This window comes from Canis lupus, chromosome X (genome assembly GCF_003254725.2).
Source record: "Canis lupus dingo isolate Sandy chromosome X, ASM325472v2, whole genome shotgun sequence".
NCBI lineage: Eukaryota > Metazoa > Chordata > Mammalia > Carnivora > Canidae > Canis > Canis lupus.
Window position 1 is genome coordinate 119842189 of NC_064281.1, and position 72089 is coordinate 119914277.

At 41.6% G+C, this 72089-nt stretch overlaps 1 protein-coding gene and 1 pseudogene across 1 annotated transcript; one reads left to right on the top strand and one right to left on the bottom strand.

Moving 5' to 3' along the window:
* The first annotated feature begins 22196 nt into the window (after positions 1-22196).
* On the top strand, positions 22197-28394 carry GPR50 (G protein-coupled receptor 50). The gene is made up of 2 exons (XM_025460966.3): positions 22197-22481; positions 25453-28394. Exons 1-2 carry the CDS (start codon positions 22295-22297, stop codon positions 27159-27161), a joined length of 1896 nt encoding a protein of 631 aa, XP_025316751.1. The 5' UTR covers positions 22197-22294; the 3' UTR covers positions 27162-28394.
* A 9751-nt stretch (positions 28395-38145) lies between these two features.
* Positions 38146-38645, bottom strand: LOC112668530 (60S ribosomal protein L29-like; annotated as a pseudogene).
* Between the last annotated feature and the right edge of the window lie 33444 nt (positions 38646-72089).

Genomic DNA, 72089 nt, shown 5'->3' on the forward strand with positions numbered 1-72089 from the left:
AATTTTTCAAAAAACCCTCCAGATTCTGTTTCTCCTGCATTTCCAGGAGCTTTACTTTTCTATGTTTTCCAAACTTTCAGAAATAATTATGTCAATTTTTGAATAAAATACATGAAAAAGAAGTTTATTACAAAGAAAAGTGACGTGCATGTGTGCTCATACATGCACACCTCTATACCCTGAGGAGTGGTAATATTTCCAGGGCATCGGTTTGGCTGATAGGCAACGTCTATGCTGTTGGGTCCCACTTCTTCAGGGTTCAGACTCAGACCTCTACCCAGAATTCCTAGAAATCCACCAATTAACCTCATGGTCACCTGAATTTCCTTTTTCACCAGTATGCATGCTTTGGAGGGACAATGTGGACAGAATCAAGGAAAAGTAACACGCAGAATTTCCTGGGGTTCTTGAGGTTGTCTGCTTCCCGCTCCAATTCTACAGTGTCGTCATGGTCTCTTCTGGCCACTAGAGGACACCCCTGCACCAAGAATCACCCGCCAATCCCCACAGGCTGCATCCTTTTTCACCAGCTCTCTGCCCATTAGGCCTTGCTACCTAGATCCTATTTCTTGGGGGAGTTGCAAAGTTGCGGGGGGGGGGGGGGTAGTCAGGGCTCGCGCTGTCACAGGGTCCCAGGTGGCCTGTTTCCCATCCCTGCAGTACTAGATACATTACTTTCAAAGACTCTCTCTTCTCTCAGCCTGCCCTCCCAGAGGACCTCCTAGCACCTGTGACCCAAAATTTTTTGCCTTTCAGCTAGTGGCCAGCAGAGAAAGTTCTGGGTCCGTGAGTACTCCTCTTTATGCTGAGACATTCTCAAAGGTCCATTATATGGATTTAAAAACAGAGAAATGGATTCCCCAGTAATGCCATATGCTACAAAGTTTCCCTGGGTGGGCACTTCTGAACTCTGACAAGTTTTTCTATGTAAGAGGTTAGCCCTAAATGGGACCCCTTCTGCCTGGAAAGGAGAGGTTTGGAAGAGGGTAACAAGCATGGAGACAGTAAATAATTAGGTAATAAATTAGGTTTGGGCACCTAATTCCTGGCATATCACAGGGAGTTAATAAATCATTATTAAAGACATGAAAATAAATGTGGTAGTGAATGGAGGTCAGAGTTAGAAAACTAAGGGGCATCCGTAAAACCTTTTTGAAAAAAAAAAACTCCTCTCCTTCTTATTTTTTAAAAAAAGATCTTATTGATTTTTTTAATGAGAGACAGAGAGAGAGAGAGAGAGAGAGAGAGGCAGAGACACAGGCAGAGGGAGAAGCAGGCTCCCTGCGGGGAGCTCCACACAGGACTCCATCCCAGGACCCCGGCCCGGAATCATGATCTGAGCCCAAGGCAGATGCTCACCCACTGAGTCACCCAGGTGCCCCTCCTCTCCTTCTTTTCAACAGCAGCTTTATTGAGGAATCATTGATACACAAAGAACTATCCATAATTCAATGTACACAATTTGATGGGTTTGGACATGTGCAAACACCCATGATATCATCACCACAAAGCAATAGACATATGTAACGCCTCCCAAAGTGTCCTGGTGTCCTTTGCTTCTTTGCTTTTCATGGTAAGAACAGGAGATCCACCTGTTTAACAAATTTTGAAGTGCACAATGCCCTATTGCAAGCTCTAGCCACTGTGTTGTACAGCATGTCTCTGTGACTCTTTCATCTTGGGTAGTTGAAACTTTTCTATTAGAACAAATACAGACCCTAAGGGGTAAAGTGACGCTGAGAGTCACTAGACTAGTTAGTAGCAGAACCAGGACTTGAACCAGGAGTTCTGATTGCTGGTATCTTGTTTTCCCAACTCCAATATGCAGCACAAAGCCCTTGGATATTTGGGTCCCCGTGAAGTTGGTAGCAGGCAGGTGTAATTGGTTTTCTGGTGATGAGTCACTGCCTGTGCTGGCTGGAAACCAGTACTTTTCCTCTGTGCTGGCATCTCTAGCCATCTACTCTGATTGCTTGCTCCACGGTCGCTCTTTGCCACACATGCTGCACGCTGGGGGTGCTGTTGTTTAATCAATGGGCTTATTTGTTCAGTTATTTTCCACTTGTGAATTCGGGGTGCCCAGATGTAGATTGGGGGCTGTTCAAATGTTTTCAGATATGTCTAAGCTTGGCTTCTAACCCTCTGTCCCCTGAAGCCCCCACCCCCACCCCAGGCTTCTGCCTATAGTAATAGGCCACCCACCAACGTCTTGGGGACCTTCTCAGATCACTTAAAGCATTGACTCTTTAGCATGTGGGAATTATGGAACCTTGCGAATCAGAAAATAACACATATGCAAAAATGTGGCACATCATTCAAGGCTAGTAAGCAGTTTGTGGGCCATTGATTAAAAGCCTTTGCTTGGACACCTGGATGGCTCAGTGGTTGTTTTTTGTTTTGTATGTTTTTTTTATTGGAGTTCTATTTGCAAGTGTCTGCCTTTGGCTCAGGGCGTGATCCTGGGGTCCCGGGATCGAGTCCCATGTCAGCCTCCCTGAGAGGAGCCTGCTTCTCCCTCTGCCTGTGTCTCTGCCTCTCTTTCTGTGTCTCTCATGAATAAATAAATAAAATCTTTAAAAGATAAAAGCCTCCGCTTTTCTTGGACACTTTTTCTCTACAAAAATGTGAAGATATAAATCATGTTAGTATCTCCCTTGACATGTAGGAATAAAATGTATTTTGGGGAGCAAGAAAATTTCCCCCAAGGAACAGGATAGGATTGGGGGTGGGAGGTAGAAGATTTTATTTTATTTTATTTTATTGGTAGAAGATTTTAAATGCCACAAAGGAAGTCTACTCTCAGAGTTCCCCTCTGTCCTTTGGGGAGCGTGCTGATGACCCACAACTCAGACAGTCGTGACTGTGTCATTATCTCCTGGCCAGCACAGATGAGTTACTCAAAGTACAAGTAACCGCATAGCATTTGATGTGTCTTTCAAATTTGCGCATTCCCAATTCAGAAAGGTCTTTCAGAAAGTCTGCTTGCCACCCTGGTTTCAGGGCCTTCACCTGCTAAGATGATTTGGCTTGTTTGCAAGCGTCTTTCAGAGAGCACAAGGGACCACCAGGTCCCAGCGCTCTATAATTAAAGCATGCACGAGCTCTCATTCTTATTCAGCAAGCATCTGTAATTCAAACAGCCTGAGGGAATGCTTCAGATGTAATATTGTCTCAGCAAACGAAGGAAATCTTTCCTCTTAGTAACCCATCATCACTGCAACTTTGCTGCAGGTTCCATGTGATAAGTGTATAGAATAATAAAGTTCACCTGTTTCTTTTTTAATCCCCCCACTTTTTTGTGCAATTAAGTAAACCCAGCTTGGAGTGTGTGTGTGTGTGTGTGTGTGTGTGTGTGTGTGTGTGTGTGTGTGAACATGTGCATGTGTGTGGGGTGTCCGTGTGCCCTTCACCCAGCTCCAGAGAATCTCCCTAATCTCTTAGACTCTTGAGCCCTTTGCTGTCCTTGTAGTGTCCAGAAATGCAGCATCTTTATCACTTTTTTTTCATACTTCATCATTCTTTGAATCCTCACAGTGCCTAAGGAAGAGAAGTGAGATACTGAGCTCTTAGAAAGTGATAATTTCATTCTGCAAAATTTGGGTGGGAACATTCCAGCTTGCAGAGGGTTGCCACTTTCCCCCACCCATTAAACGGAGCCGGTCCACTTGTGTATCTTGCTACAGGGAGCCCCAGACTCCACAGCAATACATATGACCCAAGCCTCTATGGTGCTCGGGGCCCTGTGTGGGGGCAGCTAGAAACCCAGGGAGGAAAAAAGCAAGGTCTCTGGCCCAGATGGGCTCCCTTTTAGGTTGGGCAGAAGGAAGCCTGGAGAGAACAATGAGGCCAGGGCTGGGAGAAGACCAGGAACCCAAAACCATAACTGAAGTCTTCTTTTTATTATTTTTTTCTTTCTCTATTCCTTTTTTTTTGTTTAATATTTTATTTAAATTCAATTTGCCAACATGTAGTATAACAACCAGTACTCATCCCATCAAGTGCCCTCCTTATGAAGTCTTCTTTTTAGAAGAAGGCCTACTAATTACATGAATAGTTTGGATTTTTATAAATTTTTTCTTATTCATTATTTTCTTCTTTCTAGTCCAGAGGAAGGGGAACAACAACAAACAACCCCAAACAGACAAACAAACTCAACAACTACTCCTCCTCTACCTTATTGACCGTCATATCTCCATTTTACAAAAGTTGTTTTCTCATCTTAGCAAGGGTCATCGATTCAGGAGTTTGAAAGATGACAAATGGCTAATTTGGTTGTTCATGCGCTATACTGCTGGAACTGAGCCTTTGAATGATAATAATACAGGAAGGCAGGAAGCTACTCTCTACAACATGAACCTTGTTCTTTTCCTGACCCCTGGCAAGCTGCCCTGTGTGCATATGACCCCCACCGCAAATATCACAAGGGTTCAGGCAGTAGGGTGCATCTGAAAATAGAATGGGCTCCATTAGCTTAATATGAAGCATGACAGGCTGTGGATCACTTCTTCTTGTCTGAAGGGAGTACAGGTAATTTCCACTCCAATATATATTGAGCCAGGACAGACTGCTAGCAGAGCCCTCTGGATTCACACATCGCTGGTGCCAGCTGTGGCCAGATGCTCTCATGATAGCCCTTGAACCACTGCTCCACGGCTTGTGAAAACCAATCATAAAAGATAGAACTCTAAGACGTTGTAAGCAACCATGAAATACATTTATGAACCAATTATGGCAGATATTTAGCAAAAGAAAGGAAGGGCACTGCCTACTAGATTACAATATACACAACAATACTTAAAGTATTACTGAGTAAAATCTTCTAATCTTTTATAAGGTTGGTGTTAGAGTGGTGTGGGGAGACAGTCTCAATCATACTCTGTCGCTGGCAGGGAAAACTGGCACAACCCATTCGACTCCTATGAATTTATCCTCCAGATGCTCACACAAGGGAGCATGCACAGAGATGTCATCGAAGTGATGCTTGTACCAGGGAAAAGCTGGCAGCAGTGTAAATGTCCATCTAGGCATAAATGGTGGCGGATCCATATTTGAGAACACTATGAATCTGTTAACAAAAATGAAGTAGCTAGCACTGGCGCTGCAGCAGGCACTGTTTCAAGTGTTTTGTGTACATTAACTCATTTAATCCCCACAGTGATTCACAAGATCGATCTACTTATACTTGCACCTTTAGATGAAAAGAAACAAGTTACCGAAGAGTGAGTATAGTATGACTTCAATGGAAGAGAAAAAGGGACTGTATCCATACTCATGCATGGACAGCATCTACAAGGACCTCGAGAGAATGCCAGCAGTGATTCCTTCCAGGAAGGGACAGTGTGACTGTGGGAGTGGTGAGGAGACAGGTTTTTTAATCCACTCTATTATATGCCTGTGGCTGTCATAACAAATTACCACAAATTCAGTGGCTTAAACCAATGAGAAATTATTCTCTCATATTTCTGGAGGCCAAAAGTCTAGATTAAGGTGCAAACAGGGTCATGCTTCCTTTTAGGGCTTCTGGCATTGTTCTGTGTGTCTCATTTTTCATTTGACCTTTCAATAAGGACACTAGGCATTGGATATAGGGCCCACCTAATCCAGTGTGACCTTGTCTTACCATAATTAATTACACCTGCAAAGACCTTATTTCCAAATAAGGTCACATTCTGAGGTTTCAAGTGGATGTGACTTTTGGGGGGCACTATTTGTATTAGCTAGGGCTGCCAAGCTGGTTGACCAAACACCAGACTGGGTGGCTTAGACCAGAAATATATTTTCTCACAGTTCTAGAGGCTGGAAGTCCAGGATCGAGGTGCTAGTTGGGTTGATTTCTGGTGAGGTACTTCTTCTTGGTTTGCACCTGGCCCCTTCTCAATGCGAGCTCACATTGCCTTTGCTTTGTGTACGCACACACACACATACATACACACATGGAGATCTGGTCTCTTCCTATTCTTATGGGGCCATCTGTTCTATCAGATCAAGGCTCCAAACTTATAATCTTATTTAACCTTAGTTACCTCCATAAGGGCCCTCTCTCCACATGCAGTCATATTAGGGGTTAAGGCTTCAACATATGAATTTGGGAAGGTGGGAACACAATCCGGTCCATAACACTATTGAACCCAGTAGTAACTGTATGGTCCTGGGTAAATTACTCAACCTACTTACGTAGCTGGGGATCATGTACAGACTTTTCAATTACCATATGGAGGCCATTTGCAAGACCTTGGCTCTTGCCTTTCCATGTTCTTGTTTTTCTAATACCTGGTTCTAAGAAATCCCCCTCAGTGCTGCCCTCCAGCCTCCTCCTGGCAGCTTCCTCCTGTCCCTCTGCTGCATAGCACTGCCCAGACTGTACCCATTATAAATTCAGTTGGCAGAGCCTTGGCTGGGTCTGCACAGCTTCTCAATAATCCTTGTCTTCATTACTGGCTTTCTGGGCTTGGAACCATCTTGCCCACAGCTGCCTTTCCACATCTTCTCCTCCTCTGGCTACTGTCATCTTTCTTCTTTATTCCATTGCATATATTCTCAACAGAGTGGTCTTCACTCTCCCTTTCCACTTCCTCACTGACTCCTTTATTCATAAATCCTGGAAATCTAGATTCCGGCTTTCCCTCCTTTGTTGCCCACCTCCGTAATTGTCAGATCCAATGGCATTCCTTCAATTCTCACTATTCTCAGTATCTCAGCTTTATCTGACTCCACAGATTGCCTCTCCTTCCTGGACATTCTGTGCCCACCATTCCCAAATACGCTGTAATCTCTAGTTTGCTCTGATCTCTCTGGGTGCACCTTTTTGTTTATGTAACAGTTCCTTCCACTCCTCCTTTCCATGTCCAACTCAAACAGGACTCCAGAAGAGGATCCAGATAAATGAGGGGAAGTACTCACCTCTTGGCCAGAAGAACTTAGTAGCATCCAAATCCCTCGGGTAGGACAAGGCTGTGTCAGCACATGTGTTAGCTGGATACTCAGGAGCACCCAATGCTGCTTCTCCGCTTCCACTAAAGTCCAGACTTCTCAGTCTTCATTCATTAGAAAACCATTGGTTGGGCTCCTGAGTGTAAGACTGTAAAGAGTTATGACCAACCTCACCATAAATCACCATAAGGGAGCCCAAACTGCCTCCTCTTCTGTGACAGGCCTTGTACCAAGGCACATGCCTATCTGAATGTGGTCCTTGTCACTATACTGAGCCAGGCACTATGCTAAGACTGGTGAGTGACATGGCAATAGACAAGACACACATGGTCTCTGTCTTTTTGAACTTATATTCCATTGGAATAAAATGACATTTAAGACCTTTTCCAGGGATGCCTGGGTGGCTCAGCAGTTGAGCATCTGCCTTTGGCCCAGGGCATAATCCTGGAGTCCTGGGAGCCTGCTTCTCTCTCTGCCTGTGTCTCTCATGAAGAAATAAATAAAATATTTTTTAAAATCTTTAAAAAATAAATTCCCCCCCAAAAGATCTTTTCCAACCTGGTCCCAATCTACTTCCCTGACTTCAATTTCTGGTTTTCCCTCTACTCTTGGTTAACTTGTTTTTTTTTTTTAAGATTTTATTTATTTATTCATGAGAGACGCAGAGAGGGGCAGAGACACAGGCAGAGGGAGAAGCAGGCTCCCTGCGGGGAGCCGGATGTGGGATTCAGATCTCGGGACTCCAGGATCACGCCCTGGGCTGAAGGTGGCGCTAAATCGCTGAGCCACTGGGGCTGCTCGGTTAAGAGGAGTGGCGTGGCTAGAAGAGAGTCAGAAAAGTATCTGCTAAAATGAATGGCCTATGGCAGGAGTAAGGAGCCCAAATGCTCAAGGGGTTGTGCTAGACTAGAGCTAATATTTCCTCTTTTCGACCATGCTCAGGTTACTCGGAACCACCGAACATCTTGCCTGAACTGCCCCTAGCTTGCTTCCAGGTATTCCTCCCTTAGCGTGGACTGAACCAATAATATGTGAAGCCTTAGCCCCAAAAGGAGGCCAAGAGGCAGCTGTCTGTGTGAATGTGAACAAAGTGTAGACATGTATGCTCAGGCCTCCACAAGCATGTAAATGAAGCCCCTTGCAGGGCTGGATGTAGTGGGAGTATGAAGAGAAGGGGAAAAATCTCAAGCCAGGACTTGGGGGCTGACTCTATTGGCACCAAGTTCAAACATAGCATTCTGAGGAATCTAAAAAGTTTGAATTTGAACCTACCCTTTTTGTCATTTATAAAGTATATTTGTTAAGGCAGAAAGGGGGGCAACAGGAGCACGGGGTGGCTGAGTGGGTTAGGTGTCTGACTTCGGCTCAGGTTACAATCTCAGTGTCCTGGGATGGAGCCCTGAGTTGAGCTCTCTGCTCAGCAGGAAGTCTGCTTGTCTCTCTCCCTCTGCCCCTCCCCCTGCTCACACACAAGCACATGCACACTCTCTCTCAAATATATAAATAAAATCTTTAAAAATAAATAAAAATAAAAAAAGAGGGCAGACTATTTAGAATCAAGAGGGCACCTGGAGGTCATCTGATTCACTCCAACATGCACCCTGACCCCTGTACAGACAGAAAAATGAGTCTGTTCTCTTAGAACTGTGCAGTGTACTACTGTTGTCAGCAGCCACACATGGGGATTTAAATCTAAATCTAAATTAATTAAGAATTAAACACAATTAAATATCACTTCCTCAGTTAGGCTAGCCACATTTCAAGCTTTCAATAGTCATATGGAGCTGGTGGCTACCATATCACAGATGGAGAATATTTCCATCATCACAGTAAATTCTATTGGACAGTGCTGAGTTTAAGCCATCTGAGGGGGCTATAGATATGTCATCTCTCAATTCTGAACAAGCATTACCAGAAATGAGTCAGATGTCCTTTTCTCCCATTTGAACATAGACCTAATGTTTACTTTTCCCAAATAATCCCATCATATAAGAAAACTCAGCTAGTGAAAAATGCCAACATATTTGGGAACTTCAGGCACTACTGCAGAAATAAAAACTGGAAGAAGAAAAAAAAAAACTGGAAGAAAAAAACTGGAAGAAAAACCTAGTTTTTTCCTCACTATCAAACTTTTGTGGTGATTTGATTTAGAACCCCATATAAGAGATTAAACTATAAAAGGAAAGATCCCATGATTCCTACAGAGTACTGGAGACATAGCATTCATTTGCCAGGGATTGATTTTTCAAGATGGTCTTCTAAATATATCTGTGTGTTGAACAGGGTATCCCACTGTGATTCAAGAAGGGGAATGATGCTGTGATTCTTTTGCTAATCCTCTTTTTGACATAGCCCCAGGTACAGTTACTAAATATCTTTGTCAAAACACATGGTCCTGCACAGGATGGAGTTCCAGGAAAAAAAAAACACAGTTGGTCACACATCATACACAGTTAAATGAAAGCTACTGAGCTTCAAAGTGCATTTGTTCCTCTAAGTCAGTTTCCTTCTCCAGAATGTAGGAGCAAATATTGTTAGCTGGAACAACTGTGGACTTCTGACCTTTCACAGAAATTATTTATTATCATTTCCATTACTGAAAAGATCTTCAAAAAACATGGAATTATAAAAAAAAAAAACTTAGAACTGTAAGTGCTTCTAGGAATCATCAGTAAATTGAAGTCCAGAGAGTGGAAGCCATTTGTTCAAACTGATTAATTGAATTGAAAATAGAAATTAAGTCCTTTGAGCCTAGGAGCAAATATTGTTAGCTGGAACAACTGTGGACTTCTGACCTTTCACAGAAATTATTTATTATCATTTCCATTACTGAAAAGATCTTCAAAAAACATGGAATTATAAAAAAACTTAGAACTGTAAGTGCTTTTAGAAATCATCAATAAATTGAAGTCCAGAGAGTGGAAGTCATTTGTTCAAACTGATTAATTGAATTGAAAATAGAAATTAAGTCCTTTGAGCCTAGGTTTAGGGTTGGTTGGAGCAGAAAAAGCCAGCAAACAAATGTCTACAGAGATAAGTAGAGAGTCAAGGGAGTATGCTATCATGTAAGGAAAGAGAAGAGAGTATTTCAACAGTGGTCAACTGTATCAAATACAGTGTAGATGTGAAGAAAGATGACAGATGGAAACTAACCACTGAATTGCGCAGCATGAATGTCATTGCTGGGTGACCTTGCCAAAGGAGTTTTAGGAGAATGGTGGAGGCAAAATTCGGGTTACAATGGGCTAAACAGTATTGTCAAAGAGGGTGAACCCAAGAACGCCGCAGGATTTGGAGATACCAAAGGACAAGAGAGAAGTGAGAGTTTGAAAAAAAAATGAAGAGGGGCACTATCTGAAAGCCTGTACATAGTAGCTGGACTACTGCACTCCAGGATACTGGTATATATTTCTGGGGAGAAAAACTCTCTTCACAGAAAATAATAGGGTTGAAGAACTTCTAATTCCAGGGATGTGGCAGTCTAGGTTAATTGGACCAGCTAATCTGCTGAAAACAAGAGAAGTCAGATAGGATATATATTTTTAAAAGTCTTAAAACATAAGAGATATGACAACAGAGAAAGGCATTAGCAGTCTAATATCCAAAGAAACGTGATAACTCAGAAAGATTAATGGAATCCTTAGCTCTGAGAGTATCTGCTGATCCTGGCAAACTTGAACTTAAGGTTTGACAGCCTCACAGGGCAAGGGGGACAGAAGTCAAAGACCAGAACTGGATCATGGTGAGAAATCTAATAGGAGATGTTCCTCACAATAAACTGGGGACCCAAAGCGCTATAACCTCAAGGTAAGGATAAAATAGAAGTAATCCTGCCCCACTCCTGAGTGACTACAGAAAAGGAAAATATCAAATACCTGGTACAACTGGAACGTTCAAAACAATGCAGCAATTAACACCATTGATGTAAGTGAACTAAATGCTTCCCTTAAAGGACCATGAATATCAGCCTGGACAAAAACAATTCAACTAAATCCTATTTATTTTATTTTACTTTTAAAGGATTCTTTTTTAAGATTATTTATTTATTTATTTATTTATTTAAGAGAGCAAGGGGAAGGGCAGAGGGAGACAAAGAGAGCGAACCTCAAGCAGACTACATGCTGAGTGAGGAACCTGATGTGGGTTTGATCCCACAGCCCTGGAATCATGACCTGAGCTGAAACTGAGAATCAGATGCTTAACCAACTGAACCACCCAGGCACCCCAACTAAATGCTGTTTATAAGAGAGAGATACAGAAAGGTTGAAATTTTCAAAGAGTAGAAAAATAAATACTGTGAAATTACTAACTGAAGAAAAACTGGTGTGACTATATTAATACCAGACCAAAAAAAGACTTAAAGACAAACAGCATTATTAGGGATGGAGTGTTATTTCATAATAATAGAATCTTCAACTGATCAAAGAGTTATAACATTTATGAATGTATATGGACTTAATAACAGGATCAAAATATATAAAGCGATAATTTCTAGAAGTACAAATAGAAATAGATAGGTTCACAATCATGGCAAGAGATGTTAATGTTAATATGCCTCTCAGAAATTGATGAAGTAAAAAGACAAAAAGTCAGTAATGATACAGAAGATTAAAATATCATGGTTTAGCAACCTGATCTAACAGGTATATATACAGAACACTACATTTAGAAGCTGCAGAATACAAACTATTTTAAAGCACAGTTACAAACATTGACCATATTTAAGGCCATGCAGCAAGTCTCAACAAATTTGGAAGATTGGAATCATATTCAATACGTGCTTTGATCACAATGGAATTATTTTTTTCAAGATTTATTTATTTATTCATGGGAGACACAGACTGAGAGAGAGAGGCAGACATAGGCAGAGGAAAAAGTAGGCTCTTCGCAGAGAGCCCAATGCAGGACTCGATCCCGGATCCTGGGATCATGACCTGAGCCAAAGCAGGCACCCAACCGCTGAGCCACCCAGGTGTCCGGATCACAATGGAATTAAAGTAGAAATCATCAACAAAAGGATTTCTAGTATGTCTCTGTTATGTTTGGAAATTAAAAAACATAATTTTTATTATTTTTTAAAAGATTTTATTTATGTATTTGAGAGAGAGTGAGAGAAAGAGAGAGAGAGAGCTCAAGCAGGGGGGAGAGGTAGAGGGAGAGGGAGTAGCAGACTCCCCACTGAGCAGGGAGCCCAATGTGGGACTCTATCCCAGGACCCTGTGATCATCACCTGAGCCAAAGGCAGATGCTTAACCAACTGAGCCACCCAGGTGCCTAAGAAACATAATTTTTAAATAAGCATGAGTCACAAAAGACATTCTCAGGAAAAAAGATATTGAGATTTGAATAATGAAAACTTTGCATATTAACATTCTGAAATGCAACTAAAGAACTGCTTAGAATGAAATTTACAGCCTTAAATAGATCTATCAGAGAAAGAAAAAAAGACTAAAATGAACAATCTGTGCATTCATCTAAAAAATTAGTGAAAGAACAGTAAGTTAGTCCCAAAGCAAGTAGGAAAGAGGAAATAATGAAGATGTGAACAGACATTAGTGAACTAGAAATCAAGCATACAATGGGGAGGTCACTCGAGCCAAAAGTTGGTTTTTTAAAAGGAACAAAAAATTAAACTTTTGGTGGGTTTGATGAAGAATAAAAGAAAATGCATTGATAATAATTGAAAACGATTCATTGTGAATAAAACTATATTGCTATAGTTGTGCAGAAATTAAAAATAGGATATTGTAAATAACTTAATGTCAATATGTTTGAAAATGTAGATAAAATGGATAAATTCCTAGGAAGTAATAACTATCAAAATTAAATCTAGGAATATGGCAGACTAGAAAGCTCTCGGTTCTCAGACCCACATGGAAACGCTAAATAAATAACTAGAAACTGACAAAAATAACTTTATAGGAGCTCTGGAAATCATTTAAAGCAATCACACAAAAGCCAAACCAAGAAAAAGCCACATTTAAAATGGTAGGAAATTTCATGGCACTTTTAGTCACCCTTTCCCTGTAGTTTAATCTGAGTGCTCTCCCATGAAATGCACAGAGTCACCAAATGTGTGACTTTCTAACCTACTGCAAGCTGCTTGATAGATTGATCTCTATTTGCCTAACTCGGTGAATTCAACTAAATATTTAAAGAAGAATGGAGACCAATACTCCTCAAAATCTTTCAAAAGTTGCAGAGGATGAGACACTTTGAGGTGTCTGTGAGGTCAACATTAACCTGATACCCAAACCAAAGACAATATAAAAAAAAATACCATCTATAAACCCATATCCCCTATGAATATTGATGTAAAAATGATTAACAAAATACTAGATAACTATATTCCACAGCACATTAAAATGATTTTACACCATGACCAAGAGGGACTTATTCTTGGGATTGCAAGGATGGTTCAACGTACACAAATCAATCCATGTGATACACCACGGTAACAGGACGAAGGGGGAAAAAATGACATGGTTCTCTCAATTGATGCAGAAAAAACATTTGACAAAAACTCAAGACCCTTTAATAATAAAAACACTCCATAAAATAGAGACAGAAGGAAACTACATACAAAAGGCCATATAGGAAAGTCCACAGCTAACATTATACCCAATGGTGAAACACTGAGAGCTTTTTCTCTAAGACCAAGGCAAGGATGCTCACCTTCACCACTTCTATTCCACATAGTACTGGAAGTCCTAGCTAAAGCAATCAGACAAGAAAAGACACCCAAACTGGAAAGAAAGAAGCAAAATTATCTTTTTTTAACAAAGATTTTACTTACTTATTCATGAGAGACAGGCACAGGCAGAGGGAGAAGCAGGCTCCCTGCGGGGAGCCTGATGCAGGACTCAATCCCAGGACCCTGGAATCATGACCTGAGCCGAAGGCAGACACTCAACAACTGAGCCTCACAGGTGCCCGCCAAATTATCTTTGTAGATGACATGATCTTTTAAGTAGAAAAGCCCTCAAGATCCCACAACAAAACTATTAGAACTAATAAGCAAATTCAGCAAAGTTGCAAGATATAAAACCAAATGCAATATTAATTAATTAATTGTCAGTAAGCATTCTGAAGATTGGGGTGGGGTGTGGGGGAGCGAGGGCTTCTTTTCAACACCCACTCCATCAGTGTCCCTTCGATTAGACCCTTGCAGGCCAGGCAGAAGGGGGAACCTCAGAAAATGCTTATGGTTTCTCTTCCAAATGGGAGCTTAGAGGGGGGGCCAAGTGTCTCTGGAATACAGTAATCCGCTCAATCTCATTTGCTGGGGCTTTAAGTCCTGCAAACAGATGCCACCAGCCTCAGCAAAGAAAAGCCAGAAGAGAAGCACCTGTGAGGTCCTGTAGTCTTTCTGACTTGGGCTAGTGTGGGTTTGTTTCCTCATTTTCCTCCTTCTGCAGAAAATTCCAATGATTTTCTTTCCTGGCTCTATGGGCAAATGAATGGTCCTGTTGGGATGTTTCATTGCAGTGCATCCTTTGGCTTCCTTAATATTCCACACAGTCACATCTCCTGCTCTGATGCTCCATATAGTCTTTTCTCCTAGCTTGAAGAGGTGGTGCCTGCACATAACCCACAATTCCCTGCCTTTCATCCATGGACCTCCCTCTGCTTGGGATGGACACAGAAGTAACATTAGGCAGTCCTGAGCTGACAAGTTGATTAAGAGGACAAAACTATTTAAATGAAAGTAATATCTTTTCTGACTTCTTGCTGATTATATCATCATGTAAATATAGCAAGATGCAGGTTGTTTGGAGATGATCTGGAGATGATCTGACTTGGAATACAGGTTAGGCGGGATACACAAAATTCCTCTGGGGAACTGCTGGAGAAGATTCCCAAAAGCTAAGTCCTTTTTTTTTCAAAAGCTAAGTCCTAGGCAGCCCCGGTGGCTTAGCGGTTTAGCAGGACTTCAGCCTGAGGTGTGATCCTGGAAACCCTGGATTGAGTCCCACGTCGGGCTCCCTGCATAGAGCCTGCTTCTCCCTCTGCCTGTGTCTCTGCCTTTCTTTCTCTCTTTTTATTTTTTTTAAAGATTTTATTTATTTATTTATTTATTTATTTATTTATTTATTTATTTATGAGAGACACACACACAGAGAGGCAGAGACACAGGCAGAGGGAGAAGCAAGATCCACGCGGGGAGCCCTACGTGGGACTCAATCCCAGGTCTCCAAGATCACGCCCTGGGCTGAAGGCAGATGCTAAACCACTGAGCCACCCAGGGATTCCCTCTTTCTCTCTCTCTCTCTCTCTCTCTGTGTGTGTGTGTGTGTGTGTGTGTGTCTCATGAATAAATAAATACAATCTTTTTTTTTTTAAAAGCTAAGTCCTTCGGGGCAGCTGAAACTGAGGTTCTCAGAGAGACTTTTAAGATGCTATTGACAGAAAACACAATGGCTTCAAATATGAGATCAAGTCAAAACACAGAAGTGCAAATGTTTCAAATGACCGGGGTCAATTTGCTGTCTGATTGTTACTGACCAGAGCAACTCTACAGTGCTGTATATCTCAGACACAGGGGAGGATTTCTTTAAGGATGGGTCACGAACCTCCTGAGTAAATAGAGGATGATGGCTAAAGCAAGTAGGAAGTAGGCACAGGCCAATATGTAGCAGGGGCGAGATGGCAGGGTGCCAGCCACAGAGTGAACTGGGTTCCTCCAGTCTTTACCAACCATTCCCAAATCCTTACATTTGACTAATTTTAGGATCAGCCAGAGGCTGCGGCCCTCAGTCATAGGGTTGCCAGGTAAAATACAAAGGAGCCAGTCAAATTTAATTTTCCTTTTTTTTTAAATTTAATTTTCCTTTTTTTTAATGTACTTTTCCAATAAGCCCAATAAACAAGTTCCAATAAACAAGCTGGATAATTTGTAGTGTACGTATGTCCAAATATCGCAGGGAACATACTTAGACTCAGATTCTACTCATATTTATTTGAAATTCAATTTCAACTGCGCATCCCATAGTTTCATTTGCTAAAGCAGGTAGCCCTACTCAGGTAAGCCATCAGGTGAGGAAAGGGACATGGTCAGGTCTCTGGTCCCTGGAAGAGCAAAGCAGTGCAGTTCTGTTTCCAGGGAGCTGGGCAGGTTACTAGCAGGTACTGGGCCAGGAACCCCTCACCACAATTGAAGTAGAGGGTGGGATTTAGTCTGAGGACCAAAGCAAGCTTTACAAACAAGAACAAGTGTGTCAAGTCCCAGCAGGACCACACCCTCAGGAGCAGACTGAGTCACTGACTGCCAGGTCTAGAATTCTTTAAATTGCCAGTGACTACTTGTAGGATCAGGTTAAGAGTAGGGTTTCCTTAAGAGAGATCCCTGGGCCACTTGCATCAGAATCACCTGGGCATTTGGAAAACATGCAGATTCCAGGGCCCCACCCCAGATCCAGGGAATCGGAATCTCTAGGGTGAAGCCCAAAAAGCTGTTTTCTCTAAGCAGTCCTGGTGGTTCTAACATGCACTAAAATTGAGATCCAGCTCCCCAGGGCCAGGAACAATGTGTGCAAATAATCAGGCAAATATTGAGTAAGGCACAGCCTCGGGATCCAGATCACCCAAGCTAGACTTCTGTCTTTACCATTCATTATCCATGCAACCTGGGACAAGTGACATAGTTTCTCTGGGCCTCAGTTTCTCCATCGGTGAAACAGGGATAGTAATTGTGCCTATGTCATAGGGCTATTATCAGGATTGAATGAGAATATATGAACAAAGCCCCGAGAGCAATGTCTGGAAACACACACAGGTTAGCCATTGTTAGGGGTTGAATAGACCCACCAGGGAAACAGGACCCATATGGGTACTCATGTCCTATTTCTTGCAATAGAGTGGGCTGAAGCAGAGCACCTAGGGTGAGGGATTTGTGGCACCAGAAGTCATGAGGATGATTAATAAGAGGGACAGTTTTTAAGTGCATGGGTGATCGTGCTTGGCTGGAACAAGAAGCTAGGAAAATGGATATTGTTCATTAAGCTCTAATTAGCAGGTAAATTGTACAAGGGGAAGGGAGTCCAAGTGTTACTACAAGTAATTAATGTGCTTCTTCTCTCCCTGGTAACCCTTTGATTTGAACCGTCTAACCTGTAGTCTTTATCAGGCCCTAAGATCCTGGAAATACTGGCTCCTAATTATTTTGGCGAGCCCCTGATTGCGCTAAAGGAAATGGATATGTCCTACTCTCTCTAATGACTCAAGCACCAGGAGAAGATAAAGTGGTTCTAGCCATGATGAATTATGCCCAGGAGATTTGGAGAGGACAATCATTCTCTTTGTTCATTTAACAAATGTGAACAGTGTCTCCACATTGGGAAAGTGAATGTGACCAGACATAGTCTGTTTAGGAAAATAACCCAGTTGGTTGATGCTCCTAGTCTCAGTGACTTGATTGCTGCCTAAACCCCGGTGCAACTGTTCTTCTGAGGCTCCAGCCCAGCCCCCGGAATCCTGGCCGCACCCCCTTGACCTGAAACTATACCCCTATCTGAGCTTACCGAGCTGCCTGCAGACAGACAGCCTCTGCCCTCTATAGAAGTGTATGAGTTTAGGGATCCCTGGGTGGCGCAGCGGTTTGGCGCCTGCCTTTTGCCCAGGGCGCGATCCTGGAGACCCGGTATCGAATCCCACGTCGGGCTCCCGGTGCATGGAGCCTGCTTCTCCCTCTGCCTGTGTCTCTGCCTCTCTCTCTCTCTGTGTGTGTGACTATCATAAAAAAAAAAAGTGTACGAGTTTAGACAGAGTATTAGACACTTTCAGAATAATAATAATAATAATAATAATAATAATAATAATAATAGCGAGTGGTTGTTGAAAAGTATTCTGTTCTGAATAGTATTCTAAGTGTTTGCATGTATCATTTCATTCAACTCTCCCATCAATCCTCTGATGAGAGGCACTGAGTATCTGGATTTGAGCTTGTTTATTTTTCAATTAAATTAAATTAAATTAAACTAATTAACATATAGTGTATTATTAGTTTCAGAGGTAGAGGTCAGTGATTCATCAGTTGTGGGTTCAAGCTTGTTTTTATTTTCAAGAGTTGAGTCAAATGCAGCCTCCATCCAGAGGAGCATTGGCCAGAGAAGTCTGGAGTGCTTGAGAAATTCTTTGGCCATCCAGCCTTCCCTGCTTGGCTCTCTTGGGCCAGGGGCTGCTTGAGGCTAAAAGAGAACCCAAAATGTTCACTGTAGCATTACTCAGAATAGCTCCAAGGTGGAAACAGCCCAAAGGTCTCCTGATGGATAAATGGATTAACAAAATGTGGTTTATCCATCCGGTGGAATACTATATGGCTATACAAGGAAACCAGGCATTAATATATGCTACAACATATAAATCCATTGAGACACAAATCAGATTAGTGGTTTCCAGAAGCTGGGGGGCTTGTAGGGGATGGGGAGTGGCTGCTAATGGGTACAGGGTTTCTTTTTGGGTTGATGGATGTTTTGAAATTAGATTGTGGTGATAGTTGCAGGACTTTGGGAATGTACAGAAAACCACTGAATGGTGCACTTTGAAAGAGGAACTATGGTATGTGACTGTATCTCAATAAAAATAATCAAATGAAAAAATGGAACAACGACAAAAGAGAACACAGACGCCACCCTATCAAGTGCGGGAGCAAAATACTATCTGATGAAGCTGGGCTGTGGGAGAAAGGCCCGCAACTGAGAGGCTATAGGGCTCCTCCAGCAGCCTGAGCATGACCCTAGGCAAGTCCTTTAATCTCTCTGAGACTGTTTCCCCATCTGTTAAGCGACATTGTTGTGAGAAGATATATCCCTGATGGGATTTTGAAGACCTAAAATGCTTCTTTAAAATGACAATGCAGGGGGCGCCGGGGTGGTTCAGTTGGTTGAGCCTCTGCTTTCTGCTCAGGTCCTGATCCCAGGGTCCTGGGATGGGGCCCCATGTCGGGCTCCCTGCTCAGGGATCCTGCTTCTCTCTCTCCTCCTGCTCCTTGCATGCTCTCTCTCTCTTTTTCTCTTTATCTCTCTCTCCCTCTCAAATAAATAAATGAAATCTTTTTTTTATAAAGACAATGCATTAATTACAGGCAAGGTATTGTTGTTCTTGCTCTTGCAGAAAATTTGCTCATTTCCAAGCAGAAACTGCTTGCTTGCTCGCTCTCACCTTTGAAAAACAGGGCCAAGTTGTCAGCTGCTGCCCTGATTGCCATGACTGCCCCAATCTTCAAAACATGAGAAATGTGGAGGTTGAGATGGAAGAAAGTTTTGTGTATCAGCCAAAAGAGGGAAAAATCTTTTACTCTCTACCTTCTACACAGAATGCCCCTTGGCATGGCTTTTGCCCGGGATATGGCAAGCTTTCAGTGCTGGGAGTCCTCTGGGAGGCCAGGTAGTCTCCCTCATCCCATAATAAATGACCTGGGGGAAGGGACCATGCTGGGAAGTGGCTGAGCTCCAGGAGTGCAAGCTCTCTACACAACTCCAGTCCGCTACTCATTGCTTTATTCTCCTTCCCAATCTCTGTATGGGTTTCCAAGGTTTTCTTGAGACCACCAGGGAATGTCTTAGGTGTCCTCTGTTTGGATTCTCTATCTTATTATAGTTTCCAAATCCCAAATAAGATGTTTGTCTCCACTCCCAGTTATTAGGGCTTCCCAGCAGGCCTCCTAGAAGACACTTAAAAATCCTTTGGAAGCTTAAATAAATCATACACACTGCAACTCTACCCAATAGAGAGCTCCCACCTTAACTACTACAAAACAATTGAACTTGGTTTTTTCCTCCTGTGTTTGCACATAGCAGATTCAATATCCATCTGTTTTTCTTAGGACTGCGAAATGTTCAGAATCTTTATTAAGAGAGTTCATAAAAATAACAAGATTAATTTAACAAGATGCAGAACCCCTCCCATTATTAAAATAGGTGCCTCTCCCACTTGTCCAGTACTGAAAAATCCAAGTCCTGGGAGGTAACGGTCAAGCAGTGTCCAAAGGGGGGCAGGGGCCAGGGACCAGGGATCAGCTCACCCTCTCCTGCTTACTCCTCAGTCCCAGGCAAGCCCAGGCCACAGCCACTGAGCTCTGGCCATTCTCACCAGCTCTGGGGCCACCTCATCGGAGAAGTGCTGTACACTAGCATAGAACAATGCCCGAAAACAATTTGCCAACTCTCTTACAGGATTGTGGCGGGAGTCGGGGTGCAGGGGAGATGCCAGAGTCTTCGGTCGCTAGATGCTGTTTCCTTTTTCCTTCAAGTTTCTGTTCACTCGAATTAAAAAACGGCTCCCCGCCATAAGTAAAAGTATCCAAACCCTCAGGGTATCAGCGTGAGCAGCCGGATGTGGAGGAACTATTCCGCGGTGTGGACGGGCTTTTGCCCGCTAGCCCCTTTGCAGGGCTCACCTTCGCTGGGGAGAAGAGCAGAGCCGGCTCTCGGGCTGCGTTTAAGGATAAATCCTGGCTACGTCCAGCCGGGAGAGCGCGCCCTGGGTTCCAGCCAGCGAGGAGCAGTGAGATAATGAATGTGAAAAGGCTCCAGGCGGGAGATTGTTATTCGTGCGGATTCTCTTCTCACTAGCGAGCAACCCGGGAGGAGGGGTGGGATTCATCTTCAAACAAGGGGACCCATTTCTACTTTGGGGCTTCCCAGCTATAGAAAGTGCATGCAATCTTGCTTTCAGCCATTGCCTGTCTTTCCGTTAAAGGTCTCTGAATGCTGAGGTCCCTCGTGGAATCCACCCCCAGCCCCCACACCAGGTGTCCGACCCTCTGCCCACGGGGCAGGAGGGCCTCCGAGTCCAGACGGTGGCGCTCCCAGACAGAGCAACCCCCTCTCCCCCACTGCAGCGCGTTGGCCAGCCTGGGACAAGTTTCGAAGTGTCTGCTGATATTTTCTGGGAGGCTTCTCAACGGGAGCCATAACTTTGAGTAGCGGGCATAAATCCATTCCCATGACCAAGGTTGTGGAGGGAGCGAGCACAGAATCGCGCCCCTTTAGTTTAGCCCCAACCATTTGGATTTCCCGTGGCCGGCGCGCTTCCCGAGCCTGGGCGCACCGGAGGGAACCATGACGCCTCCCGAGGGAGATTTACAGGGCTAGGGGTGGCCGGACCGAATGAGGTGGCAATGAGACCCCTGGCATGGGATGGGCTGAGATGAGTTACACGCCTGGGGCGGCGGTGCTTGGTCTACCGCTGTCTTCTTGGCTGCGCTGCCCGGCACCTCCGCGCCGGTCCCCCTGCTGCAGCGAGATCCCCGAGGCTGCCCGAAAACCCCGTTCTACCCTGTAGAGCGTGCGGAGCACCTCCAAAGGGGACAAGAGCCGAAACCCTCGCCCAGGGTTTCTTGGAGGAGCGGCAGCCCAAGAGAAGGGTTTCCTTGCCCCCTTTACTTTGCCCCAAAGCAATCTCTGAGCTCCCGCAGCCAGGGTGCTCGGCAGCGGGGAAGGGGATCAGCTTCCGCTCTCCCTTGCCCCAAAGTTTGGGACAAATAGCCACCAGCTACCTCCCTTCACACCCAGAGTGCAGACTCACTCCCTGCTTCCAGAGCCCAGCGCAGGGGACATCTCCCTCCATGGAGCGCAAGTCCGGGATCCTCTGAGTGGTCACTCGCTGCTGCCGCTAAGGGAGCCAACTGGCTCCTGGCAGGCAGTGGAGGAGAGAGAAGTTCCCTAGAGACTGTTCATCCAGACTGAGGATGGAAGCTCTGGGCAGCTGTCCCCTCTTCCCCACGAGGTGCACAAGGCTCTGAACGGGCAAGAGCGCCTGGAGTGGGATGAACCTTTCGGGGAGACTGCAGGGGTGCATATCGAGGGTTCAAGGGCCACTGGCTCCCCTTCACACTCTACTGGGGGGGGGGGTGGCTACAGACTGGCGTGGGTTGCAACTGGAATGCTAGAGATACTCCATGCCCCTGCCTTGCATTTTGCAACGTTTTTCTGGGTGTTTGCTTTGTAAGGAGAGGGGGAAGAACTTGCTAGAAACGGATGCGCAGTGGCCGGGGGCGGGGAGGTGGACTCCGAGCTTGTCAACGAAGCAAGGTACCTGGGGGATGGGGAGGAGCAGCTAGAGGGGAAGCACAAACAAGGCAGTCGGAAGCAAGACGACACCTCGCAGTGGATTTGTCCGAGAAGAGTTGGAGACCAAAGCGGGGGTGTTCAGGGAGTTCTGATTGGTCGGGGGGAGGGACTTGGGGTGGGGCTAGCCACCTCTTGAGGCTTTAAAAGCTCATCGGAGAGGGGCGGGATGCTGTCATTCGCTCTCTGATTCTCGAAGGGGAAGCATCTCTCCCGAAGCTCCAGAGCTCCTGGTGACAGAGCAGGTGTTCGCGGTCCTGACCGGCTGGGAGATCCTAACGGGCTCCGGCGGCAACATGGGGCCTACCCTGGCAGTTCCCACCCCATACGGCTGCATCGGCTGTAAGCTGCCGCAGCCAGACTACCCACCGGCTCTCATCATCTTTATGTTCTGCGCAATGGTTATCACCATCGTCGTAGACCTGATCGGCAACTCCATGGTCATCTTAGCTGTGACAAAGAACAAGAAGCTTCGAAATTCTGGTAAGCCACCCTTCCTTCTTCCTACCCGGCATTCAGCCACTTGCCACCCCCTAGGGCATTAGTTCGGGCGCGTGAGACAGCGAACCCCGGGACAGGACCCTCACACCGAAAGTCCGTATCCCCAAATTCCCTGCGAACCTGGGCGGTGATGTTATGCTGGGGCCCCATTAATTTAGAGCTTCTCAAGGCCGAGGGAGCTCAGGAAATTAGCTTTTGGCGTCCAAGATCAAAGCCCGGGTTCCCGCGGTGCGCGGTAGACCTCGGAGGCCTGCCCCGTTGGAGACGTGATGCGGAGGGAGCCGGCACCCGAGCCGAGAGTGCGGCCACCGTCTGGGGACAGCACGCCGAGCCAGACGCCGCAGAGGTGGCCGCGCCAGGGCAGCGCGGGTCGAAATGATGCGGAGGGAGCCGCGGGGTTGCGACCCGCTCCGGGAAAGTTAAGTTCTCGGCGGCTGCGGCGGCTGCGGCGGCTGCGGCGGCGCCTACGGGAGCGCAGCTCAGCGGCCTCGCACTGAGCCAGCGGAGCCCCCGCTGCCGCGGCCCGGGGCTCCCGGGCGGCTCCGGGGCGGCGGAGCCCAGACCGTAGCGCCTGAGCGTGGAGCGGGGTGGTCTGAGCCCGCGGGAGCCGAGCTCCGTCCGCCCGTCCCAGGGCGCACGGCGGAGAGAGCAGAGCGGCGGGCTGCGCGCAGCAGGCGGTGGCAGCGACGGCAGCGGCGGCGGAGATCGCGAAGTCCGTAAGCGGGGGTGCTGGGGGGTCTCCGGGCGGGGCAGAGGAGAGGCCCTGGAGCCTGGCGTGTGGCGCGGGCGGGGGGCTAGAAGACTGCAGAGCGGGGCGGGGATGGCGGGAGGGTCGCGGGGGAGCTCAGAGGCGGGGCGGGAGACGCGGAGAGCGCTGAGAGCGCGGGGAGCTGGGACGGGGTGGCGCGGCGGCCGAGAATCCCCTCGCTGCCAGCCGGTGCCGACGGGAGGGGCGGGCTGCGATCTGGGCTGGGGGGCGTGGGAGGCTGCTGGGAGCCGCGGTCTGTGGGGGGCCGGGGGAGCGAGGGTGGCAGACGTTGCAGAGCGGGGAGCCCCTTTTGCAAGTTGGGCGGGAGACGGGCCCGGGAGGGGAGGGGAAGCAGAGGAGGGGAGAGGAGGGGCAAAGGAGCCTGAATTCCGCGCTCGGGTCCCAGGAGGGAGGGGTCGGCGTCCGGGGTCTCTGCTGCTGGGGTCCCGGCTGGCTGGGGCGGGGGGGGTGGACGAGGGGGGAGAGGGGCGGGGTGAGAGGGTCGGGTACCCGCTGGACCCAGCGGGCGGGGGGGGGGGTGCTCGGGGAGAGGAGGCCGCCAGTCTCGGGGGGATTAGTCTGCCGGGATGAGGAATCCCAACTACCATCTAAGTTTCAAAATTCACGGATGGGCACACAGTCATTAAAAGTTTTCTTCTAAACTGGTGGGCGTGTTTGATTTCTTTTTGGTCCCCTGGAGACGTGGGGCCGCACGCCTGGACCTCACCTTCGCGCCAGCAGTGCGGTCCCAAGGAACCACGGAGCCCCAGGGACCACCTGCGTAGCCCATTTTCTTTCTTTACTTTTCTTCTTCTTCCTCCCCCCCCCTTTCCCCTTCTCCTTTCTTTCCTTCTCTAATTCAAATAAAGGTTTTTATGGTTGTTGTGGTTTTGTATTTAAGGCTTTCCCCTCTGTCTTTCCCACTCTCCATCACCCAATTCATTTCTTTGAGAGAAAACCCTAGAAAGAACCTCTGGGTAGAAAGCGCTGAGGCCACGCCTTGGCTGCGCTGGCAGGAGAGTAGAGGGAACCATTCCTTTGCCCTTTTAAAAAGTGCTCATTTTCTCCTAGTCCAAGATGAAGTGCAATATGTCGCCAAACCAATGCTAATTAGCAACGAGGTGTTTCAAAAAAAAGGGGGGCTGTGCGCCTGCCTTTGGCCTCTTCCTCCTTTCTTTTGGAAAGGCTTTTTGCAGAAACGTTCCTACCGCTGCCCTACAAAACAGGAGTGGGGGCCGCCCCCCCCCCTTGACTTTCCTGTTTAGCCACAGGCTCCAGTAAAGTTCTGTGCAGGGGCGGGAGCTCTTACACAGGGAGTCGAACGCGCGGGTGCGCGGCTCTGCGCTGGACCCGCAGGTAGTGGGCACTTTTGCTAATCCTTGCAGGGATTTTCCTGATTGCTTTTCTCCCTACGCACTTTTTTGGTCTCAGACTAAATTTTACAGGGTGTCCCCCTCCTTCCCCTCAGTTTTCACCCTTTGCCTACCTCGGAAATGGTAAGTACTTACTGGGCTTGGTCGTAGATTATTGTCTGATCGCGTTTTCTTAAGAAGACGGTGGCCTCTAGCGCCCTTTCTCGGACTGTTCTCCTTACACATGTTTGCGTTGTAAAAGCAATGCAGGGCCAGAGAAGGCAGAGGCTCATTCATTTTTTTGGGGGGGGATGTTGGGGGTGGTGGTTGAGGCTTCCTGACATTCCTCCAATCTCTTCCCTTCCCCCCATGCCTCCAGCCACTTCCTACCCCCAGCTTTCCGGAGCTGCCTCTGCGCCCCTCCCCCTTCTCTCCTTATCCACCCCCCCCAGGGAAAAAAGTTTGTATTTTGTTTTTGTCTAAGATGGTGGCAGCATGTCCCTGTGTGAGTTTGAAGGGCTCCGCAGAGGGCTTCTGTGCTTATTGCTTTCTGCCATAAATTGCTTTTTTTTTCTCAAAACAGACATAACATTGAAAGGAAAAAGCTGCACAAACGACAGGTCTCCCAAACCTGCTTGTGCATGCCTGTATGTGAAAATAAGAAAACCCAAGACTACTTCTTTATTTTCTTTTTAATTTTTTTTCAAGACTACTTCTTTAAAAGAATTCTAGAATCGTAAATTGTCACCACTTCAGCTGGCTTTTTCCCTCCAGTTTCACTTTATTGATTTCCATACGTGACCGTTTATTTTTCTCTGTTTCCCTCCCCTCCCCTCTCTGATATGTTTTTCAGGCAACATCTTCGTCGTGAGCCTCTCCGTGGCCGATATGTTGGTGGCCATCTACCCCTACCCTCTGATGCTGCATGCCATGGCCATTGGGGGCTGGGATCTGAGCCAACTGCAGTGCCAGATGGTCGGATTCATCACCGGGCTGAGTGTGGTCGGTTCTATCTTCAACATCGTGGCAATCGCCATCAACCGCTACTGCTACATCTGTCACAGCCTCCAGTACGAGCGGATCTTCAGTGTGCGCAACACCTGCATTTACCTGATCATCACCTGGATCATGACCGTCCTGGCTGTCCTGCCCAACATGTACATCGGCACCATCGAGTATGATCCTCGCACCTACACCTGCATCTTCAACTACCTGAACAACCCTGCCTTTGCTGTGACCATCGTCTGCATCCACTTTGTCCTCCCTCTGCTCATCGTGGGCTTCTGCTACGTGAGGATCTGGACCAAAGTGCTGGCAGCCCGTGACCCGGCCGGACAGAATCCTGACAACCAGCTTGCTGAGGTTCGCAATTTTCTAACCATGTTTGTGATCTTCCTCCTCTTTGCAGTGTGCTGGTGCCCTATCAACGTGCTCACTGTCTTGGTGGCTGTCAGTCCGAAGGAGATGGCAGGCAAGATCCCCAACTGGCTTTATCTTGCAGCCTACTTCATAGCCTACTTCAACAGCTGCCTCAACGCTGTGATCTACGGGCTCCTCAATGAGAATTTCCGAAGAGAGTACTGGACCATCTTCCATGCCATGCGGCACCCTATCCTGTTCCTCTCTGGCCTCATCACTGATATTCGTGAGACTCGGGAGGCCCGTGCCCTCGCCCGTGCCCGCGCCCGCGCCCGCGACCAAGCCCGCGAACAAGCCCATGAACAAGAACCTGCCCGTGCCTGTCCTGCTGTGGAGGAGATGCCGATGAATGCCCGGAATGTTCCACTGCCTGGTGACGCTGCAGCTGGCCGACCTGAGCGTGCCTCTGGCCATCCCAAACCGGCCTCTGGCCACTCCAGGTCTGCCTCTGCCTACCGCAAGTCTGCCTCTAGCCACCATAAGTCCGTCTTTAGCCACTCCAAGCCCGCCTCTGGCCACTCCAAGCCCGCCTCTGGCCACCCCAAGTCTGCCACTGTCTATCCTAAGCCTGCCTCTGTCCACTTCAAGGCTGACTCTGTCCATTTCAAGCCTGCCTCTGTCCATTTCAAGGCTGACTCTGTCCATTTCAAGGCTGCCTCCAACCACCCTAAACCTGTCACTGGCCACCACATTCCTGCTGGCAGCCATTCCAAGGCTGTCTTGAGCCCTGCCACCAGCCCCCACAAGCCCACAACAGGCTACATCAAGCCTGCTGCCACCCACCCTGAGCCCACCACTGCTGATAATCCTGAGCCTGCTGCCGCCAGCTCCCCCCAGCCAGCGATCGCCAGCCCCCCAGAGCCTGCCAACGCTGGCCACCGTGAGCTCACTGCCTCCAGCTGCCCTGAGACCACCGCTGCTGGCCACGTTGAGTGTGATGTTGCTGACCTCCCTGAGCCTGTCTGCAGCCCTCCCAGTGCGTCCCCCGAGCCTGCTGCCAGCCCACTGGAGCTTGCCGCCGCCGCCAACCTTCCTGACCCCACTGTGACCACCACCACCACCACCACCACCACCACCACCACTGATTATCATAAGATTGTGGTTATTGATGTTGAAGCTGATTCTGATGAAATGGATGTGTGAAACATGCTCTTAGGGGTGGTCAAGTAGTGGTCCACTTTCAAGTTTGTTTAGCATATGTAATTCAAAGTGACATAACCTACTGCACCTGCACACAGACACACACAGACCCACAGACATGGTGTAAGCTACATCCACTCTGTAGGCATACTCCTTTACATCACATACTCTGAGAAAGTGTGTTTGTGCGCGTGTGTGCGCTTGCTATTTTAGAGACCAAATTTCCCCCAAGTTTGATATCTGTTGTTCTGAGCCTCCTTTTCTTCCTATAGTTGACCTTGAGCCAACAGTGGTCCTTGAAATTTTAGACTTTGACTTTCCCCCACTCCCATGTCCCCCTTTCTTCCCTCTCCTCTCTGTTCCTGCTTTCTTCTCTCATCCCCCCCAGGGGTGAGGGAGGAGTGCTTCTGTAAGTAAATGTGACTGCAAAGCTTTACATTTTTAAGTGTGTAACTCTATATTGTACTTTTAATGGCAGTCAGAAAGGTAGTTTTGATAAAGTGCAAGTACTTGAAATGGTTTCTTTTCTAAATTTCAACAAGATATGATCCATATCTGAAGAACACAATTTGATAAGCTCTTATTAAAGTACATTTTTCGGCCTATGAGTTCAAATTGCAAAAGGAAAGATATGATCAAACGTAATTATTTCTAATTTATGAAAATTCAAACTTTGGTGCTGATTTTTATAGTCAAATGGGAGTGCAAAGAATGAGCTGTTTTTACCTTGTTTGTAGTCACTTACCTTTTTAAGCATTTGCCAAAATTTTCTTTCATTTAGTTCCAGAGAAACAAATCCACTCATAAACTGGTTTCTTCTCCTAAAACCCAAATTTCTGGTTGCCAGGATCAATTATCTTCATGTACTTAATATTATAATTCAAAACTACCCTTTATCTCAGATTTTTTTTGACAACCTGATGTTTCTACATAATCAATTTTTACATTTTTTTTCATTCTGAAGGGAATTCAAGATAATATAGCTGGTCATCAGAAGTTGTGCTCTCCTCCCTTGTCTGTCAGGCTTGCAGCTAGGGACGGAGGCAGGAGGAAAAGATGCCACACCAGCCAATCCCACTACCTTTGGCTGAGTTTTTGTGATACACGACCTTAAGTTGTACATGTCTTGTATCAGCACACCTGATAGCCTGGGAAAAGATTTTTGTCTAGAATTCAAGAAAAAAATTGTTTAATAAAAATTTCAACTATTGATTCAAACCAACAACTTAAAGCAAAGTTTACTGTATAAAAGCGTGTAAGGATGAGTGGATATGTATTATACTGCCTTAATTTGATTCTGTATTTGTGTTAGCAATGAAATAAAAGTGTTTTTGTGGCTTTGGTGTGTGAATTGTTGATAAATTCACTTCCTCCACCGGATCCCTTGTGGGGAGAGTCAGGAGGTGGGTGGAAAAGCATTGACCCTGGGGGATCAGAAGACTTGGGTACAAGTGCCATCCTTTCTATGACCTAGTTGTACCCCACGGTAAGTCATATGACCACCACTCTGCCCAGTTTCTTGGCTCAGCAAACTGGCCAGGTTGGGGTGGGGTGAGGGGGAGGAGGGGCTCCCTGGGTTTGGCGTGTGTGGTGACAATGGATGACCTCACTTGCTTGCTCTTAGACTTCTGGACCTTGCCTGCCATGGCTTCTGAAAACAGATCCCTTTTTTACCCCCATCAAAGGCATGAAGCCAGACCCCGATAATGTCACAACCCCAGAGCCTGTTGGGACCAAGTAACAGAGCTCATGAACCAGTGAGGGGAGGCACAGAAGTGGGATGCAGGAGGACAGGTGGTTTCTTTTCTAGCTGGAAGATGGGTGGCAAGACCCCAGCCACTGGGCAAGGTTCCCTGACCTCAGGAACATAGTCTCAGAAGAACCTCTGATGACAAGGAAATGCCCAAAATAAGGTGCTCTGCAAAAATAAAAATGGATTCAAAATAACATACATTAGGATAACAATTTTGTCAAGAAAAAATGTACACTTAAAAGTGTACATATACATAGACACAGAGTTATACACATGTAATCATTCTATACAGGTTTAGCCAGACAGTATAAACTGAGGTCATCTTAACTTTCCGTGCCCAAATGACAGTGGTGTTTGAGCCCCACAGAATGACTGCTGGACTTTAGGCTGACTCCCTGTGTGAAACTTTTGCCAAATATTACTGGACACCCCGAAAGGGTATTTCCTTCCCGGCTCACAAACTGTTCTATAGCCAGTATCTCCTGCCATGTTTTCCAGGTCTCCCTCTCAGCCACCACCCACGGAGCTTTGCTCTGGGTGAGATTGCAAGTATTCAAACCAAGGGTGCTGTGAGCCAATGCTCTAAACTATTATTCTCCAAGGGGGTCAAGGAGTACAGACTTCTGAGAGGTGAGGGGAGGAGAAAGAGAACTATACATATTTTTTTACAACTTTGTTCCACACTCTGCTCCTGAGTGCCTGAAGCAACACTGCTTATGCCCAGAGTCTTACAAAGTCTCATGAAGAGGGCACTGTGGCCACTCTGCTCACCTGCTCACCCACCTCCACCCCTGCACCCCCGCCCACTGCCAGAACAAGCTGCAGTTCGAGCACAGAGCCAGGAGACATTTCTGTCTGCCTCTCCACTCCCCAAAATCAAGGAGCCTCATAAACACATCTCTGATTTACCACCCCCACCATGAGTGACAAAGATAGGACTCTGAGTCTCTGTGGTCAGGTTTAAGAGATTTTGTAGTTCTCCATAGGACAATGCTAGGCTTCTCATTTTATGCCAGTGAGAACACAAGGGCTGGTTTTGCTGACTTCCCCAAAGAGAGAGAGAGAATCCATCTCCAGGTGAGTTTAAATCTCTATAGTTAAGGGATTAAAAAAAATTGCAAGCAACTTTTAAATGACGGTTTCCCCCAGTTTCTTTTTTCACCTTTTTATATGGATATATAATGTACACACTGTAAAGTGAGAGCTTGACAAATTTTTGTGTATGTACATATCCATGTAACTACCACTCTGAGCAAGATATAGTCTTCCAGAAGGCTCTCTTTTGCCTTCATTTAGTCAATACTTCATCTAAAAGCAACCACTCTCCCGACCTCTATCTCCATACGTTAATTCTTTCTGTTCTAGAACTTCATATAAAAAGAAGTATACAGTTTGTAGTCTATTGTACACAGTGTCTTTTTTTTAAAACTGATAAATATACATAACAAAAAATTTCCATTTAACCATTTTAATTGTACAATTCAGGGGCATTCAGCTCTTTCCCAGCATTGCATAACCATCACTATTCATTTCCAGATGTTCTTCATCATTTCAAACATAACCTCTGTAGCCATTAAATAATAGCTCCCTATTCTCCCCTCCACAGCTCTTGGTAATCTCTATGAATTTGCCTATTCTAGGAACCTCATATAAGTGAAGTCACACAATATTTGTCCTTTTGTGTCTGGCTTCTTTCACCAGCATAATGTCTTCAAGGTTCATCCACGTTGTAGCAAGGTGTCAGTATTTCATTCTTTTTATGGCTGAATAATATTCCATTGTATGGATACATCATTTTGTTAGTCCGTTCATCCATTGGTGGACTGTTTCCACTTTTTGGCTGTTTTGAATATTTGCCTGCTATGAACATTGATTTTCAAGTATTTGGTTGATTTCCTGGTTTCAATTCTTTGGGATATAGATATAGGAATAGAATCGACAAATCATATATTAGTCTGGTTTCTTTTGCTCAATATTAAGTCTTTGAGATTCATCCACTTTTTTCGTGTGTATCAGCAGTATGGGGAGGTTTTGTTTTATTTTTATGCAATACTCTACAGGATGAATATATCACAATTTATTTAGTGATTCTGTAGATGGACTCTTGGTTGACATTTGGGTTATTATCAGTTTGGGGATCTTATAAAAAATATTTCCATTAACATTCTTGTACATCTCAATTTTATTTTATATTGAGATATAATTTTACATACAGTGAAGTACATAAATCTTCAATGTAGAGCTCAATGAATTTTTATGTATGTTTACACCTGTGCATCCACCAGGGAGATCAATATATAAAATATTTCCAGCACTTAGAAGGTGCCATTATGCTAATTAATTTTGCTGGTTCTTTAACTCCATTTAAATGGAAGCATACAGAATGTAGTTTGTACCTGGCTTTTTTTGCTTATCATTTTGTCTGTTATATTTATGCATTGCTTTGGTAGAAATAGTACATTCTTTTTTATTGCTGTGTATAATTCCATCATATTGAGTACAGCAATTTTTTATCCATTCTACTATAAATGGACATTTGGGCTATTCTTGGGTTTGGGGCTGTTACGAAGAAAACTGTTATGAACATTCTTGTACATGCCTTTTGGTACACATATGGATTCATTGCTCTTGGAAATACACCTAGGTTTGGAATTGCTGAGTCATGAGTATGTGTGTATTTAGTTTTAGTACACACTGCCAAATATTTTTCCAAAGTGGTTGACCCAATTTATATTGGCATCAGCAATGTGTATGTTTGAGGTGCTCTGCATTCTTGCCAACATTCAGTAATTTTGGCCTTTTAATTTTAGCTATTCTACTGGTCTAGTGCTGTTTCATTGTATTTTCAATTTGCATTTCTTTAATGATTAATAATGTTGCCCATCTTTCACATGATCATTGATCATTTGGATATCTTCTTTAGTGAAGAGTCTGAACAAAAATTTTGACTGTTTTAGATTTGAGGTTTCTGTCTTACTGGCAGTAGAAGAAGTTCTTTATATATTCAGGAAATATATACAAATTTCGCAAATATCTTCTCTCAGTCTGTTGTTTGCCTTGTCTCTCTCTTAATTGTATTTTTTGAGGGGCAAAAGACCTTAATATTATGAAGTCCGATTTAATCAGTTTTTTCTTTTATGACTATGCTTCGTGCTTAAGACATTTCCGATTACTCTAATATAATGAATATTCTCCTAGGTTTTTTTTTCAGGAACATTATAGTTTTGCCTTTAACATTTAAGTCTATGCTTCATCTTGAGTTAATTTCCTCTGTTCAGTGTGAGGTATCAGTCAAGGTTTGATTTTATTACATAGCCATGGTTCGTATTTTCATTTTATCACCACCATGTATTGAAAAAACCATCTTTTGCCCACTGAATTGCAGTGGAGACTTTGTTATAAATTAATCATATAAAAATAAAAATTATCTATTCTCTCTCTATCATTTATCTATCTTTCTTGTCTAGTCTGTCTCATTAGCCTATGTGTCTGGCCCTTCATCAAAGTCACATTGTGGTTTTTTAATTTTAATTAAACTATAGGTTATATACAGTGATAGGCATACATATTAAATGTAGAACTAAATAGATTTTATCTCACATGTGCATTTTTATATCACCATCTTCCAGATGAAGGTGTAGAACACTTTATAATCCCAAAAGGCTCTTTCATGCCCCAACTCAGTCAATATATCCCCCCCAAATACCATCAATCCACATTACTTTGAAAAAGCAGATCATAAGCTGATACATAATTTTGTTAACAAATCCATTCATATACTATGAAAAGACATATATTTTAATGTTTTCTATAGTAAATATATACATGTATTTTTTAATTGAGATATAATTCATCATTTTAAAGTATTCTATGAATTTTATCATTTTTAAGTATTTAGTGCAGTGTTTTTCTTCTTTTTTTTTTTTTACTGGATTCACAGAGGTGTACCATCATCACTGTTATCAGTTTCTTGAATATTTTCATCACCTGGGAAGAAAATCTGTATTATTATAGTCATTCCCTATTACCTCCTTGAGGCCCCATGACAATCACTAATGTACTTTTTGTGTCTACAAATTTATCCATCCTAGACATTTCATATAAATGGAATTATATAATATGTGGCCTTTTGCATTTGGTTTCTTTCATTTAGTATAGTTTTCAATGTGCATTCATGTTGTAGCATGTATCAGAATTTTGCTTATTTGTAATGCTGAATAATATCCTTTTTAAAGAAAGATTTATTTATTTGAGAGAGAAAGAGCATGAGTGTGAAGGGCAAAGGGAAAGGAAGATAAAAAGACTGAAGCAGACTCCACACAGAGTGCAAAGCCTAACTCAGAGCCCGATCTCAAGACCCTGAGATCATGACCTGAACTGAAACCAAGAGTTGGACACTTAACCAACTGTGCCACACAGACGCCCCATATTCTTTTGTATGTATACACCACTCGTTGTTTATCCATTCATCTGTCAATGAAAATTTGTGGGGTTTTTTGTATATTTTTTATTGGAGTTCGATTTGCAAACATATAGCATAACACCCAGTGTTCATCCCGTCAAGTGCCCCCCTCAGTGCCTGTCACCCAGTCAATGAAAATTTGAATTGTTTCCACCTTTTGCCTATTGTGAGTATACTGCTATGAACATTGACATACAAATATATGTTTCTGGATGTGGGAAACTAGAGATAGAAAAACAATATGAGCCTAAAGGAAACAGAAGAAAAGAAACAGTAAAGATCAGAGCAGAAATCAATGATATTGAAAACTGGAAATTGATATATAAAACCAATATAAGGTAAAAGCTGGTTCTTCGAAAAGATCAGTAAAATTGATAAACTTCTAGCCAAGCTAAGTAAGAAATGGAGAAGACACAAATTGCTAATATTGGAGATGAAATATCAGTCATCACTCTTGATCCTGTGGGCATAAACAGGACAATAAAATAATACTATGAACACGTCTATGCCCATAAATTTGATAACTAGATGAAATGGACCAACTCCTTGAAAGATATAACCTACTAAAACCCACACAAAGAATTCTGGGTAACTCCAAAGCTGTTATGTACTCTCCTGTGGCTGCTAGGCTTCTGTTTTTCATGATTTCTATTAGTTGTGAAGTTACTGATTTTCTAAGCTACAGTAGAGCTAAGGGAAGGGAACAGAATTAGGGAAATTTAAAGCACCACCAAACTCCCTGTTCTTACTAAGATTCAGTCATTTTTATGGAATAAACTTTCCTCGGATTGTTGTAAGACTTAAGTTAACTTCTAGAGTTCTGAAAAAGTCGATTTTGACAGTTTTTGTGATGTTCTTGCTTTTATGGAGAAGTACATTTTTGGAAGCTCTTACACTACCATTTGAAAGTGCCCTCCTGCACTTTGATTTCTTTTCACTTGGGTAGTACGTCATATAAATCACTCCACATCAGTTATGGAGAGCTGATTCATCCTTTCTTACAGCACCATTTACTCAAGCACTCTTCTATGTATGGACATTTAGGTTGTTTCCAATACTTTGCAGTTAGAAAATATGCAATGAACATCCTTGTGCATATGTATTTTTGGATTGTTGGAAGTTCATCTTCAAGAATAGCTTCTTAAAATCTAAATTTCTGGATTGTAAAGTTCTATTAGGTCTTGCTAATTTCTCTCTGGAAGTGCTGTATTGCTTTGCATTCTCAGCAGCAATGAATCAGCGTGCGTGTTTCCCTATAGACTTATCAAAAGATTCTATTGTCATATTTCTCACAGTTTTCCCTTTCTGCTAGGTAGCAAATGGTATCTCAGTATACTTTTTATCAGTGATTCTCTATATGTAGTGAGTTAGAATATTTTTCTCATGTTTAAGGGGAATTTTCATATTCTTTTTCAAGGTGAATTATCTGTTTATATAGTTTCCTCACTTTTTGGTTCTTTGTCCCTCGATTTTATAAAACTTCAGATTGCTCTTTTTTTTTTTTAATAGAGTTGCTAATCACAAGTCATGCCTGAGCCTTGATATTTTTCTTGTGCAAATATTTCAGGTCAAATTAAATGCCTTTTTCAGTGGCTATGAGTCACTGTGATTAAATTCAAGTTATTTGAGAATCTCATTAATCAGCTGCAAAGGTTCCAGAAAAGGTTCAATAACCTGAGTAATTTTCATTAGAGTCAAGCCATACAGGGACTGAGTTTTTACTATTGAATGAAACTCCTGTGTGGGGTCAGGAGCGGAGATGTAGGAAGTTGGTAAGAAGTTTTCTGATAAAGTGTAAAATTATGAAGCACGAGTCATTATTCTTTTGTAAGTTAAAAGAGGAGGGTGGAAATTAAACGAGAAGGAGCTATAACTTTAGGAAGAATACTTTTAAAATGAGGGTTAAGGGCAGCCGGGATGGCTCAGCGGTTTAGTGCTGCCGTCAGCCCAGGGCCTGATCCTGGAAACCCAGAATCGAGTCCCACGTCAGGCTCCCCGCATGGAGCCTGCTTCTCCCTCTGCCTGTGTCTCTGCCTCTCTATCTGTCTCTCATGAATAAATAAATAAAATCTTTAAAAAAATAATAAAATGAGGGTTAATAGTTGGGTAGATTAGCAGGAAATACAGTGAAAGGGCAAGCAAAAAACAATTATCATAGATTTGATACATATTTATTGAGTATTTATCATGTGTAAGACTCTCTTCTAGGCACTTAGAGTCTGTGGGAATTACCAAGATAAACAAGGGAGAATCTGTGACCTAATCTAGAGACCTGAAATGAACGATGTGGCCTTTCATTTAAGCTACCATTTACTAAGCTCCTACGATGTGATAAGCACCACTCAAGGGACTTTACTTCTCTTATCTCTAATTGTCATAGAATCACTGCCAGGTTAATATTATTTACTCTTATTTTTAATAAGAGGAGATTGAGGCCAAGAAAGGTTAAGAAACTGGTCTAGAGTCAGAAAGCTGTCAAGTTGGACAATTTGAACTCCCATCTGCTTAGAAAATGCCGAATACCAATTTTGAATACTTTATAGTGAATTCTGTTAAGATTAATCAAAGCAGGTTAGCCTAAGATAACAGCAATAGCTAAACTTATTTCATAATTTCTATGTCAAACATGGCACTCAACAATTTACATGGATCATAGCTAATCTTGAGATAAAATTTAAATGTTTGGACTCTGTTGCACATCTGAAACTAATGTAACACTGTGTGTCAACTACACTTGAAACAAAAATAAATAAATGTTTGCATTCTTTATACTCTTTCTGACACTACCATCTACCTTATTGTCTACATTGAAATCCCAGGTTTCATCCAACACTCCTACCTCACCCATGTCCATTTGGTTGACCAACCCAGTACATTCTGCTCTTCAATAGCAATTTAATTCATCTTTTGTTCTTAATCCTTAGTCTGAACCACCATCATATCTTAGATGGATTACTTTAAGTGCTTCTATACCCATCTCCCAACCTTTCTAATCTACTTTTTGTAAATTGCAGATCCAAATACATTGTTCCTCCAGTCCTCCTCCTACCTTTAGCCTGGCAGTTCCTTTCCTTGACCCACTCCATACATCAGCTCTATCAAACTGCCTTGCTCTTCTCTGGTCCTGTCTCTATGTCCCTCAGTTTCTAAGAGTTCTTCATTTTTAGGTGCATTTTCATGGTGCAATTGCCACGCAATTTTTAAAATTCTTTATTTAAATTTAATTTAGTTAACATATAGTATATTCTTAGTTTCATGGGTAGAATTTTGTGATTCATCAGTTGCATGTAACACCCAGTACTCATTATATCTAGTGCCCTCCTTAATGCCCATCACCCAAGTATCCCACCACCTCCCTTCCAGCAACCTTCATTTTGTTTCCTAGAGTTCAGCAACTCTTCTGGTTTGCTTTCCTCTCAATTTTCACCTTATTTTATTTTCCTTCCCTTCCCCTATGTTCATCTGTTTTGTTTCTTAAATTCCACATATGAGTGAAATCATATGGTATTTGTCCTTCTCTGACTTGTTTCGCTTAGCATAATACTCTCTAGTTCCAATCATGTCATTGCAAATGGCAAGATTTCATTCTTTTTGATGGTTGAGTAATATTCCATTATATATACAATAGATATTATATATGTATATCTCACATCTTCTTTATCCATTCATCTGTCAGTTCACATTGCCATGCAAATTTTTAAAAGCAAATCATGTTTATTAGATTTCTTTTATTGCCTTTAGATTTTGAGTCATAGTTCGAAAGACCTTCCCTACACCAAGATTAAAGAGGAATTCCCCTATATTTTCTTTTTTTTAAATGTATTTTATTTATTTATTTATGAGAGACACAGAGAGAGAAAGGCAGAGACACAGGCAGAGGGAGAAGCAGGCTCCATGCAGGGAGCCCGATGCGGGACTCGATCCCGGGTCTCCAGGATCACGCCTTGGGCTGGAGGCAGGCGCTAAACCTCTGAGCCACCAGGGCTGCCCTCCCCTATATTTTCTTCTGATACTTGCATGATTTTATTGTTTACATTTAGCTCTCTCATCCATCTGGAGTCTTTTTTTTGTTGTTTTTTTGTTTTTGCCTATGCTGTGATATGGATGTAATTTTATCTTTTTCCCTGTGAAATTATCTGGGTCTGCATTTTTTTATGGAGTAGTTCTTTTTATAGAAATTGGTCCATTTAAGCTTTCTAACGTTAATGTGGTCAATTTCGGTAACTTGAATTTCCTTAGGAAAGTATTCATTTCCTCAAGTTTGTTTACTTAGAGGACTCATAAATCTAAAAATTTCATTTGTTTCAAAGGTAATTTTTCATCTTGTCAGTTCTTATTTTGTGTATTTGTGCTTCCTTTGTGTGTTTCTTTTCTTGATAAAGTTAGCAAGTACTTTGTCTATATTGTTAATCTTTATAGAATTATACCTTTATTTCCTGAGCTATTGTTTTTATCTTTTCTTCATTTATTTCTGCTTTTATCTTTGTTATTTTCTGGTTTATTTTGGGTCATTTTAAATTCTTTTTCTAGTTTAATGAACTTGGAATTAAACTCATTTTTTGTTATTTCAGTTTTCTGGATAAAAGTGTATAATGCAAAAAAATTTTTTGCCCTATCCTTTCCTTAAATGCATCCCATAGATTTTTTTTTTTTTGACAGATCCTGCCGCAGGTTTATTTGTACAAATAGTACAGGAGGACATCAGGCCCATGCAGACAGAAGCCCAGGGGTCATACCAGTCCTTCCATCCTCACACTGGCAGACAGAAGCCTCTACATTGGAGGCTTTGTGGCCCCCTTTGTGGGGGCCTGGGGACTTTTGGGAACCTTTGCTGCATGAGTAGAAGCAGGAGCCGGAGCCGGGGTTGCAGCTACAGCCTGGGCCTTGGTTTGAGCCTTGGCCTTGGACTTTGGCCGGTAGAGCCTGAGACCTTTGGCAATGCGGGTACATGCCTTTCCCTGAGCTTGGGGTGAGTGGTGTAGGTAAGTCGATTGAGCTTATGGCTGTTGCCCTTTGGGATCTTGGGCTTAACCTCCTTGGGCTTGACAAGGGCCTTGATAGCCTCGGCACGTGCAGTCATGGCCTTGGCATTGTTGGTCTGCATCTTCTTCAGGCCCTTCTTGTTGTGCTTCTTGGCAAAGCACATGTTCCTCAGGAACTTGGGGTCTACCCTCTTAAGAGATTTGTATCTTTGTGATTGGAGTTTCTTGATGCCATTTCTGTGCCATTTTTGTGACTGGTTGTGCATGGTGTGGTTCTTGAACTTGGCCATGTCTGCACTAAAGCCCAGGGCTCCCCAAACCATCCCATAGATTCTAATAAGTGATACCTTTATTGTTATTATTTTTTTTCATTCTGTAATTTCAGGTTTTTTAAATAAGATTTTATTGATTTATTTGTGAGAGACACACAGAGAGGCAGAGACATAGGCAGAGGGAGAAGCAGGGAGCCTGATGTGGGACTTGATCCCAGGACCCCGAGATCATGACCTGAGCCAAAGGCAGACACTCAACCACTGAGCTACCCAGTGCCCTGTAATTTTTTTGTACTTGCCATGTCATCCAGAAGTTGTTTAATAGGAGATTCCTAAATTTTGAGGAAGAAGGGCCTTTCTGCTTTTGTTTTTGTTGGTACACTCTATTTGTGATTATATGTTAATCAGAGCAAGTTTTTTGTGATATTTATATTTTATGAAACTTACTGATGTTTTCTTTGTGACCTAATAAATGATCAATGTTTGTCCATGTAGCCGTGGACACTTGAGAAGAGTGTCTGTATTACCTATTATCACGGTATAGACCTCAACATATATTCAAAATATCTATCTTATTAATTATTGTTTCCTAATCAATATGCACATTCTATCTCCATACATATTTTGTCCATTCGATTTATATTGTACTAAAAATGGTGCTTTTAAGTGTTTTATCTGTCTATGTTTCCTTGCATTCTCTGTAGTTTTTGCTTCGAAAAGGTGGTCACTGTGTTCTTTGGTGCCTATATATTAATAAGTGTTATCTGTTTATTGTGGACTGTAACTTTAACATTGAAATTGTCATTTGGGGACCCTGGGTGGCTCAGCGGTTGAGCCTCTTCCTTCAGCTCAGTTCATGGTCCTGGGGTGCTGGGATCAAGCCCCACATCAGGCTGCCCGCAGGGAGCTTGCTTCTCCCTCTGCCTATGTCTCTGCCTCTCTCTGTGTCTCTCATGAATAAATAAATTAAATCTTTTAAAATAATGTGTCATTAGTTGTCAGTTTAATACTTTTGGGCTTGAATTCTATTTTGTTTGATATCAGAATCACTACACTTTCTCTTTTTCTGTTTCCATTTGCCTGGTGAAATTTTGTCTATTCCTTGATTTTTCGTTTTTCTTAATCAGTTTGTTGTAGGTGTGTATATTATATACAATATATAATTATCTTTTAGTCACCTTTCTTGAGGTATAATTTACCTAACAAAATGCACCTATTTTAAGTGTGCCTATGATTTTTAGTAAATCTATAGAATTTTGCAAACATCAACCACTATCCAATGTTAGAACATTTCTATGACCTGAGAAAGATCCCTCATGGAAATTTGCAGTTCCTCCCCATTTTTCTCCCCATGTCAAGGAAAGCATGGATCTACTTTCTGTCTCAAAACATTCACCTTTGTGAGGAAACTTCATATAAATGAAACTGTACGATATGTATTTCTTTCACATGTGGCTTCCTTCACTTAGCACAAAAGTTTCTGAGATTTATCCTTGTAGCGAGTATCAGTGCTTTATTCCTTTTACTATTAAGTAATATTCCATTATATGCATATGCCACATTTTGTTTATTCATTCATCAGTTGATAGGCATTTGAATTGTTTCTACCTTTTAGTTATCATGAACAATGCTCTTATAAACTTTTATGTACCAGTTTTTGTATGGACACGTGCTTCCAATTTTCTTGAGTATATATCCCTAGAAGTGGACTTTCTAGGTGATATGCTAAGTCTATGTTTAAATTTTTGATGATATGGAGGTTTCAGTTTCTTTCCATTCTAACACATACTCTTCTTTTTCATTATAATCATTCAAATAGTTATGTAATATCATTGTGGTTTTATTTTGCATTTTCCTAAAGACCAATGAGGTTGAACATTTCTTCATGTACTTATTTGCCTTTCCTATGTTTTTGGTGAAATGTCTATTCAGAATTGCCCATTTTGAAATTGAATTTTTGTTCCTTTTTCTTAATAACTTGTAAGAGTTCTTTAAATAGTCTAGATATAAGTACCTTATAAGATACATGATTTACAATGATTTATTCGATTCTATGGGTTGTTTTTTCACTTTGTTGATGTTAATCATGTTTTAAAATTTTCTTTATTTTTGATGCTTTGGCTCCTTGGGGCCTTGCTGACTCTAGAGAGACTGTTCCTCCCTCTCAGGGCTAGTCAATTCTTGAAATGCCTGTAATATGCTTTTCATATACAAACCAATTACTCCAGAGCCCACACCCCCAACCACCTCCTTTATCTGGATCCTACTCTCCAGTAGGTAATATTCTCCTGCCCTAATCACCCCAGGGCTAGGTTCTAGAAAACTAAGGACAGTCTCTATGTCCCAGAGCCCACTGAATTTATTCAAACTAGCCAGTCCTAAGCCTGATTACCATGCCTTGCCCATTCCTTCCCATGGAAACTACTATAAAGGCTTTTGCCCATGTGTTTTCCCACTCCCCTGACCAACCTCATACTTCCACATGTGGTCCCCCGCATACTATGCTATGTCTCCAATTTCTAGGGACCTGGATGAATTTCTTCCTTTATGACAGTAATCTCTGTGTCTGAATGTCTACTATACCTGATTAAAACAAAAACAAACAAGTGCCAGGTTCTCTTAACACATGATGGTGCCTTTTAAAGCACAAAAGTTTTCAGTTTGATGAAGTTTAATTCATCTATTTTTTTGTTACTTGTGTTTTTGGTGTCATATCTAAGAAGGCTTCCCCTAACCCTGGGTCACAAAGACTTATGCCTATATTTTCTTCCAAGAGTTTATAGTTTTTAGCTCTGACATTTAAGTCTATGTTCCATTTTGAGTTAGTTTTTATGTATGGTGTGAGGTAAGAGTCTGATTTTATCTTCTTGCATATGGATATACTACTGTCCCAGTACCATTTGGTGAAAACATTTTTACTCTATTAAATTACCTTCATAACTTTGTAAAAAATCATCATCTGGGCTTATTTCTAGGCCCTATCTATTCCTTTGATCTATATATTTATTATTATGCCAGTGCCATGTTGTTTTGAATACCAAATACTATAACTTCTTTTCTACTTTGCATTATTGGAACAAATCCTACTTGGCCATAGTGTATTATCCTTTTTATGTATTCCTGGATTCTATTTATTATCCTCTTTAAGATTTTTTTAAACAACCATTTCATGAATAATACTGGTCTGTAATTTCTCTTCTTGTAATGCTCTTTTCACATTTTGGTATCAGTATTAAGTTTGCATGGTGTATCTTTTACATCCATTTACTTTCAATCTATGTATATCATTATATTTGCAGTGAGTTTCTTTTCTTTCATTTGTTTGTTTGTTTATTTATTTATTTATTGAAGTGAATTTCTTTTAGAGTACATATAATTTGGTGATATTTTTTCATCCATTCTGACAATCTTGGTCTTTTAATTGATGCATTTAGATCTTTTACATTCAGTACAGTGATAGAATTGGATTTAAGTCTACTATTTAATTATTTGGTTTCTGTTTGTTGCCTCTGTTCTTTATTCCACTGTTTTGCTTTTGTTAACTTATTTTGGGTTATTTGAGCTTTTTAAGTATTCATTTTATTTTCATTCTTTAAAATTTTTATTTAAATTCCAAACATACGGGCAGCCCCGGTGGCCCAGAGGTTTAGCGCTGCCTTCAGCCCAGGGTGTGATCCTGGAGACCTGGAATCGTGTTCCATGTCAGGCTCCCTGCGTGGAGCCTGCTTCTCTCTCTGCCTGTGTCTCTGTCTCTCTCTCTCTCTCTCTTTCTCTCTCTCTCCCTCTCTGTCTCTCATGAATAAATTTTAAAAATCTTTTAAAAAATTTTAAAAATAAATAAAAATAAATTCCAAACATACAGTGTTATATTAGTTCCAAGTATACAATATAGTGATTCAAAATGCCATTTATCACCTAGTGTTCATCTAGGATAAGTGCATTCCTTAATTCCCATGACCTACTTCACTCATTCCCCAGCCACCTCCCCTCTGGTAATTATTATCAGCTTGCTCTCTATAGTTAACAGTATGTTTCTTTTTATTTTGTCTATTATGTTTTTGATTCCATATCTTTGTACAGTTTCCTTATTGGTTTATCGATAGACCAATCTGTATCTTATCTAGCTACATATATATACATATATTTATGTTTGTTAATATTAGTTAAACTATGTATTATATATATGTGTGTGTATGTGTGAAATAGAATATACAAGACTCTCAACCATATAGATTTCTTTTCTCTTTCCTCTTTCTATTGTAGTTGTATCATGTATTATACTTATATACTTTGAAAACCCCATCCCTAAATGTTATAATATTTACTTTCAACCTTTACACATATTTTAAAGAACTTGAATGACAAAACAGTCTATTATATTTACCCAGATGTTTAACATTTCTGTTCCTTTTCTTTCATTTCTGATGTTCTAAATTTCCTTCTGGTTTTATTTCCCTTCTGTCTGAGAGATTAATTTATTAATTCTTGTAGAGCAGATCCGCTGGCAGAAATTCACTTACTTTTTCTTCATCTGTGGATGTCTTTATTTATTTAACCTTTATGCCTGAATAATATTTTCACTGAGCAAAAAATTGTGGATTAAAAGTTCTTTTCTTGTAGCATATGAAAAATTTTGATCCATGTTCTTTTGAGATTTCTGCTGAGAAAAAAACCCACATCATTCAAATTATTATTCCTTTCTAAGTAATGTGTAGTTTTTGTCATGCTACTTTCAATATTTTTTTCATGTCTAGTTTTGAACAGTTTGATCATACTTGTCAAAGCATGGTTTTCTTTGTCTTTATCTTGTTTAGGCCTCCCTGAGCTTCTTGAATATGTAGGTTTACATCTTTAGTCAAATTTGGGGAGTTTTCAGTCAGTATGTCTTCAAATTTTTGTTCTGCAAATATTTCTCCTCTCCTTCTGGGACTCCAATGACATGAAAGAAGAATGATAGAACTTTTAGTTTTGTCCCACAGGTCCCTGGGTCTTTTCATTTTATAAAATTGTTTTATTCTGTCATTCATATTGAATAATTTCTATTGACCTATCTGTAAGTTTAAGAACTCTCTCCTCCATCATTCTCCAATCTTCATGGAGCCCATCCTGTGAAGAGTTGTTTTGTTTTTGGTGTGTGTGTGTGTGTGTGTGTGTGTGTGTGTGTGTTTGGTTATTGTGTTTTTAAATTCTATACTTTGCAATTGGTTGTTCTTTATGACATTCTTTCTTTCTGAGACTTCTATTTTTCTACTTACTGCTAGAATGTTTGCGCCTACTTCTTGGGATTTAATAATAGCTACTTTAATGCTTTGTCAGATAACTCTCACATCCTTTTCATCTTGGTGTTGGAATTTGTTGTCTTTTCCCATGAAAGTTGAGACTTTATTGGTTTTTCATATTTTTCTTTTTCATATCTTCATTTCCAGTGATCATCATTTTTGTGTAAATCTACTTTTTTAACTGGAAATAGAGTAGGAGGCTTGTGTCTTTCATTCAATATTGTGCCTACTTGTGTCATCTGTTTTTACTTGATAGTAAGCCATGATCTCTACCTCTTCTCATTTCTAGTACATAAGAGAATTGTGTATTCTTGCCTGTTTTCTCTTGTAGACTGATAGGGTGAGATGCTGATCACTCAGTGCTTGGGACTGGGTAGAAGTTTTAATAAAACTTAACTCTGGTTCATCCTCCTTCCTTGGACATGGCCCTCTTATGCTCTTAATTGAGAACCATGTAGGTCTCTGTTTCCTCCATCCTAAAAGAATTAGGGATGGTAATGTCAAAAGAATGAAGTGGTAATATAAACATTCCCACAGATAGTAATGATAGAAATGGGATAATATGATTAAAAAAATTATTTAAACGTACTGAAATCCCTGTAAGAGGAACCAGAATAGAGATGATAATTTACTCTAAAACTTTAAGCTATAAGATTATGATTTTGTTGCTTCTGGCCCAAGAATGGTTTCCAAGCCCCATAACTATGACTACTGGTGGAGATTGTCTTACCAGCTGAAGGGGTCAGAGTATAGAGTTTGGTGATGTAAAAACAACTCGAAACTTAAAGGGGGAAATTCTAGAAACATGATCGAAAATTTAAAATGTTAACCCTGTTATCAAGAAAATGCAGAAGGAATGTGACCAAAATTTTAAATATAAACTACACCCAAACCCCTAAATAATAGCAAAAAGCTGTTTGACACCAAAGAGGAATTTATTCTTAAAATATAGAAGAAGGTAGAGATTTAGGCTCTAGATGGAACCTAGAGTTCTTTCAAGGGTCCCCAGAAACAAAAGATTCTTGTGTGATGGTGGAGGGGAATAGGAATGGTAGTATTAGAGAGACTTGAGAATTGAGAATTTAGGTTAAAGGTCAGGAAGATTCTCTCCATTTCTGCCCTCTTTTTCCTCAGACAGGCTTACATTGAGGTAGTTATATCTCAACACCAAAAAAAAAAAAGTTCTTGGATTAAAAAGAAAATGAGTAGGATTATAGCCACTGGCCTATTGCTGGGTGATGGTTTATGGCAACAATGTTATCCAAACATGTTGAAAGAGGGTAATTAATATTTACACAGATATTTTTGAAATGAATGGCCAAGATTTTATTACTCTGCAAAGGAAAGGGAGAAGGCATAATATGGGCAAGGCTAAAAGGTGGAAAGATTCATGGCAGGTTGTAGGGTCCTGAGTTGCACAGTTTGCATGAGGCATAAAGATGGTAGAACAGTAGAAAGAGAGTCCTGCATTCTGGAACTTATTCAGTCCACTCATTCCATCCTGTAGTTTGTCCAGAGCTACTGACGAAGGGGCTGCCTAGACAGGTATTTTATCACTTACATCATTCAGCTGTAAAATCCAATCCATTCTTTGGTTCATCGTATAAAGCAATTGTAGAAGTCATAGTCAATAGTTTTGGAAAGCTTTTATGTTAGGATAGACTAAAATTGATCTACTTCATTTAATTATTATGTCTTTTAGGATTTGCCAACCTTCCCTCAGACTCAATTGGCTCAAAACTAGGGAGACTTTCTTCTGCCTCTGAATTCCTATAGCATTTCTTTGACCAGACTTTTTGTTTGGCACTTGGTAGACTCATAAAATTTGGAGTTGAAAGAATTTTATTTAAAAGTCATCTAGTTGAACTTAATACTCACTGTGGGGATTTCTTCTATCATGCCTCTTATAGATATTTATCTAACCTCTGATTGGACACTTCTAGTAATAGGGAACTCTTTACTATTTAAGACTTCTCCACAGATGGATAGCTAGATATTTTCTTGGAGCATGTAGAGGACAAGTCTGAGCAGAAGACTAAGAAGGAGCTACTAGACAAGTAGAAGGAAAATGAAGAGTGGCATTCTGGAAACAAAGGCAAAAGAGAGTTGTTCCCATTGCCCTCAGCTAATAGACAAATTTCCCAGTTTTCCACTTCACCTTGGAGAAAGCACTTTTCACTTGCAAATTAACAAGTTTGCCAAATCCAAAGGAGGAATTTTGTCAGAATGACTTCTGGACAAATTGCTGAAAGAATATCAATGCCAGAGATTTTTCTTTTAACTCAATTTAAGTAAAGTCAGTAAAAGTCAGAAATAGAAGGACCATTTGAGATGATCTAGTTCCAAATCATCACTTTCCATTTGTAAAAGCTGAGACCCAGAGAGAGAGGAAGGCAGTTGCTCAGGGTCCCATTGTAGATCATAATGGTTTGAGAGCATAATGGTTCTGATTTTGCACTGATTGAATTTGGCAGAAGATTTATTTCACTAAGCCTATATTTTCACCCAAAAATTGAGTATAGTCATATGCACAGTAATCCACACTTCATAGGCATTTTTTTCTTTGTAAAAACCAAATGGGATAACATAGCATCTATTTTAACATCTGGGACAGAGTGGATACTTAGTGAGTGTAGATTCCTTCTCCTTCTCCTCCGTTTTCTCTTTTGAGAAGATGGCTAGTACATAATGAGACTTCATAATATTTGGTGATTGGAATTGGCTGTCACCTTGATGCTACACAGTGCTTTGTCCTTTCCAGAATCATTCCCATATGTCAGGCAGGAATTTGTAGGTACAAGTGACTTTTCACAGCTTTCCCCCAACTAAATTCCTGTACAAGTTGGACAACTCAACTGTCAAAACACTGGCATATCTGCTCCTTTGCACACTCATCCCCTCATCTGCCACCAGACCACTGCAGAGAATAGGAAGGCAGAAGGGAGTGGGAGTGAGATCAAAATTGCTCCTTTTTCCAAGCCCTTGGTCCATACAAGGATAATTTCTTTCATCTTGGAACATTTTTGCTTTATCATGTAGAGGCAAAAACCTGCCTTTCTCGAGCCCAGTGCAAGTGCCTTGTCCTGTGAGCCTTCACAGCACTTTGTACAGCTCTGTTTTATAAATAAAGAAATGAAGGGTCTGAAAGGTTAAATAACTTGCTCAGTCACAGACCTAGTAAGCAGCCTAGCTGAGCGGTAAGTTGACAATCATTCTTAAGCACTTTCCTTTAACATAGTTGTTGTTACCATATCCCTCATTTTACAGATGCCAAATAGTGGCTTAAGGATCTACCCAGAGTACTCTGCTAGTAAGTTACAAGCTGAGATCCACATAAATTACTAAAGATTTGCTGAGTGGACAGTCATCCCTCTGGAACAGGGTTCCTTGACCTTGGCACTAATGACAATTTGGGACTGGGTAATTTTGTGCTTGTGTGGTGTAGGGCTGCCCTGTGAATTGTAAAATGTTTAGTAGCACCCCTGGACTCTACCCATTAAATTCTAGCAGCATCCTCTCAAGTTGTAACCACTAAACATGTTTCCTGACATTGCTAGTTGTCCTGTGAAGAACAAACTCTATTTTAGAACCTTTGCTCTGGACCCCTGGTTACCATCTCTTATATGAGTTTTCAGAGTTTGATGTCTTTGGAAGAAGAAAGATAATCTTTCTTTCAGGGATGATGTTCTCAAACTCATGTGTGACTTAGAGTTTCCCATTTATGATTAGTTTTTCTGGCTTTGTTTTATGAGACTTGTCACTCTTTAATGGTCATGGAATTACAGAGGATGTCAAAAATTTTTAAATTTGGCTAAATCTTCTATGAACATGGAATGGTCATCTGTTAGACTGAACTAGAAAAAGTCAAAGTATTCAGCAAAAAACCATATAATCAAGAAAAAAGTGAAATGAATTGAAGATGGAATTATAGATATTTCCACCTTGACTCCCCTTTTCGGCTTGTTCTTGAGTCAAATCCAATACGAGCAGTATTCTTTGGATTTGTTGTTCAAACTCCATTTACCACAGGCTTCTAGGCCTCTCATAATTCTGATCTGGCTAGGAAGTACATTTATTCCTGAATCTGAGACAATGAATGCAGCCACTTCAACAGCTGAAGTTATGTTGGTATGGGATTGGTAGAGAGTTACATCATCTTGGCCTTTGAAAATCTTGGGCTATCACCATCCAGACTGTGCACCGAGCGCTCTCTGGCCTGAGCCCTTCCTTACTCCATTTAGGGCAAGATCATGATAGAGCAAAATAGCAACTTTATTCATAGCAGACAAAATCTGGAAAAAAAGTACATGTCTATCAAAAGGTGACTGGATAAATAAACTGTGGTATATCCTTATGGTGAGCTACTGCTCATTAAAAGCAAATGTGTTACTGATATATACAGAATATGAATGAATCTCCAAAATATTATGTTGAATGACAGAAGTCAGTCATGAAAGAGTATATGTCATATGATTCCACTTATGTGTAACTCTAGAGCAGGTAAATCTAATTTATGGTGAAGGGAATTAGAACAGTCTTCTGTTGAGAAGTATGGACAGGCAGATTGACTGTAATGGGACATGAGGCAATATTTGAGAGTGATGGAAAGATTGTATATATTAATTATAGTGGTGATTACATCAGTGTTTACTTCTGTAAATCTCATTGCACTGAACACTTAAAAAGGGGTGGTGTATTTTTTATTGTGTATAAATTATATCTCAATAATGTTGATACAAGAAGGAAAAAATCAGAAGTTTCCATTTAAGTTAAAGATAATATACTCTTCTTGAAATTCTCTTTGCCCTTGCTTTCAGGATACCAGTATAACTCTTTCTAAGTTTCTCAGCTACAAAGTATGGATAACAGGTTCAGAAGATTAAATGAGATAATGCTAGTACAAGTGCTTGGTCCAGGGCCTGCCCCAGCATAAACACAACCCAGTCAACAGAGGCTGCTGTCTTTCTTTCTCCCATGCCCAGGATGGACCCTTATATAAAAATATAATGACCAACATTCAGAGTTTATCAGTGTTGTATTAAACAAGCTCCTTATATCCTAAAACTCAAGTCAACCAGGCTAAATCACTAAATCAATAGAAAAAATATGTTAAATTTATCTGACAGTCCAAATGAACTCATCCTGCTCTGAAAAATACTTGTACTAATGTCTAATCATCCTTCTCAAAAGATGCTAAATAAAGATTGGGATTGACAAATGGGGAAACTTAGGTTTACAGAGGTGAATTAACTTGCACAAGATTACAATTAACTGTTACAGGTGTGACAAACCTAGATCTGACTGATTCACAAGCTTGCATGCTTTCTCTTATACCATATTGCTGATTTTAGGACTTTCATTGAAAATCCAGTGTGACTCAGCAGTGTGCTGATTGCTAAAGGTGATGTTGATCATAAGCTGCATTAATTGGTATGTTTTCCAGAAACAGAAGAATGAGAGCCTAGTCAGACATTTGTCAGGTATTGTGTTCAGTTCTGGGACATACACTCTTAGGAGGGTTGAGGACAAACTTCACTGTGTTCAGCAGAGGGCCTGCACTGGTGTAGAGGGCTACCAGAGTTCTGCCAAATGTAGAAGAGCTTCAATTTAGCCTGACAAAAAGGAAACCAGTGGAGAAATAATACCTCAGAGATCTGCAAGGCTATCTTGGGAGGCTTCTAGTGGCAGAACTTTGAAAGTAATCTGGGGTTGGGCTCAGTGAATTTAGGGACCCTTCCAACTCTCATGGTCTTTGAATTCATGATCATTGCAAGTTACTGTTGGTGCCTTAGCAAAATGCTTCCTCACATTCTAGCATTTTGTGAGTGGTCTTAGCATAGTAGTGACTCATTAAATGTTTGTTGAATTGAATTGAATCCTTGCTATATAATGGAATCATTAGAAAGTGGAACCTCATTATACTGAAGTTTAACTCGACAATAGAATTACTACCCAATTTTTCAAACTCTCAAACAAATATCCTTTGTTAAGTGATACAATATTTATGTGAATTAGTACCAACCTTTGGGAGGGCATTAAACATTCCCCATTAATAATTGCTTCTAAGTGATAGTGCATACTTGGCAGGGAATGGGAGCATTTATGGGTTTTCTCTCCCACTATTCACAGCCTTTTAATGAAAGCTGTGGCTCACTTGAGGTGAGGGAATAAAGGACAAGGGAGCACTTGGATTCCCCCCTTTGCTCTTCACATTGTGACTGGTGAACAAGGCTGACTTCATTCCACAGCTGGATTGATATGCAAATTTACCCCGACTAATTGGCTTCCCCAGCTGTCTCCAGAGGGCGGATGTATTCTTTTATAAAGTGCTGTCTAGGACTGCATTGAGAACATTAGAACTACTTAATTGAATATCAATGAATCTTTATAAACTAATAATGATGGGGAGCCTGGGAAGCATGATGTAGATTTGGCGTATTGAGAAGAAGAGAGTCCTGATTTGAATTTGTGGGAAGTAAAATTTTCTCTGGGTTTACAAAACCCAGTTTAGGCTTCTTTGATCTGAAGTCCTTGAAAACCCCACTGGTGCCTTCTTGAACATGTCATGTGATGAGTGTTGGACATGATAAGCAAGTGTGTGCCTCTGTGTCTGGGGATTACCACCCCCTCCATCTTTCCCTAATACAGTAAAATGCAATGGTTGTTGTGGTTAATTCTTGTTCATGTAAGAAGAGTCACTACTTTGCACAAGTCAGCCTTAGGGGCTTGGACAGTGCAACCAAACTAAGTATACCTGTACTCTCCCTACACAGGGCAGTGAGGAGCCAGCCAGCATATCTTCTCTGTCCTGGCAGATCCAACATTTGGAGAATGAATAAGCATAGCTCTTTGCCATTAAGTCCTACAAGGAAGTCCATTGGTTCAAACCAAACCAAAACAACAGGCTAAATCAAAATAAGAAACAATAAATAAAACCCTCCACAGTTAAAATTTGGGCTGGTATTGTTGGATCACTGGAATATTCAGAGGTTCGCTGAGTTGTGCCTAGGGTAAGGATTTCATTTTCCTCTTCTATTCTCCCTGCTGCTATTATCTGTGCTACTAGACATCCAAAGGTATTATAGAGATACCAAAAAAAGTGTGATATCACTGTAAGAGATAGACATAGATTAATGGAACAAACTAAAAAGTCTAGAAACAGGCCCTAGTATACAAGAATTTCTTTTGCATTAGAAGCGTCATTTCTGATCTGGGAAAAAGACTTACTTATTCCATAAATGGCATTGGATAATTGGTTAACTCTTTGGTATCAAAATTTCTTAGTAAAGATAGACCTCACATGATACTGATCAGAACAAATTCTGATTTTTTAAGGAGTTTGATGTGTGACCATTAAAAAAATGAGATAGGTGTGTATGTATAAACATGGAAGACTCATCTTAAGATACTGTTGCACACAGGTAATGCATGGAAGTATTGAATCACTATATCATATACCTGAAACTAATATAACACTGTATGTTAACTCACTGGAATTTAAATTAAAACTTACTAAAAAGAAGAAAAAGAAAAACACATATCTTAAACAAACAAGCAAAAACAAAACAACCTTCCCCCAAATAAACAGAACTTCCAAGTAAAAAAAAAGATACTGTTGTACAGTAATATGTCTAGTAAGACCTCTTTTGAGAAAACTTTATAGATAAAAACTATATAAATAAAATGTCCTTATTAAAAACTATTCATTAGTTTATTGGATACTTTTTCCCTTGCATGACATATTGCAATGACATTTTGACATATACTCATAAAAACAAAAAATCCCACAGAATCTGCATATGTTTTGGAATAAGCATGGAATACACATTAAGTTTAAGAAATAAAGAAGAGCAAAAAAGAGTTACACGTACAAAAAGACATAAGAAAGGGAGGAGGAATTGAAGGTGAATAATAATATGATTCGTGGGTAAACAAAACATTTTCAGCATGAAAGCAAAGGAAGAAACCATAAAGAGAACATTTGATAAACAAGATCATAAAGAAGGAAGAACTAAAAATCAAGAAAATCACCAAAAATAAAATTTAAAGGCAAATGACAAATTCAGAACAATATTTGCAGCACATATATATAAAATATTCTGGGAAATCAATAAGAAAAAGATGAATTTAACAGAAACTTAGGCAACAGACAATTCAAAATGAAAAAATACAAAAGGCCAATAGATATAAAAATCTCATTAGTAATAAAAACCACAAATTTAAAAATACTATCATTATTGTCTACCAAATGGAAGCTTTTATTTAAGTGAGAATGCCCACCCAGTTATGGTAGAGGTGTGAGGAAAAGGGAATTTACCTACACTGCCGGAAGGCAATTGGCAATATGTATCAATAGATTTAAGATATTTCATAGACTTTGGCCCAGGAATTCTCTCACTGGCACACAGTCTAAGCTGCTTCAGAGATAAATTCAAAGATTTATATATAAAGGTGTTACTCAAAAGAGTCTCAAATTGGGAATAACTTAAATGTCCACCAATTGTCATTTAGTTCTTTATAATAGTTAAATATATTACTGGTTAAGTAATTATGCTATTGCTACATATAAATCCTACATTTATATGTAAAAATATAAAATTTTAAAAAATTTTAAAAAATAGGATGCCTGGTGGCTCAGCGGTTTAGCACCTGCCTTCGGCCCACGGCATGATCCTGGAGTCCCAGGATCGAGTCCCACATCAAGCTCCCAGCATGGAGCCTGCTTCTCCTTCTGCCTGGGTCTCTGCCTCTCTCTCTCTCTATGCGTCTCTCATGAATAAATAAATAAAATCTTTTTAAAAATTTTAAAATAATATTCTGAAATACAACTAATGTGAGGAAATGCTCATACTATAGAAAGTGAAGGAAAAAACAGGATACAAAATAGGAATCAAGGTTACTCTCTCCTGTGGGTAGCCACATCTTAAAAAAACTCTTCTGACCTTTCTGTCCAAGATTCCTCTTCGTTCATTCCTATCCAAACTTTTCATAAGAGTAATCCACAAACTCATCCCTCTTCTACTCCTAATGCATCACAATCCGGATTCTACCTTGGGACCTGTTCTCATCAACACCACTAATGGCATCTCAGTTACTAAGTGTGGAAGATTCATTGTAGGTCTCCACTTGTCAGGGCCGGTCATTCTTCCTCTGCATGTCCTTTCAAGATTAGGTTTCCAAATGGGGCTCTTCTCACTGTTCACAATCTTATTAAGATGACCTTGCCCACTCTCATGAGTTCCATTATTATCTCTGACAGAGTGCTCTTCGATACTTATCTTTAGCCCCAATCTCTCCCTTCAAATCCTAGGATCATCTATCAGTCTGTTGGATATTTCCACCTGGATGTCCCCCAGGCACCTGCCAACTCCACATGTCCCAAACCAAATTTATCATCACCTTCAGCTTCTAAAATCTGTCTCCATATTAGCTGTTTCAGTTGATTGTGTTTCTACTCTCCCAGTAGAGTTATCATCACTGTGTGCTTATTTCCCTCTCTCATTCTTTTTCCCTCTCTCTCCTTCCTCCCCACTCATGCACATGTGTGCATATGTTAATGTAACCTCCTTAAGGGCAGGCACCATCATTTAGTCACCAGTGTAGCCCCAGAACTCAAGAAAATGCTTAAATGTTGATTAAATGCATAAATGAAATTATTAACTCTTTATTCATATTAATTCTTTTGACTCTTTTAATGATTTTGTTTGTATTTTTAAAACAGAAAAATACAAATATTGCATTCATTCTGCCACCTTTTGAGGAAATAATATAAAATAAACATTGAGAGTACCCACTTTAGCCTCTTTAATAACTCCAAGGGAGGGTGAGGCTAAACCTTGAAACATTTTGGTGCCTAAACCTCTTGACCTGGTCCTATGCTTAAATATGTTCTTTTTAAAACTTAAACTGCAATCATGTTAGATGTATGAGATTGCTTTCACCTAAAAAGGCATCATGGGTGTTTTTATAAGACATGTCAATCTACCCTCTGCTTTTTTATGGCTGCCTAGATTCCATTATCTAGATGCATTATAATAAACTGAAGCATTTCCTACTGATAGGGACATAGGCTGTTCACCTTCCTTTTTTAACTATTAAGAACAAGGCTGAAACAAACATCTTCAAATGCATACCTTATACATATTTGTGATAATATTTTTATAGAATTAATTAAGGATTCCTGGAAATGGAATTTTAGTGTTGTGGAGCATATGGATCTAAAATTTTAGTAGACATTACCTAGTTTCCTTCATATATAAACACACATATACCTTAATAGTCCATGAATACCCAGTCCCTTTTGTACTCAATAATACTTGATATTAGCAGTATTTTTAAAGATTTATTTATTTGAGAGAGAGAGAGAGAGAGAAAGTGTGAGTGGCGGGGGCGGAGGGAGAGAATATTCAAGTAGATTTCAAGCTGAGCATAGAGTCTGAGGCAGCTCTATCCCATGACACATGAAAACACAACCTAAACTGAAACCAAGAGTAGGATGCTTAACCGACTAAGCCACCCAGACACCCCCATATTAGCAATATTTTTTAAAGATTTTATTCATCCGTTCATGAAAGACAGACAGAGAGAGAGAGAGAGAGAGAGAGAGGCAGAGACACAGGCAGAGGGAGAAGCAGGCTCCCTACAGGGAGCCTGATGTGGGACTCGATCCCAGGATCATGTCCTGAGCCAAAGGCATATGTTCAACCACTGAGCCACCCAGGCATCCCGACATCTTGGTATTCTTTATCAATTTTTTTTTGAGTTGTTTGTAGAAATTCTTTGCCTTTGCTAGATGTGTTGCAAAAATTTTTCCTAGTCTATTGCTTGTCCTTTAGCTTTGTTTATATGTATTTTACTGTAGACATAGTCATTTTCAATTGTTTATATAGTCATATTTTCAATATTTCAATTTATGGCTTCTGGGTATGAACATTTTACTTCAGGGTAAGAAAATATTATTTTGTATTTTCTCCTCAAACTCCATGTTTTTTTCATATTAATTGTTAACTTACCTGAATATTTTTTAATGAAACAGGACCCTATATTTGTTCCCAAATAGGTAATGATCACTGCACTTTATTTGCTGAATAAACCTTACTTTCCCCAGTAATTTGAAATGTCAATCTTATCATATATTACATTCATACATAGATATGTGTTTGTTTCTAGAATGCTCACTCTGTTTCATTGATCCAGCACATATTTCTATGCTGGAATCATGCTGTTTTAATTACTGAGACTTTATAATAGATTTTGATATCTAGTACATATGTCTTCCTTTATTGTTCTTCTTTGTCAAAAATATCTAATTTATAACTATATTAAATCTCTCAGAAGAAATTCAGAATCAATTTGTAAAGTCCAAAAAATCATCACTGATCCTTTGATTGGAATCACATTTTTATATTAATTTCAAAATATCTGCATCTTGGTAATATTAAGTCTTTCTCTCCAGGAACCAGGTATGTCATTCCATTCATTCATTTGTGTGTTCTTTGATAAAATGTGAATTATCCTCTCAATTCTTCTAGGTTTTTTGCCTTTCTTTTTTTTTTTAATTTAAATTCCAGTTAGTCAACATATAGTATAATATTGGTTTCTAGAGTAGAATTCAGTGATTCATTACTTACATACAACAACCAGTGGCCATCACAAGTGCCCTCTTTTAATACACATCACCCATCTAGCCAGTCACCCACCCAATTCTCTCCATCAACCCCTAATTTGTTCTCTATCATTACCAGTTTCTTTTAAAGATTTTATTTATTTGAGAGAGATAGAGTGCAGAAGAGAGAGAGAGAGCGCGCGCACAGGTGAGGTGAGGGGCAGAGGGAGAGGGAGAAGCTGTGTAGGGAGCCTGATGAGGGACTCGATCCCAGGACCCTGAGATCATGACCTGAGCTGAAGGCAGATGCTTAACTGACTGGGCCACCCAGGCGCCCCTCATGAAGAATTTCTTATGGTTTGTTTCCCTGTTTCTTTTTATATGTTCATCTGTTTTCCTTCTTAAATTCCACATATGAGTGAGATCATATGGTATTTATCTTTCTCTGACTCATTTCACTGAGTATAATACACTCTAGCTCCATCCACATCATTGCAAATGGCAAAGTTTCATTCTTTTGGATGGCCGAGTAATATTCCATTATATATATACCACATCTTCTTTATTCATTCACCAGTCGATGGACATTTAGGCTTTCTCCATAGTTTGGCTATTGTTGATAATGCTGCTATAAACATCAGGGGGCATGATGTATCCCTTCAAATCTATATTTTTGTATCCTTTGGGTAAATATCTAGGTTTGCTTTTTCATCAAGCCTCTGGTCTGCTGTTTGGACCTGTCCAAGTAAAATAGATGATATTATTTTCTTAATGAGGGATGTCATATGCAGACCAGGGACAGGGAGATGGAATGATTATCTCAGGGTCATATGACAAATTGATGACAGGGTTAAGGTTATTTATCTCTTAAGAGAGATAGAGAGAGGGAAAGAGGGGAAAAAATAAGGATATTTTGAACAGAAGGCCAACAAATCTTTGCAAAGGAAGGAAAAACTGATAAACCAATAATGTGGATGGAAAGAATGGTGAGGGGGACTATCATGCCCCAAGGCCCCTCTTCTGCTCCCAGAAATTCCTATGAAAAGGGCACGGAGCCTGAATGGGGTACTTCGCTAACACACAATTACCTGCAGTAGGTCTGTTATTAAAAGCTTAAGTCATTTAGAGACTCTTAACTGTAACCAGACCCTCAGCTCCTCCGTGGCCAGCCCGGTCCGGGAAATGAGGGTCATTCACAGATGGTTGGTCTAAGTCAGAAGCTATTTGGATAATGCACCATGGCAGCATCTACTGGACAGAAATACCCAGTTATGAGCCAGGAAGCCGGAGTCACAGTCATGCCCCTGACTCCGACTCACCAAGGGAATTGGGGCCAATCATGAAATCTCTCTGGGATTCACCTTTCTCAAATGCAAAATTGAGATGCTACCCGATTCCTGCCCTATTTACCTAAAGGGACATTGGATGGCTAGGGCAAGCGTCAGTTCCAAGTAAAAGGTGAGTACAGCAGGGGATGCCGGGAGATGGCATGGCCATTGCGACAAGGACAGTGAGCAGCTCGGGCTGCCACCCAGAGCTGGAAGAGGACGACAGACAGGGTAGGAATAAATCCTGCTGCAGAAAGAAACTCTGTTGCAAAACCCTCGTGGGAACCAGCTGCCAGCAAGGACCCTTAGAAGAATTAAGACAAAAGATAACCCCAAGAGCTGGGGCACATGGAAGGGAGGGCAATGTGAAGAATTTTGAGGATGAAGTACGAAAGGAAAGGAGGGTAATATTGCCTGACTAAAGGCGTCAAGAGGAGGGAAAGGCAGGGGCAAGTGAGAAGCAGCTCTCCTGTTTCCCCGGGGTGGGCAAGACAAGCAAGAGACCCCTGCAGGGGAAGATTCAATGGGAGGACAAGGGGAGCTGCTCAGCCCGAGACAATTTGTTGGGGACCTTGCTGATTAATTTGATTGCAACTGACCCACGAGAGCGATTAACAGTAATTCACATCCTGAGGAGTAAGAGGTTTGCTGGGAGCTTCACTGAGCAGAGAAATTTGATTTGTGGTAGAAACCATATCAGGAGAAAAGGGGCCAGAGTGGCGGCAGGATGATTCCACTTGGCAGGCCATAGCCAGGGAATCTGTTCATTTTCTGTAGGAATGAAACACTGACCTGATCAGGGGGCTGTTGTAGACACATTCACAGTTACAAGACAAGAAGCAGATAGCATGGAGAGCTAGACTGACTGTGCAAGCATGACCCAGACCCAGAGGGGCAGGTAGGGGCTGTCCAGCTTGAGACAGGCAAGGGGTGGTAGAAAGGGAGGTGGGCAGGGGGTGCTGGGTGATGGGCACTGAGGGGGGCCCTTGATGGGATGAGCACTGGGTGTTATGCTATATGTTGGCAAATTGAATCCCAATAAAAAAAACAGGAGTCGAATTAGACTTGCTTATTGGCTGGTAAGTGATGTTGAGATGTAGAAGATTATGGGGGTTTTCTAGCCTTATTTTTTTTTTGTCAAATCTTTTCATATATTTTATAAATAAATTTGTTTTTGAAAAAAAAAAGAAAGAAACAGGCAAGGGTTGAGTCTGGGGAAGGAGCACTGCTGCTTTTGGGGATTTATTTCCCAGAACATACACATGGAACACATTATGAGACTTCAGGGGGATTGAGTCTCTCTCGCTTTGGGGACACCTCATAATTGCAAGACCTAAGTGAGAATAAAGTGGTCATCACTCCAATTTTGGTTTGGAAATTCTTTTCAGTGCAGGTGTTGAGGAGACCCAAAGACAAGACATGAGTGTTGAAGAAATCACTGGTGGGACAAGGAGCTTTGGTGTCTCAGCTGTGCTATTGGCAAAAGGATTTGGGGCATAAGCTTTGTCTTGGAAGAGAGGCAGGACCACAAGGGCAGCCTTGAGTGCCAGAGGGAAAGGAGAAAAGGAAAAGCAGAGTGGCCCAGGCATCTCTGAGAAGGGGAAGGTGAACAAAGAGGAAGTTACATTGCAAGTTTCAGTGGGAGAGAAACTGAATTCAACCCGTAAAGGAGCTGAGAGGGACAGAGGGATCTCAGTAAGTGATAGCTGGGCCAAAGACAGCGGTCTCGCCTCCTCAGGAAGAGACCAATTTGCAGGAATCCACTGAGCAAGAAAGGTTAGGATGTAGGGGGTGGTAGAGGTAGGGAGGAGGGCTTCTGGGATCCATGGGAGGGGACAAACAGAGAGAATAAGTTTAGCAGACCCAGCCCAGACAGAATCAGCATAAGGGAGTTTGCCCCCAGCCTGGGGTAGGGCAAATCAAAAGAGCTGAGGGGAAGGAGGGAGGTGCAGGGAGTTCAAAGGAAGCCTTGAAGGACTCATTAAAATGACACAAACACAAATCACAACTTAGCATAGGGACTTGTACAACAAGTGGACTAAGAATGCAGAAGGCCAGAGAGGTAGCCGCTGGGGCCCTGGGAGGAGAGAAAAGGGATGTCACTTCACTATAAGGACAAGGCTGAATACAAAGAGGACAGTGTATTGTTGGGGGAGGCCAGAGGCTGGGGGCTCTTCACAAGGGGCTGTGGGAGGGGAGCTAGAAGGGGAAGCTGGGTTTCTCACGCAGTTAGCATTTTCTAGGACCTGTGAGATGAGGGTTTCAAGATGTGCGATTGTGAAGGTGAAGGTGAATTAGGGAGGGGAAAGCAGCATTGTGAGCTCAAAAAGCAACATAAATAAGAAAGGGAAATGTGATTTAAGCAAACCACACATTGTCCCCAAATAAGGAGAAATACAGAAAGTGAAAGTGGATTTCCACTGTAGCTACCCTGCAGGGATGGGCTGAAAGCAACTGGAGAGAGGTCCATCTTACCCAATAGTCAAAATGAGTCTCCACAATACCTTTAGAGTTTCAGTTTGGGAAGATAAAAGACTTCTGAAGGTGGATGATAGGGATGATTGCACAGCAGTGTGGTTGCACTTAATGGCACCAAACTGTTTACTTAAAAATAGTTAAGCTGGTAACTTCTATGTCTATTTACCACAATTAAAAAAAAATGTAGTCTGGACAAATCCAGAGACCTGCGTATAGAAGCCACTCTTTGGAGACCTTGGTGGTCTCTGGAGCTAGAATGCCTGTGTTTAATCCCAGCTCTACCACTTACTCCGTATGGGAGCTCAGATGAGTGGTTTTCTTATTTGTAAAACTGGCATAATGATAATAATAATAATAGTATCTATTTAAGAGGTTATGGGAGAAATGGAGTTAATGTTTGTTATGTACTGACACAGAAGAAGCGTTCAATAAATGTGGGCCTCTAACACTTCCCACAGCTGCTTCTGAATAATAAGTTCTTATCTTGGGGATTAATTCATGCAAAACACCATGCACCGTGCCTGGGACAAAATACATGCTCAGTAATGTTTAGTTTTCTTTCAGCTTCTCAGTTTATGAAGTATGTCAGATTCATTCTCTTATCAGTCATGTCAAGTGAAAGAACACTTTTTCCAGACATGTTACAGGAAGAATTGAAAAATCAATTGTATGATAAGGGGGAGGTGGTAATTGCAAGGAAGGAAGGCCCTCCACTCTTTTGAGATTTAGAGCAAATTTTCTCAAAAGGTACTTGGGATCACCTGACCCAGAATGCCCAGGGTCAGTGGTTCAAAGTGCAGACTCCTGAGTCCCCTCCAAACCTATGGAGGAAGACTCCCTGAGGTGCATCCCAGGAATCTGCATTAGGAAGTTTCTCAGGTGATTTTTCTGTACACTCAAGTCTGAGAATAGCTGCTTTGGGGGCATATATTAGTTTCTAACACTGCTTCTCTTGGGAGTGATCTATATTATGTTTGGTTCAACCTTCTTGAGATGGGCACTGACGGCCTCCTGGGTGGTTCAGTGGTTGAGCATCTGCCTTTGGCTCAGGGTGTGATCCCAGAGTCTGAAGATCAAGTCCCACATTGGGCTCTCTGTGAGGAGCCTGCTTCTCCCTCTACCTATGTCTCTGTCTCTCTCTGTGTGTCTCTCATGAATAAATAAGTAAAATCTTAAAAAAAAAAGGATGAGCACTGAGGTCCTACTAAGCACTGAAACCCATCTGCCAGCTTTCCCAAGGAATACCCTCTCTGGGATGCCTTAATTCTGAGACCACTTCCCCCCTGCTAAGACATCCAAGTACTTCATCTTGCATTTGGGGTCAAATAGTCATCTAGATTTCATCTTCTCTTGCTGCTCTTGGCCACTGGCCACAAATCCCCATCCATTTCAACAGCCACCACCTGCATCTGTAGTTATTAACCTTACAAACACCTGTCTTGTCCTCAATAGGTGGGTCACGTTCTCTTGCTACTCTGTGCTACACTGTGACCCAAAAGATGATCTTTGCTTTAAAAATATAAGAGAGAGAGGATAGATGAAATAAGTTTGGCAAAATATTGGTGGTTGTCAAAACTGAATGGTAGGTACATGGAGGTTCATTATACTATTCTATATCTACTTTTGCATATATTTGTACTTTTTAATTATTAAAAAGAGGTCAGGTCATCCACCTAGAATTCTGACTTCCTAGAAATGAAGTTTACATGACTATAAAAAATTGGTGTGCTGGAGCCAGCTCATACCCACTCATGAGAGTTAACTGTTAAATTTTCAGGCATGTGTGAGTTGGTTATTAAATACTGTCATTATTTAAAAAAATACTGTCATTATTAAAAATTCAACTATATAAAACTATAAGTAAATTATATTAAAAGCAAAGAGAGTGGATATTCTAAATTCAAAACTACCTGTTTTGTTACTATGTATGGTCTTAATATTATTTATTTCTATTGTTTCTGTATGATGGAAGCGCTCTACGGTAGTATGCCATGGTGCATCTTTTCCTGACTTCATGTTCAGCAATATCTTGCTGGTAGTCTGAAATCAGCCATAACAACAGTATTCACATCTTGAGAATCAGAAAACACAATAAATTGGGACTAGATATATCGTCAAGACTGAAGGAAGTGCTGGTGAAAATATTAATAATACAATGAAACCTAAAAATGTGTTTGGTCCATAGACATTATATTTTGTGAATAGCTCAAAAATTAAAGAAGTATTTTTCCAATATTTGGAAACTATCATCTGATTCAGCAAAAAGTCCTTCAATCAGTGATAAAAAAAAAGTGAATTTCTGCCATATATAATGCAGAACTGGAAGATGTTGCAGTTTAATGAATGTAATTAGTACAACAGTGAAATATGTTTTTAATCATAAATCAAATTTAATGGCAACAAACTTATTGGGAAAAGTGTTAGCAGATTGGGATGCAATTACTTTTGTCAATTTGTACTTGACTAAAATTATAATCATAGGTTGGCTATGGATACAAGAGCTTGGCAAAAATCAAGTTTTCTAGGAGAATCAATTGAATGTATACAATGTACAAAAAACAGCATTGTATATTTTATTTGTAGGTTCTGTGCTACACATTTGTATCAATAAAACTTTTAATTATATATAATTATATGTATATATACATACAATTATACCACTACTGTAAGAAAAAAATGTATTTCTGTGGTTATGTCAATATAAAAACTCAATTTCTAGATTACAAAGTCAAACTCTTGTCTTTCTTTATCCTCATTCTACTTAATGGATGTAGATTTCATGGAAATAAGCAGAAAACGAGGCATCAATGCCACAGAGTTAAGGCAAATTTCCCCCTTAAGACTCTCCAAATGTCTTTAGAGTTAATCAATGAAATATTATGGTCCTCTGGTTGAAAAACAACCAAAGTAGAAGCCATTATGAAAATTAGAAACATCCAAAGGAGGCCAAGCATACAATAGTATGGAAACTAGTGTCTAAGGCCCAAGATGTTGGATGCCAATAGTTCCTTTCTGTCACATCCTCAAATTCCCTATGGACTTAGTGCCTCAACAGTTTCAACTTAAGGAGCTGGTGTTTGTATTATATCTCTTCTGAGGACATATTTGCTCCTGACTTACTAGAAGAAAATGTTTTACTTTTAGTAGACAAAGTGAAAAATATCTTGCTTTTAATACCCAAATAGTTTTCTTTTGTTTGTTTTTTTATTTTTTATTTTTTTAATAAATTTATTTTTTATTGGTGTTCAATTTACCAACATACAGAATAACACCCAGTGCTCATCCCGTCAAGTGCCCCCCTCAGTGCCCATCACCCAGTCACCTCCACCCCCGCCCACCTCCCTTTCCACCACGCCTTGTTCGTTTTCCAGAGTTAGGAGTCTCTCATGTTCTGTCTTCCTTTCTGATATTTCCCACTCATTTTTTTCTCCTTTCCCCTTTATTCCCTTTCACTATTTTTTATATTCCCCAAATGAAAGAGACTATATAATGTTTGTCCTTCTCCGATTGACTTATTTCACTGAGCATAATACCCTCCAGTTCCAATACCCAAATAGTTTTTGATCTAAAAGCTCTTCTGCTGTATTAGAGAGGATTAACAAAATTTTTGATCATTCTGAAATAAACACATACACATATACACATACAAACTAATTTTCATATGAAAATCTTCAGACATGCATAAAAATAAAGAGAATAATATAATGAACTCCATATGCTTATCACCCAGCTTCAAAATTAACAAGATTTTGCCATGTTTATTTTGTTATATTTTTAATATAATAAAGGAGCTAGTTATTTAGGAGGAATCTCTTACTGAAGGCTTTATAAATGAAAGGATGCTTCCTCTTCCCCATTTCCTCCCTATCTGTTCCAACTTCATTCATCCTCAAAGTGTAGCTCCACTGACTCCTCCTCAAGAAAGTTCTCCCTGAAAGTTTTTCCCCATCCCTCAACAACTGTAAACACTCCACATCCTCTGAATTTCCATAACTCTTCTTCATACCTCTCATATGGCTTTTCGTTTTTCCTAGTGATATACATTTTGCTCTAAGTGGTTGATGGGCAGCTATGAGAGGCTGAGTGACTCAGGAGAGAACCACTATCAGAACTTGGCTCTGGTGGGAGCATCTACCTTGACAATGAAGAGAGGAGGAACTAGTGTGGGGCCAGGGAGCCCAGCAAGGCACTGGTTCAAGAGTCCCAGGGAGGGAGTGGTGATGAGTGAGGGCCTGGACTGGGGCACTCCATCCAAATGCATTCCTGCTGGAGACACGTGGAAAGGAGAGAGTTGTTTCCAAAAACCTGGGCCAGGAAGGAAGAGAAGTTACTCTTTCCTCAGTGGCATGTGGAATTTTGCTGATGATTTATTAGAATTCTCCCCAAAGCCTAAATAATATTCAAATAACTCACTGAAGCCCTTCAGAAGGGATCTGTCACCATAGACTTCCAGGTTCCAGGGATTAGAGACGGACATCTTTGGAGGGTCCATTACATTGCCTACTATGGCTACTAATGGGGGAAAGATGGTGTTATTTTACTTCAGAGCTGATGCACAATGTCTAAATTAATAGTCACTGACTATTGTGCAACAACATTATCTCTGCTTCATAGGAGGGAGTTGTCTAGCAGTCTGTAATCTCCATGATATATTTGTCTTTTGTATCCTTCACCAGCCCAGCCACCAACATCCAATGCTTGAGTGCTTACTGCTTAGAAGACACTATGGAGAGTACAGTACAGAGCTTCCCAGTGGAGCGAAATCACCCATCATTTAAAAAACATTTTATTGTGGAAGACTTCCAACATGTACATAAATAGAAAGAACAACATAATGATTATGCATGTACCCATCATCCAGCCTTAATGATAAGTGTGCATGCCAAACTTGTTTCACCTCTACCTTCGCCTCACTTTTTGCACCCCCCTTCCCCTTGCCTTAGATGGCTCTGAAGCCAACCCTAGACACCATATCATTTCATTGGTAAATACTTCAGTTCACATTTTCAGCAGATGAGATTATCCTAGATTTTGTGAGGCCTGGTTTAGCCACCAACTAGTTGTATAATATTGGATAAAAAGGGTGCCCTTGGAGCCTCAGTTTCCCTTTTCTGTAAAATGAGGGCTTTAGGTTAGATGAGTCTGATAGTCTTACTAGTTCTTGCTTCTGAAGTCCAGAGTTACTATTTTTCATATTTTCAGGTTTGTAATGTAATTTTCATTATTAAATATACTTCCTAGAGAGGGACTACCTTTCTATGTAAGAAGAAGAGATTCCATAAACATGTGCCCTGTGGCATATACCTAATGTTACACAATGAAATGGATCTTTTCCACCTGTTCTGAAGCATCTTATAGAGAAGAAAGTTGAACACATGAAGTCCTAGAGAATAGTAACAGCTCCATTCTGTCCACTCTGCCTCCTTGCAATTATGTGAGAGAATTCCTATGGTGGAGTAAAGAGTAACATATTTTAAGTAAAAACTTTAGAGAAACAGAAAGAAAAAGAAAGAAAGAAAGAAAGAAAGAAAGAAAGAAAGAAAGAAAGAAAGAAAGAAAGAAAGAAGAAAGAAGAAAAGAAGAAAGAAGAAGAAAGAAAGAAAGAAAGAAAGAAAGAAAGAAAGAAAGAAGAAAGAAGAAAGAAAAATATCAGGGTGCCTGGTGGTTAAGTGATTGAGCATCTGCCTTTGGCTCAGGGCATGATCCCGGAGTCTTGGGATCAAGTTCCACATTGGGCTCCCCGCAGGGAGCCTGCTTCTACCTCTGCCTAGGTCTCTGCCTCTCTCTCTCTGTGTCTCTCATGGATAAATAAATAAAATCTTTCAAAAAATACTTGGGAGAAAAATATCTGTTGTTTAAGTTATTTGAATTCAAATCTTGAGATGGAATGAAGCAAGGTAAAGACTTGCTGAAGCAAGTGCTAATTATCTGGATGAGAACTCACTTAATCCCTAATCAAATAATGTTAACTTTCCAGAACATAGTTAAGAAAAAGCAAAAAAGAAAAAGAAAAACACTTCCTAACTTCCACCTTTCAAAATCAAATGTCTCCCAGTCATGAAAATGGATGTTGCACCATTAAATCACCAAGGTGTGTGCACTTCCCTTCCAGGAGTGCCTTAGAGGTTATGGGCAATGGTGTGGCACTGTATATTCTGTATACACACCCCACAAGCAGGCCGGGACTCCCAGGCTGTGGACCAATCCAAAAACCAAGGACAGTATCCCTGGGGACCACTCAGGGGCCTACAATGGAGACTGCACAGCAAGCTCAAAATGCCAGCTAAGAGTCTGGTAGAAAAGCAAGGTAATTACACACACACACACACACACAAACACACGCACACACACAAACACTGACCCCTTAATTTTCTGTTATATACTAGTGGCTCCCCCAGTCAGCAGGACATCAACAAAGGACTCATCTATCCCTTTCACTAAGGAAGGCTTTGGTTAATCAGCTAGAGAAAAATCTTCCTGTCCCTGGGTCTTGATATGGAGAAGAAGCTTATAGAATCTGGTGCTTGTAGAATGGAAGTGAAGGATAATCTGGAGTCAGAAACATATTTGAAGAGAACATCTTAAGGCAAGTTCAGAGAAGACTGAAGATCCCATCAGACCTTAATCTGTTCAAGGTGCATGCTCAAGTATTTTGGTCTACTGCCTGTCCTACAGCATGCAACCCAAAGAAAAGGGCATAGGAGGTTGTGTTCCCTCATAAGCTCTTCTTGACAAGAGGACTGAGGTCAAGTCACTAGGGTTAGGATTGGACAGCGCCTTCTGTGAATTCCACTGTTTCTCTGTTCTTAGATTTGTGTCTCGTGTCTGCATTAATTTTCTCTGACTTTCCTGGTTAGCATCCTTCTCTGAAAAATGCCAAGCTTCCCTCAAATGACTATCAGTCAGAAGGGAGAGCAAGAGAAATCAGTCCATTGCTGAGGTACTAGCAATGGATTGGATCATTCCTCAAAGTCTGGGGTCCAGACATCAGGAAATTCAGACTTTACTCTCTCAGAGAGTCAGACTAGACCCGTGAGTTAAGATAGTGGTTTTGTATATGACAGGATATGGTGTGAGGCAAGGTGGAAAAGTAGATGCAAATCAGTTTGGGGAAAGCCCTGTGTGCCAGGTTAAAACTTACAGGTCATTCTCTAGGCCACGGGGAGCCTTCAAAAGTTACCCTTGGGGAAGTAGCTCAGGCAGGGTACACCTAGTGGCTGCGGCGGCGGGGGAGGGCCAAGAATGGAGAGGAGTAGTCCAGTTAGGAGGCCATTGCAGCAGGCCAGCTGAGTGCTTTCTTAAAGAGTGTCGAGACTCTGCTTATTCAAATAAACTCCCATAGTCCTTGGAGAATTCTTTGTAAATCCACTTGGGAATTGACACTGGAGTATAACTCTGAGGCTTAGGAAAAGAATTAATCTATTTGGACTGACAACTGCACATTTGAGGGATTTTGTACCGAAACTGAACAGGAACTATCATTTGCTTTTATAGGATATTAATTATTGGAAAACACAGAACAAGAATGAGATGGCCTAGTAAGATGCTGATAGTTCAATGGCCCACCCGCCTCATTCCCCTCCCCACCACACAGCCCTTAAGGAATTCCAGAGTCTATTATCAGCGCAGTTTAAAGGCTAATGAAGAAACAATCTTTTTGTAAAGCAACAAAGAACAGAGTTTGAAAGCAGGTCCAGGAGAATGCAAGAGGAAACACTTGGTTCAGTGAAAGGCAAACTTTCCTATGGACGTGCAATTTTTTTTTAAATACCATACGTTGCTTCGCAACCTCCAAAGCCTGTGCTTCAATGCCTGTTCTGTGGGCAGCACTTTGCTAAATGCACTATGTGTAGCTACTAGCGATTTAGTAGGAAGACCGCTAGGAAAAATGAAACTCAAAAAGGGAGTTCAGAATAGTTTTACTACGTGTTTTCTAGACTTCTGAATGGATGCTGAAGTTACTTTTAAATGGACCTTGCTGTACTCATTTGTTTACTGGGTAAAGTGACTGTGGGGAGTGTTCAAGGGAAGTGCTTTAAAAAGGAAAAGAGGAGAGGGAGCCTGAATCCAGACAGACCTCCCAAAAGTGTGATGTTCCTGGCATTGAAAAAGGGGTGTTTTATAGGGTGACACGGTGAGACCAATTAGGTAAATGGCAGGAAGAGAGAAAACTTGGAATCCTGCCTCTGATGCTTATGAACTCTTGTGGCCTTGTGCAAGTCGCTTCATGCTCCTGAGCCTATTTTTTATATGCAAGATTTAGATAATAATCCCTTCCTGTCTATAGCTCAGAATGATTGGTAGGCTCCCAAAGACATAATGTAGGGGAATATGCTCTCCTTATGCTAAGGCTTGCATCTTATTCATTTGTTTTAATTGCCAGCACCAATAGTGTACCTGACATTGATTTAGTCATTCAACAAACATTTAATTAGCTCCCTGCACTTAACAAGCACAAAATCAAATGACAGAGAAAGGATAATGCTTTGTTTATATATTATACCTTAGGTACTTCATAAGTGCTTGTAAAATGAGTGGATGGAAGATGCTATTTTCTCCTTAGAGCCATTTACCTGGAGCTATGGGACTTAGAAGCCCCTCTGCTCTCCTCAGCACCTCCTCTCATATCCTAACAGTTCTGGCCCCTTCCTTGAAGTCTTTCCTTCCCCAAAATTGCCATAATCTATAGTGCCCTTGGCCTCTGTGAGAATGGCCCACTTGGCACCCACTCCTCATGTTCCTGATCTCCTTGTCTCCAGTTCCTCATCTACCCCATCATGGCCATGATGACACTGGAAGGTATCTCACTCCCATTTGCTCCACCTTTGAAATTAAATTCATGTGGCTTACTACCTGACCTTCAACTTCCTGCTCATGAATCCACAGTATATCAGTTATTCAACTATCTCAGTACTTCCAACCAATGACGCTTCAGTTTTCTTATCCATTGGCTCTCTCCTCATGTCTTCATTCCCCCTCCCCTAATGTAGCCCCTGCATGTTCCATCAATTCATCCAGCATTGTTCTAGTTCATGGCAAGTGGAGTCCTGCTCTGGTTCTATGCTCCAGAAAGTCTCATGCTTTGGAGCACCTTCACAATGTTTTCTAAGTCTTCTTCCCATGCCAGGTACTAGTCAGGGCCAGCACTGCTATCTAGGCAGAGTGCCCTGAACCTGAATCAAGACCCTCATGGGCCTTAATCACCATTCCTTCTCTTGAGGGCACTCTGACCCACACATGGGGTTGACAAGATGCCACAAAGAGCATGCCTAGGGTTGGGCCTTCATTCTAGAAAGGAGGCCTGATGTGAAGATGCTTCACACTGACTTCACACTGTGGTGTTACTTTCATAGCAGTGGACAAGATTAGGCAGCCATAACAGTGTTAATAGGGTGATCTGGTGTAACACTTACTTACATTGGACATAGCATGGGTTCAGGGCTCTGGGCCCCTGATGGTGCACCACTGACTCTTGGGTTTGTGCCATATGTGCACTTTCAGACCTTGGTGCCACTTTCTGCCTTCACACCCAATGGCAGAGGAAAGTGGTGGCAAGTGTCATTTATCCTGCACGTCTCCTTCACCCACCCCACCAACCATTGCTGACACTCAGAGCATCGCTGTACCCATCCTGTAGGCTTTGCATCATTTGTCAAGCTCTCTTATGGAAATGGCTCTGCCTGTCTCCTCTGAGGACTTTTGAGACCATTGCTCTGCACCACCAACAAAATTTTCCAATTAATGTTCTCACTCATCCCAAACAATATGATAATGTGCTCTCCCTGGTTGGTCTTAAACCCTGTCAGAAGATAGACTTTTCTTACATGAAAGGGACCACTCTTCATTTTCATGCTTTGCCAGTGGGCCCCTCACCCCTCCTTCCTTCTGGTGGCAGTGTATGGAATGCAAGGGTGAAGTTAACATGGAAAGAGAATACATTTTAGAAACGCAGTGATGACATCCTGGGGAGCTCAAGAGAGGACATGGTGGGAAGATGTACATTCATGCTATAAAATGCCAAACAGTCCATTGAATATGACCAGAAAACAACTTGTCATTCACATGTTCCTGCATACTTTGGGGAAGGCTTGCATTTGGGGTCATCATCAACGAAGCACAGTAACAATGTCTGACAGTCAGTTGGTAGCCAGTGCCCAGACGTGGCCCAATGGATAATGACAGTGTTCCAAGTAATGGTATAGCCAGCATGAAGTTCGTGGTGTCAGGGGCCTGCAGAGCCAAGATCTAGGTTCCTCTAACAGCAGCAGGTTTTGAAAAGCCAGGGCATGTGAGTAACAACACCAATACTTCCTTTTCCTCTCCATGGGGAGATATCAAAATATCTATGCACAGTTCATTGGACAATAAGGAACATGAAAACGCAGTTCCTGGACCTAAACAGGAAGACATGGGGCCTGAATCCTACATGAACCTTTACACACACTGATGGGGCAAGAAACAAACAGGGAAATCTCTCCTTTCTCTCTATTGTGTTAAACTGTAGGCAACAAATGAATTTGTTTATAGGGCACACAAAGAACATTTGTTTGGTGCCCTGAACATCCTAGGGACAGCCTTGACTTTACCAGCCTTCTCAGCCCCCACACTCATTATCCACCTGCAGCAACACATTGAAAAATTCTAGGCTTGCATGAATCCAACTATAAGCCTCCTCTTAGACTGCCTTTATTTTTTTAATTTTTTAAAAAATTTTTATTTATTTATTCATGAGAGACAGACAGAGAGAGAGAGAGAGAGAGAGAGAGAGAGAGAGAGGCAGACATAGGCAGAGGGAGAAGTAGGCTCCTTGCAAGGGAGCCTGATGCAGGACTCGATCCTGGACCCTGGGATCACGCCCTGAGCTGAAGGCAGATGCTCAACCACTGAGCCACCCAGGCATCCCTAGACAGCCTTTAAGCAGCTGAGTAATACTAGGGAAAAAACTCACATCATACAGAGATGGATAGATATATTCACTAACCTCACTGGGGCCTACTGTTCTAATGTGCTTTGCTCTTCCATTCTTCATAATTATTTCTTTAAACATCCACCTTTTACAAGCCTTCAATCACTCCTCTCTACTTCCCTTTCACTTTAGATGACCTGGTCTCCTGCCTCACAGAGAAAATTGATGCTACCAACTGAGAATTTCCAGCCACTATGCCAAGCATGTGTACACACTTCCTTTCCTCAACTTCCAATGGAAGGTGTCCCTTCTCCTATCTAATCCAGTCCTGAGACCTGTTTCCTGGATCCCAGTCCTCAAGGATATACTCACTGAATTATCTTTGTACTGCTGTATTTTCCATCTTTTCTATCTACCAACTCCTTCCAAACAGCATTTAAATATGCTCAAGACTGTCCTATCTTAAAACTCCTTCCCTTAAACTTCAAACTCCTTTTAACAACCTCCCTGTTCACAAACTTTTCAAAATAGTTACCTATAGTCACGTTTTCTACCACCTCACCTCCAACTCCTCAGCCTTGTGCAATCAAATTTCAAGCCCCATTACCTCATGGGGTTGTTCTAGACGACATCACCAATGACTCCCATGGCACAAAATTCAAAGCACTCTTTCATGCCTATTTTGTTAACCTCCATGTGACAGTGACTACCACTATCCTCTGTTTTTTTTTTTCTTTGTAGACACCTTGTTTTGGTTTCCATGATAGGAGTGAGAAGGTGCTTGAAGGATGAGGAACAATTACTGTGGGCAAGGTGGTTCCAAGGCGAGAATGCAGGTAATGAAGGATTATTGAGAAGCTGTGAGGACCCCGCCTAGACTCTGTCAACTGAATTTATAATGGACGCAATTTGGATGACAAGGTAGCTTTTTCAGACAGTGCCAGACAATGTTAGGTATCAGAAGGACACAAAGAAGCTTCCAGGAGTGTGGATGGGGACCAAGGGGGATTTCTCAGAACCAAGGGTTGGAATGACAAGAACATGGAAAGGACAGGAGCCAGGACCTTGTAGGTAGCCTCCCTGTGCTAATAGAGAAGTCTGTGCTTAGGACCTCAGCTAGAGAGAGAAGTACTAATGGAGGAAGGGAGGAGGGAAGCCTCTGGGAGAGGGGAGAGGTTGCTCTTCTGGCTTGTAACTCTTGAGAGCAGAACAAAGTTTGGAAGTATGAAGGCCTTGGGAGAGCAGCTGCATTTAAAGGAGGCCAAGGGTAAGGGGCAAAGGGGTCTGTGTATCTGAGAAGATGATGGGATGGGAGGCAATGGGAAGTGAGACCACCATAAGGGCCCAGAATAGGACGCAGAGCGGAGGGGAGACTGAGTCATGGCAGACAGGGTAAGTGCACATATCAGTGGAAGGAAGGGAAGCCAAATCCGTGAAGACAATCTTTCTGGAGAGCTCCTGGGAAAGGTCTGGCTAAAATTTGAACAGAGGCCTTCATTGCTTCTGAACCAATTTTCTTCTAGATGGCATTTAATTGCCACAACATCATAAGAACTTTAGAGAGCAGAGTACAATTTGAGCTTCATTTGAAGGACTAGGGACATGGGTGCTGTTTTTTATTACATCTCCAAGCTTATAAGAAGAGAAACAGATATGGAAATGTATTGATGGTATGAAAGTATAATTTTGTTTCTCTACTGTGGTTAGATATTTGAATACTTAGAGATAGCTTCATCCTACTTAATGACAATCTATTAAAGTGGTAATAAATTGATATTATTCAATTACATGTTGACTATCTGTTTCACCCACTAGAATGGAATTCCATGAAGGCAGAGACCTTGTGAGTCTTCCCATTGCCATATT

Excerpts from the sequence above, each read along its gene's own strand:
- GPR50 (XM_025460966.3), top strand. The coding sequence starts at position 22,295 with ATGGGGCCTACCCTGGCAGTTCCCACCCCATACGGCTGCATCGGCTGT. Across the intron at positions 22,482-25,452 it reads CAAGAAGCTTCGAAATTCTG|GCAACATCTTCGTCGTGAGC; the intron begins GTAAGCCACCCT and ends TATGTTTTTCAG.